Below are 72,089 nucleotides of genomic sequence, written 5' to 3'. Positions count from 1 at the left end.
TAAAGGTTTCATCATTAGTCTTCAAAAAATACACCCAACACATGTATATGAGCAATCATCTATAAAAGTAATGAAATATGATGAATTATCCAAGCTTTGTATTTTTACAAGACCACAAATATGTGAATGAATTAGTTGAAGTGGACGTTGGGCCATCCATGCATTGCCTTTAGGAAATGATTCCCTTGCATGCTTCCCTTTTGCACATCCTTCACAAATTTGTTTATGTTCTTCAACCTTAGTCAATCCAAGAACCAATACATTTGATGTTATAATCTTCAAACTATTGAAATTCAAATGGTCATACTTGAGATGCCATAACTAGCTTTTATTCTCATACGCCATATTGACAAGATGATTGTCATTTTCCCCAAACATCCTATTCTTTGTCATAGGAACAATTGTAATCACTTTATTACCATGATTCTTATCATAGATGGTATATTTCATATTCTCAAATACCACTGTATAATTCTTTGTACATAGCAATCCAACAATTAGTAAATTATGCCTCAATTTTGGAGTATAATAGATATCTTGAACATTTTTCATACCCTCTTTATATGAACATCTATGGCTCCTTTGGCTGCAACCTCCACTATATTATTATTACCAAAAGTAATACTAAGTTTGAAACCACCATCAAGCTTCGAAAATACTTCCTTATTACTAGACATGTGATTAAAGCACCCAAAATCCAAATACCAAATATCATTCACATTATTTTCAGCTTTTCCATAACACAAAAATAAATTACCTAAGGAAGAATCATCATCTTTTTTATCATAATTTGTATTATTGTTACTTGATTTTAATCTACATTCTTTCTCAAAATGTTAATACCTATTGCAATGATAGCATTAGATGTTCCTTTTATCAAATTTGTCTCTTCCTCTTTCTCTTTGAGCACCTCCTCTTCCTCTAGTTCCTATTGAATAATTTTGATTTTGACCCCTTAGCCTTTAATGTTGTTATTGTTTCTGCTAGCACTATCATTCTCTTAAGTTTGCAGTTGGGAAGCAAAAGTCTTCTCATAATGCTAGTAGAAGTGTCCCTTATTCTATCCTCATGTGATATGAGAGATCCAACTAGCTAATTATACTCCAGGGTGGCTAAATTTTGATTTTCTTCTATAGTAATTAATATAGTATTCCATCTTGGGCTTAAAGATCTTAATACCTTCTATATCACATGCTCTTGGCTTATAGATTCACCCAAAGTGGTCATTTTATGAACCACATCTTTGACTCTTACATAGAAATCTCTCATATTCTTCATTTTCTTCATCTTCAAATTCTTGTATTCTATTTTCAAGGTTTGTATCTTCACAATCTTGATCTGATCATTGTCATGGTAAGCATCTTTTAGAGTCTTCCAGGCCTCCTTTGTTGTCTAGGCATCAACAATTCTAGGAAGTGAGATCTTTTTAAGAGCCATCTGAATGTGAAACAAAGCTATTAAATTCTTCTTCTCATCTTCCTTCTTTAATCTCCTTTCATTAGCTTGGAGACTATTTTGATCTGTAGGCTATTCATATCTAGATTCAATGATCTCACAAAAATCTTTTCCAATAAAAAAGTCTTGATTGACCAATATTGGCAATCAACTCCATCAAATTCTAGGGTTTGTAAATTGTTTGTCGTATTGTTTCCTTCTAAACACCTTCAGCTCTAACACCAACTGTAGAAATAAAAGACCTACAACAACCAAAAATATAACAGCAACACCCAACCAATATTTTAAAAAAATTAAAACACACTATGTTTCATAACAAAGGAAGCTATGTTATTTGAGCAGAAAATAAACTAATTTTTTTATTAACAACTGATAATAATTCCAATACATATTATATTCATTTTATTGACTCTTCAACTATCATTGACATCCAAAATTCCCCTATATTTGTTGCAGATTGAATTCCTATCTAAACTAAAAAGAAATTTCTCCTTAATCTAAGAAAGAGGCTACGGTGGAGCATGTCATGATAAACTATTTGTAAAAATAGTTGTATGTTATTTGGAATGGAATTTAATAAGTGGAAAGAACCCCTAATTTAATGCACAACATGAGCATTTTATTATGCATTTTTAAGCTAATAGGATTCTCCTATGCAGCGAACACTCCAAAATTGATTAATTCCTTGTCTCACGCCCAGTCACATGTCTCATGCAAAAATAAAATGTTTTTGTTTATGCCAACACTTTTCCAGTCACCATCACATTACTCGGCTTTGAGAATGCTGCCAATTGTCAAATGGGCTTGTACACTTGTATTCCTTCAGGTCAAACACATATTTTCCACAAGAGAGGACGTGGAAGACATGCACTTTGTTTTGAATCAACAGGTCTCCACCTTCCACGAGAAAAAACCTCCAAGTTTATATCGATTTAATCAGCCTCATGATTAAAGCAATATTTGTTATAAACAGTCTCCTTTGACCACATCTACTCCATGGTATCTTGGCAAACGAAGTCAAAAAGTTTATAAACATGACCAAATGCACTTCTCTTAGCCCAATTTGCATTTTAGGTAGACAGTATAGAAAATGCATTTGAAAAAAATGAGTGGCTTGATAATTAAACCATTAGTTAACTTAATTAAAAGTAGGAGTTTCTATTGAATTAGATGGCATGATTGCTAGCTTTGAAAGAGGACAAAGAGTTCAAAATTTAGAGGATGCTTTGGAGTGTAATCTAAAAATAACAAAATATATATGTATAGACACACTGTCAAATGGAAATAATGGGAGGACCATATGATTGATAGTTGCAAGAGAGGAGAAGTCTAGAAGATTTTTAGAAAGGAAACTAGTGGCTAGAAGGAAAACAAGTTAATTATATTACTCTGACATCTACAGATTTTGATTCTTAATTCTTTTATTCAAATAGCTGCATATTTTCTTGTCTCAACATTAGGAATGAGATACACTGCATGTTAAAATAGTAATAGAGTTGGACAATTGGGATGAATGTTGGAAATAATTTTGGAATAAGATGGGAATAGATAGGTTGTAGTTATTTATTTATTTTGGTTGCCTACAATTGTTATTTTCTGTTACAGATTAATATTATTATTGCTGTTTCAAATAATTTGTAGATTAATAGATAAAGGAAAACAAATTAGTATTATAGGTTGGGTCTTTAAATATCTGAAAGCTAATTGAATTACACAGAGATTTTCTATGCATGTAGTTGGAAAGAAACATTATCTTCCACTATTAAATTCTGAAATGTTGGGCTGAGAAATTTTATTCTCTTTGCCAAGTTTGATTCCGTTGTTTTTAACACTCGCTGGAGAGCCAATACCAAGGTACCGTTGTTTTCTTAAACCAATTTTATTTTTATTCCTCTTCCATTAAATTTGAGTTGTTATTAGTTTGTCATCCATTAGAAACCATATTGACAAATATTACTATATATCTACTGGAACAACATCACATTACTATGTACAGATACTAATAAAGCCTTTGATTTCTTGATGGCATTTCCCCGTGCCTATCTTCTTTCTGCTGCAGAACAAAATGTTTTTTCTTTATAAATAGCTATTTGTCATAAATGGCTATTCTATTTGTCCGCTAAGCTTATATTCTAATTATAATATTTTAAAGCTTTGTAATAAACAGTGGACGTTATTTGTTTATTAGTTATATTTTGCATTAATTGAGGTTTTTGTTAATTTGATTTTTAAAATTTTATTAGAAATTATTGTAATATTTTTCATTTGTGATTTTGGCAATATGTTCTTAACTTATTATTTTTTTAAAGCTTTTTTATGTATAGTTGGCCTATATTTTGATGTCATTTATATGTTAGATGTTAACTACCTTCAGCAAGTGGATAATCTATAGATAATTACTCTGAGTTATCAATGTTGGATCTGATAAGAATTTTTTTTCTTTAAGTCCAGAAACGCTATAAAAACACTTCAACAATTGTGTTAACCAAAGGCATATTTACCCTAGATTTTACTAGTTGGTTGGGTTCGGTGGAAAATTTATCTGCATGTGCAATTCCCTTGGAATTTTTTGTTCAAATTTGCAAATTTAACTAGAGGTATCTTTTCAATGCATTTTGTTATTGGATTTGCATGTTCCCTTGCATTGTATAATTGAATTTGCAAATTTATCTAGAAGCATATATATCCCTAGCATCATTTTATTTGACTTATCAATTTTATCTAGAAGCACATTTCCCATGCACTTTTATTATTTGAAATTGCATTTTTTGTAGAGCATGTTTTACTTGCATTTTAGTATTAGATTTGCATGTTTTCCTTCATTTTATTATTGGATTTGCAGAATTATCCAAAAGCATATTCAGTTTTATTCAGCATCATTTATTTGAATTATCCAATTTATGTAGAGGTGCATTCGCTGTCTTTTATTTAGTTGTAATTTTTTTATTAATTTAAATTTAAAAATTGTAAGATTTATTATTTTATTGATACCCCTTTGTTATGTCTCTATACTCATGTCTGCTAGCCAATCTCTCAAGCCAAGGCTATGTAACAAGATCTACATTCTTATATATTTTGTCCCACTTATGGCTTGGTAATGGTCAATTTTTTTATGTCCACTGCACTCCACCAACCCAAAATAGTGTTTAGTTTGTATTCAATCATATATTTAACATTTAAACTATTTGATAGGTCATGGCACATCAACTTCAAGACTAGATTATAAATATATTGAGTAGCATGTCTAAAATTAGTATTCCCGTTTTGTCAAACTCATCCATCAACTACCAAGGGTTTCCAGAAAAAGAGGTTGAGCATTACACAAGCTCACTTAATCTTGCTTGTCAACTAAATGTTGAACAATTTAAAGTAATAAGTGGGCATACATGTGATTTCAAAGAATGTGAATTTTTGGCTATACACGATATGCTTAAGAATTTTTGTGCCATTTATGTTAAGTGTGCTAGATTCTATACTTACCTGAGGGAAATTCATGCTGATGAACATTATTGCCAAGGCAATGCTCTAGTCATTCGTAATGCATTCTAAGACTAACTCAATCACACTTATCAATGTGTTATGGGTTTAATATAATGTGCTTTACCCTATGCAAGCTTGAAATAGGTGGTGGACCACTACATGGGCTATTACTATACACAAATCCCAAGGCCTCACCCTAGAGTAGGCCACAATTGATATAGGTAAAACTGAAAGACAAGGTCTCACCTTTACAACCATCTCTAGGGTCAAATCCAGGCTACAAGACCTTCGAATTGATCCCGCCTTCTTCGTTGAGAACCTTTGCAAAATGAAAAAAAACCCCTACAATATTATTAGAAAGAAAGAAAAAGCTTGATTGTTCTTGCTCTTACTTTGATACAATACTTTTTCATTTTCACTTCCTCTCTACTATACACTTTTACTTTCTTCAATTACCTAAACTAAGAATGTCATTTGTTTGTTGACAATTTTATCTACTTCTCTTTTACAATTTCTCAAATTTTATATGATATCCTACAAGTTTTACCCATACAAAATCATTGTATCATCAAATTTGGCACACTTACTTTTACTTACATACAATGCTTCTATCAAATATTATGCATACTTCTAATGACAATTTACAATTAGATTGTTAACTACTATTCAGCTTCACAAATACCTTTGTTGTTAGCACTTTTATCAAACATCATGCATGCTTCTAATGACAATTTACAATTATATTGTAAACTACTATTCAACTTTTAAAATACCATTGTTGCTAAGCACTTTAGGACCACCCTAGCCATTATTGTTTCATGACAAAAAATCCTATATATCATAAGAAAATAATGTTTAACCCTTTACTGATCTATGCAAATTCATAAAATACTCTATTGACTTATCCCTTGAACCTCTTACAGGTACAAGTGCTAGTTATGATTAATTAAAACAAACACCAGTAGATTTATTGGTAACCATTACCAATCATGCAAATTGGATAAATGATCGATGGATTTGGAGATTGTAATTTATATGGGAAGCATCAATATTCATGAACTACCTTCTTTAGCCTATCGATAACCTTGCGAATTCAAATTTCCTGATTACAATCTTTGGCACTTTAAAAGATTGTGTTTTTTTAGGGGACAAGCTAATCTTTGATAAAATGTATTATAGACAAAACAAAGTCAAACTATTTTTTTTTCAGATTCACAAAACGTTGTATTTTTTTCCAAATTTTTTGTTGTTTGACTACAAACTATGCAGATCATGAAGATCAAATACTGAAATTTTTGAAAAAATCCATGATGTTTTCAATTTTTTGAAAATTAACTATATAGTTTGTAGGGAGGATAGCCGCGTCCTTTTTTTAGCATATTGAGTTATATTTACATGGGCCTCTACATTCTAAACTTAACATCCACAATACAACATCAATAGATAATCAAATGGATATAATTTTTATGATGTTAAGGTGCTCCTCCAATAGTGCCTGCCCCTAGGACGCATTTTTGCTATCATGGTCAAACTATGTTAGACTAGTTTTATATTGATGGTTAGTAACATTGTTTTGAGACTATTAGATATGTGCTATGGATTCAGTTGATATGTGATGAGATTACTTGGTACTTTACATTTCATGTATGCATGATGATTATTTTCAGTGTTTGCAGTTATTGATGATGATTAGTTAGATGGTTTATTATCATATGTGTTTTCTTATGGATACTTACCCCATACTTGCATGTGTATGGTGTGCGTGTTTGTTCTTATGTATGGCGTGTCTGATGTGGTTAAGGAAGGGAGTTGTAGTCACTTGCTAGTCGGGATCTACATGACGCACCACTTTCTGCCATTACCTATTTAGTTTAGTAGATATTGTGTTTGTACATGCATGATTTTTATGCAAGTTGTAGGTACTGGGTATCGACTTCTCTAAATTGTCAGGATAAGCATACCCTATCACATTATCTCAATGATAAGAGAGGGGAGATAAATTCTCAAGTCCAAATTCCAATCTTTTAAGCCATTTGTCCTAACTGAAAAATTAGGACAAGTATCTGAGTTGAGTACCCTCTAAATGCATCAGATGACGTAATTCGTGATATTAACCCTTGGTTTGATTTTGTATGTATTTTGACTATGGTGGGTTTTCCTATTTTACCTTGTGAGTCTTTGGAGTATTTTCTATTAATTAAGCCTAATTAAAAGATTTAATTAATGGTTTAATTTAATGGAAAATTAATATGATATTTTAATATTTATTTTATTTAATTAATTAGAAAATTAATTAAATAAAATAATTAAATTTGAAAATAAAAGTTAAATGTTTAAATTTGGAATGTGACAATATTTTAATAATAATATATTTGGAGTTCATTTTTAAATAAATGACTAAATAATATTATTATTAAAGCTAATAAATATTTTAGCAATTATGTTTAAAAAATGGAATTTAAAAGTGGAAAAAGATATTAAAAATTATTAAAAGATTCTAGATTTCATGTGATTAAAATATAAATATATTAAGATTGAAAAGTGAAATTATTAAAGTTAGTGCATGAGATTTAATAAATAAATTAATTAAATTGGAAAGAGTAAAGTAAATATTATATTAATGATTGTGCATTATTTTAATATTTGCTCACATAGGAGTTGGCAAATTTTCGAGAGTTGTCATGTAGACAACATAGGGGTTTGCACTCTAAGAATGCACTAGTTCTCTACACTTAGGAGTTACATTTTATTTGAGCACATGGTGTCTACAACCTTATGACTCATCTAGAAGGTTGGAAAAGACTCATGCTTGGTTGTCATGCTTATCTTCTAGTTGTTTCTAAACACATTCTAGATGCATCTTAGAAGCCTTTAAATTAAGGCTCTTCTAGTGTGTTTGGACAAGCTAAAATGGAAGCTTCAAAGCTTACATGCATTTGAGAAGCTCATATGCTTCTACATGCTCATATGCCTCTACATGCTCATTGATTTTCTACTTGCTACTATGCTTCTTCTAGCACTTCTAGTCACTTGGAGGTTTTCGGTTGGCTTGGATCTTGGTGGAATTGCGAATGTTGGAGAAGGAAGGGATTTTCTATGGACTTCTAAGGCATGAAAAGTTAGCATCAGTGCCCAGGTGCACTCGTGATATTCTCATATTCCTTTTGCACTCTTTCTCTTCCTGTCTTCATTGTGTCTGTTATATGTGTCTGAATCTTCTCTATGATTGAATCCACAATTTGATATTGGAATCTAGATATGTACGGTTGCAAAGAAAATATTAAAAAACCCTAGTTTCAATCTAAGAAGGAAATTAGACCCAAATCGGGTTTGGGTTCGAATTAGAATCAAATTGATAAATAGATTCGAAAAGGGTTTCTAAATCTATAGTCAAACCTATTAGATGGATGAATAGGTAAATTTAGAGAACAATTACCTTTTAGGAGAAATTCTTAATTCATCACAAACTGCTCTATCGCTGCCCCTTGGATAGACCCGAACCCAGTCATTCATAACTTTTTATTGTGATCGAATTTATTCGATCGCTTCGGTCAAAATTGGTGCAACTTGGCCCTCTCCAACATATTTCAATTTCAGCCCGATCCAACAGTTCATTAGGAAGATATGGCCCTTGTACTGAGACTATTTTATTTAAGGACAGATATTTCTCCATTTCTCATAACTAAGAGTTCTTTATGCTTAAACTTTACAAAAATAATATATCAAAACATGGAATGAATTAAAGATATTATTGCAATCTTCCCTTAGTAGAATCTTATTTTTATGCATTAATTTTATATGATTTATTAAATAATCTAATTTAATTAAGATTAGTTAATAGTAGAAGTATAATTAATCTATTTATCAACCAACATAGGAGGTATTTATTTGAGATAATAATATTTTGTATTGGCGATTTATTATAGCTTCTTATTATTAAAATATTAATGTGAACATTGTTGAAGAGTGACGAATGTGGTCATTATAGATTTATTAATAAAATTTCGAATACAACTTGTTATTAAATAATAATGAGTCATTATTGAATTATTAATATTAGAGAATTTGGATTATGGTTGGCTTTTTAACTTACAAATTATAGTTAGTTATTAGTCAATTGATATTTATTGAAACGTTGCCATGGATATGTAATTATTAATTAAATTAATTAGAGTTAATTAAATTTAATTAATAATTAAGATATGTAATAAAGTTTTTAATTGATATGCTAATATCGATCCTTCTAGCGAAGTTGTAAATTATCTATATTGAAGTTGATAAGTCTTATGACTTGAATAAAGACTTTAGATATTATATGGTTGTCGACGATGATAAAGATTAAATTAAAAGACTCAAACTTTAGTAATACTTAATTAAGTTTCTAATTGAAAACTATTAGAATGTTAATAGGTCATGGATGGTGTACCTATGTTAATTGATTGATTTGATTGATCATTTTAATAAAGTTATAATCTTCCTATTCAAAGATTGATAATTGGCTCTCTTATAATATAAATAGAATAATGATCCTTGATTTATGTTGAAAGTTGAAGTAACATTAAAGGAGAGTTAATCAATTAGAATATGGATCTTAGTTAAATAAAGAAAGCAATTTAATTAAAGATCAATGATGATCAGTTTAATGAGTAAAATATTTATGCTTAAGCTATTCTTAGAACATTATTTTAATAATGGAAGGATAATGTTATCGGAGAACAAACGGGTTGACTTGTAGGTCAAATGATGAAACTTAAGACACTTGGGGCCCGTTTGGTGAGCAGAATAGGAATACGTATTTCAAAAATTGTGAATTCTTTGTTTGGATCCACCAAAACGGGATTGGAATACGAAGCAAAAATGGAATAGGTATTCCATTTTTGGCTCAAAAATGAGGTTTTGCAATTCCACCAAAATAGGTGGTATTGGAATACGTATTCCTATTCCATTTTTTTAAATTTTAGAAAACATAAATTTTTGGTTCCGCGAATTCCTATCAAATATTCGTTGAACCAAACAGAGAATAGGAATACGTTCTATTCTAGAATACGTATTTCGGAATACGTATTCTAGAATACGTATTCCGGAATTCGTATTCCAAAATACGTATTCCAAAATATGTATTTCGAAATACGTATTCCAGAATACATATTCCTATTCCGCTCACCAAACGGGCCCTTGAAGTTGCAAACAAGAAACTGAAACCCCTACACTTAAAAATGGGAACTGAAACTCTACACTTAATTCAACAATGTAATATAGCAAAACCAAAACATGTGTTTGCATTGTGTATTCTATATGCTTCTTGTTTTGGGTTTTGGATTGACTAGTGTTGACCAGTCTTAGGTTGTTACCAGAGGCTCGGTGATTATGAGATGTGATGGTATGTTGATCTTATTTAGTCTCGATCTTTATAGACCCAACCATGGTTATGTGATCGTATGCTCTATGAGATGTTTGTATTTACTGATTGTTATTGTTCATCAGTTTTCATGTGTGAAGCTGAGATGTATGTGTATGAGACACTTGAGCTAATCATTTTTGAGTCATCGATCAGTTATCCTTGGATTACTATCTAGTCGCTATGATGGGACTGAAATGTTGATTTATTTCTTGATGATGTCATGCTGTGACATGTTTGACTCAACCATTTTGGAGTCTTCGATCAGTATGATTTTGAGATATTCTTGGTTTCTTATTACGAACCAATGGATATTGTGATTTATTTTGAGATATATTTTGGTTATTGAGAACCAATGATTATTATGATTATCAGTGATGCCTTCAATTGCCAATAGAGAACTGTTGTGGTCATGATTTTCTATGGATGTTTTTCCAGATGCTCATGGAGATTTGATGATTCTTATCTTGGTGATTTGATGATTTTTATTGTAGATATTTGATGCTTTTATCATGGATATTTGATGATTCTTTTTATTGGATTTTCTTTACAGTCGCTTGTACAGGACTGTGGTGATTTTATGATTCCATGAGCTTAGGGTAGGTAATCTACTTGTAGTGTCGGGAAGTGGCTTGCAATGCGGGCCGGGGCCCTAAGTGGCTGCTAGGGTAACTCATTGTAAGTTTGGTTAATAAGTGATAACATTTACACACTAAATGGAGATTAAATGAACCTAAAAAGATAATTGTTTTGATGTTCTCGCCCATGCCTTGAGTGCTTGTACAGACTAGGATGGGAGTAGAGAGAATGCATGGTTGCGACCTTGCATTTCATAGTATGCCTCATCAATATGAGAGGATACTAGTGGCCGCATGAGATTAGTATGGACCCGTGGAGTTTAGCTAACTGCCAGGGTAACTTGTACGTGATAAATGCGATGACACTTTTCCACTTGCAGAGTAGGTTTCCTACATGTCATTGTGTGCTTCTGGGAATTAGATGTCGATTTTTGTTTGGAACCTTTGAGTAGTATACTTTTAGGATTCCTGGACTTAAACAGATTTATGCTATGTGATTTTGATAGCCTGTATGGGACTTGAGATTATCTCCTCAACACGGTGGGAGTGGACCACTTAGGTTCCACGCGGTCGAGTGGTAGTGTTTTTCCACTCTTATCATTCGAAATCCATCTGAGACACCATGGTTGGAGCATACTTGGTTGGTATTTATCTTCATTATGTTCTTGGATCATTATGATAGATAATATACCTTATGATGGATGTATTGATCTGGTATGTATTCTTATATTGATGATTTGCATATGTTAGATGATGTTATAGAATGCTTTACTTTGCATGTTAGTAGGATGATTTAGGAGTGACATTCCTACTATGTTAATACTTATGATCTCTTCAATGCTTTGGAATGTTACACACAGAGGGATGGCTAGGATCCATGATGGTCTAATGATGCTATTTACAGTTGGGAGGAACCGTGCACTTAGTTTATTATGTTTGTGATATATGGTTATCTTTTATGATGGATGTTTATATCTTTATGGTGATGATGTATCATGTATGACATGTGGTTTCATTATGTCATTGCATCATGAATTAATATTGGATGATGATTTACTTTATTTATATGGATGTTTATTCTTTCAAGCCTTTCATACCTTGTAACATGTACAGAGGATGATTGAGCTAAATTAAAATGTAATTACAAAAAAAAGAAACTTGTATATTGTTGGATGTATCATTGTTATTTCATAAGGATGTGATGTTAGATGAATGGTTAATTTAGATGTGATTCAACATTAAGGAATTTTTAAAGAATGTAACCTGTTATGTATGTATGTTATGTTTACTTTCATTTGAATTGTTACTATTGCTTCCGCGATCATGTGAATGATGTAGATGGTTTAACTTTCATGTTTTAAAAAAAACTGTTTGGCAAACTTAGTGATATTTTAGATTAATTCTTTGGATCCCTTGGCAAGGCATTACACCTCCACCAAGTCAGTCCAAAGTTGTCTGTACTTTAAAATAAATCATAAACTTTTGAAATTTTCTATTTTAGAATTCAGATCAGAGGAGGATTCTCTCTTCCACTAAAACATTTTTAATGAAGCTTTTGTCATTATGAACTTCCACTTGCATATCTATATTAGACTCTCTTTAAATAACCAAATTTTTGCTTGTTGCATTTAAAATAGTTTAATTTTTATTTATTGAAAAAGCAAAAAATTTTACATTGAAGATTAACATTACTTGAAATTTTATATTTCCAAAGTCAGATTGGAGGAGATTCTCTCTTCCACTAAAACATTTTTAATAAAGCTTTTGTCATTATGAACTTCTTCTTGCGTATAAGCGAAAAAGTTTACATTGAAGATTGACATTACCTAAAATTTTCTATTTCCAAATTCAGGTCCGAGGAGCATTCTCTCTTCCACTAAAATATTTTTAATGAAGCTTTTGTCATTATGAACTTCCACTTGCATATCTATAAGCTCTCTTTAAATAACCAAATATTTCCTTGTTGTATTTAAAAGAGTTTAATTTTTTTATAACTGACACTTAGACATCAAATTTAAATTGAAAAAGCAAAACTATTTACATTGAAGATTGACATTACTAAAGAAAGAAAGTACAACACTAAATCTTATATTAAAAAGTCATATAAATTTATTTTTTGAATGAGATCTTATGATAACGACACAAGTATAATATGACAATGACACAAGTATATTATGATTATGAAAATTTAGAATTCTCCCTATTAAATGAATTTTTAGATATTGAGATCATGAATATTTTAAAAAAAAAGAACCAACATTAAATCTTGTATCGAAAAGTTATATAATTGAATTTTTGTCATCTACATGAAATCTTATGTATGAAATAAGTATACTTTGTTTTTTTCTTCTAAAATAAACCTTGTGTGAGAAAGTTGTATACCTAAATTTTTCTTTTATTCATATAAACTTATGTTAAAAAGTTGTATAATAATTTTTTTGCTACCAACATAAACTCTTGTATAAAAATTTTGAGTATGTACATGAAAAAGTAACATGTATATTAGAAATTAATATTTGATATTTAAAAATATATCAAAGTAGATATATCATTAATATAATAAGTGATTCATTAAATGAGATTTGGTTGAGTTGGAGTCTCTACCTTTTTGTATAAATAGAAGATATATTTGTTCAAATTTTTGTATGAACACATGAGTTGTTTCTAACAACATATAATACAAATCACATGAAAAACATCTTATTAAATTTTACTAAACAAAAATATGAACTTCAAGAAAAATATTTGCTACAATAAATTACTTAAATGAGGAAATTTATCCAAATTTAAGAGTTAGATTCTAAGAGGTTTTGAAATCAAGATACAATTTAATTTGATATTTGTCCCTCCTTATATATTTTTATTTATATTTGTTAGGATTTTTTTCCATATCCAAAGGTTGGAAGTTTTATAATTATGTTGTTAAGAGTTTCATTAAGTCACAAGAGAACATACTCTTATAGGTCAACTTGCATAGACTTTTTTTTTTTAAAAAGTAAAGAGGTATACTCTTTAGCTTGCATATGTCCTCTAACATGTTCATGTCAAATTGAATGCATTCAAATGCTTGAATTGAAATATGTGATGTTGATGATATATGATGGCCCCAAGTAACAAAGGATTGAAATATCTGATATTGATGATGTAAGATTACCCTAGGTAACAAAGGTACAAACAAAATTCTACAATTTTTTAATATTATTTTTCTTATTTAAGGGAATCACGTTTGGGTTGGTTGCAATCTTGACTTCAACTAATGTAATTCTTGAAGTGATCTATTATTCAGATACCTATATTTAATAGTAAAAATCATGTCATGCATTTTTCGCTAAAGAATTAAGAAATAAACACAAATCTAAATAAAATATAATATAAAAAGTTATGTTTCATATTCAATATAGAGATTTTAAGTAGAATAAAAAGCTACTTACTAAATGTTAAATGCAAAATATATGTGAACACACATTTGGCCCCATTCCCTCTTAACAATAGTGTCTTGACCACAACTTATAATATATTTTTTGATAAACAAAGTAGGGAAGTGCCCTAAACCTATATAACAACACCAAAGTTTAAGCTGGTAGTCATGGCCTAGGCCATTATAGCCCAGTAGTGGGCTTGAGCAGTACTAACCATACAAACCGTCAATCAAAATTATCAAAAACAAACATAGTCCTTAGAAATACTATTTAAAATAGAGACCTCTAGAATATGAATATGATTAAAGAAGCCTATAATGCGTTTAAAGTTTAAACATCAAAACACATTGTTGTAACAAGAGTTTAAACACAAAAATAACATAAGTCATATAATATCTAAAAAGAAAAAAACAAAAACAAAAAGTGACCATGTTACTAAAGAAACAAAAAACTAGAGCCTAACACTTAGTCGAGTTAGCTAGATTAGGCATTCTTGATGACCTCTTAGTGTTTAGCTAGCTTGTTGAGTTCATTTGTCTAGTCAACCAGGGTTCCCAATCCTTGGTTTTCACTCTAAGTATGCATGTATTAGAATTCTTTAGAATAATTGAGAGTGGGGTGAATTAGTTATCCAAGGTCTAGATGTATAAATAAAACTTTTCACAGCTTAGTGAACCCATAAAAAATTTATCATAATGCATGCATCCATAAGATTATGCAATCACTTAAAATTTGTAAGTTACTATCAGATCAATTTGCAGAAATGTAAAGATGAAACATAATAGATTCAACAACACACTTGACACAATGATATAAGTGGAAACCCAATTTGGGAAAAGGCACCAGTAACATGCTACTCTTTTCACTCTTCTAAAGTGATGCCCTTGGAAAGGCCAACCCTATTAAAGGTTACAATACATACTATTAAATGTGACCCTGTTAAATGATTTCAATCACCCTGTTAGGAGTGAGCCTTGTTAAAGGACTTTAGACCATTCACTTGGAATGTCACCCAGTTAAAGGATTTACACATGACTATTAGGTCAACATTAATCTAAAAGATTTACCCTAGACTGATATAATTATTAGAGAGTAACAGTAAGGTTTTATCTAATAACAACTTACAACTCCATTTGTAGATTATAGATCTCTATTTTAGTTCTCCATTTTGCTTGGTTTTCACACATTTCAGCTTTGATAGCATATTCACCCTTCAAGCATCCATACCCTTAAGCCTTCTTGATTAACATGCCAATGCAGACTCTCAATTAGGTCACTGAATGAAGTAACACCCTAGACTCCTTGCCTTCCTTAGGTTCTCGCACATGAAAACCCTTGCTTTTGACCAGCCATCCCTATAAATATAGAATTAATATCTTTTACCATTCATTCTCCATCGTCCAATTTAGGGTTAGGAAAGATTAGGTAGGATTCAATGAATCTACCCCTCATTCCATATCACTTCTAGAAAGTTCCCCTTCAATCCTATTTGAATTCATCTCAAAATGGTTTATCATGAATTCTGTGCCACCAGCTCATCAATCTTATCTTCCACCTAGTTCACACAATCCAAGAAAACAAACTTGTTGACTCAAATCCATTGAATTCATGATCTTTCTAATAATGTTGGCACTTAGCATTAACTTTCTTCTGATGCTTGGAACATACTATGTTGCTCGATATCCTCTATAAAATCACTCAGCATGAACTAAGGTTTACTAGTGCTTGACATCAACTAAACTTTACTCAACATCAGCTAAAATAGACTTTTACTCAACTCCAACTAATTTTCTGCTTGACTTGTACTAACTTTTCTTGGTACCTACTATCCATTTGGTCAATCTTGGTAGACAAGCTTTGTTTAATTTGTTCTTTTGAACTTTCTTAGTGTAACCAACCTTTGAAACCTTAAGTAGATTATCAATGCAATATGATATCATTGTCTTAGTTGATTCTTGTACTCCTTTTTCATATCATAACTTAACCTTTTCTTTAGGTGCTATTGTTACATCTTTTGATCAAATCCTCTTTATCAATCAAATAAGTGATAGTACTTAAATCATATAAGCATATGTCTTACAAGAAAAATAGCAGGTTTGGCATCAATGACAAAACAATGATTGAAACATGTTTATCATACTTGTATCAATCTGTTTTCAACAATCTCCCTCTTAACAAACTCCCTCTTTGACATTGATGGTGTGTTGCATAAAAATGTAACTAAAGGAAAACACTAAACAATGAATGCATCTTCCTACATTATCATGCAAAATCTCAAAATATGAAAGAAGACATGTAAATGAACAACATGAAACAAAAAAGAGTATTAATGAAATTAAAATAACACTATGAAAACCTCATGAAATCACCAAGTGATTGATGATTTCACATTGTTGTGGGATGTGGTTGCTCACTATTCCTGTAGCATAACAATGAGGTAGATAGTCCTCTTTGAAAATGAGGAGAGGGCTCTCCATTTATAGGAAAATTGATGCAACGGACGGCTAAGATTGAATGCAAGATGGAGAGCTAAGATCTCTCAGGATTGATGAGGTGTCAATGAGGTGGAGGCTAAGTAGACTCCAAGTGGATTAGGGTTTTGACCATTCAAAGGGGGCAATATGCTCACAAATGTGTGAGAAACCTCTGATGGTGACATGATCAATGAGGTGTGAGAATCATGGCTTCTCACACATGTGTGAGACAACTTGATTCTCATGCAAGAGGACAAGTGTGCAAGAGGTGTGAGAAGGCATGGCTTCTCACACATGTGTGAGACAACTTGACTCTCATGCAAGAGGACAAGTGTACAAGAGGTGTGAGAAGGCATGGCTTCTCACACATGTGTGAGACAACTTGACTCTCATGCAAGAGGACAAGTGTGCAAGAGGTGTGAGAAGGATGGCTTCTCACACATGTGTGAGACAACTTGACTCTCATGCAAGAGGACAAGTGTGCAAGAGGTGTGAGAAGGATGGCTTCTCACACATGTGTGAGACAACTTGTATCTCATGCAAGAGGAAAAGTGTTCAAGAGGCATGCAAGACATGAGGGATGAGGGAAGTGTGAACATCTCTCACACATGTGTGAGGATTCCTCACATATGTGTGAGAACACACTTAGGATTAAGAGGAGATTAGCTACGATGATAATGCAAAGCAAGCATGATTAGGAAGTGGGTAGGTTTAGCAAGATGGGTTAGGTAGGCTAGTGAGGTTAGGTGAGGGTTAAATGTAGGAGCCATGTGCTCAAATACATACTTAATTAAAGGGAATGGGTTAGGATTTAAATAAACCTTAGTTTACTTAAATCAAGGAATGGCTAGGATTTAAGTAAACCTTAGTTTATTTAAATCAAGGAAAGGAAAACATAATTAAATAAATGTAAAATTTATTTAATTAAGGTAGGGGAATTAAATAAATAATGAATATATATTTAATTGGCTAGGAATGGGTTTTGGAAAAATTTAGGTGTTTACAGATTGCAAACCAAACTGGTTAAAACAGTAAGACCAACAAAATACCATAAAGAAAATAATTCCTGAAATCTCTCCCTCTATCAATAACTTTCATCTTCTAAATAGGTTACAAATTTTTTTTCTATTATGATCAATTAGACAATCAACAATCAATTCATCCTTATGACTCCCTCTAAACTACTTCTTATTTATCCCTTCTATAGTATCTTACTAGGTAGATGTAATTAGTAGATACACTTTCTTTCTCAGCAACCAAGATTTCTTCCTCATACTATTTGTTAGGATTTCTCCCTCTTTGTTCAATCTCTTGTATTTCTCCCTTTAGGATCAATTCAATCTCTTGTATTTCTCTCTCTTTAACAATAATGTCAAAGACTTGTCATCTTAATATGTAGATATGAACTTCCTTAGTTTCTCTTTAGTCACTTTGCTTGTGACTAATTTGTAGTTTCAACAATGTGATTACTTTAGGCATTTCCTAAAGTAAGATCCATTGCATCAATGTGTAACATATGTCAATTAGCTTGTGTGATTTAGGGCACTCCTTTGTTTCTTAGATAGCCTTTCAAATATCTCATTATTCTCTTTATAGCCATCAAATGATTCTCTCTAGGATTAGCAAAGAATCTTGCAATTATCCCTATAGATAATGCAATATCAGGTCTGCTATGTACTACATATTGTAATTTTCCAATCATAGACTTATATAATGTTTGATTCACCTCAACTAATCATCATTCTTTGACAATTTATGTCCTATCACCATAGGTCTACTTACTAGTTTTGAATCCTCCAATCTAAAAAAAATTAGTATCTCCTTGACATGCTTCAATTGAGTGATGTATATACCACATTTCATCTAATGTACTTGCCAATCCATAAAAAACTTGATCTCTCCAAACATAGACATCTCAAATTCTTGCTTCATTTCCTTTTCAAAAACCTTACATAAAGCATCTTGACCTCTAAATATGCTATCATCAACAAAAAATTTAGATATAAAAATACCTTTTCCTTTCTTTGTCTTCATGTATAGATTGTTGTTATCATCAGTCCTTTCAAATCCAATCTTCACAAGATTATTATGAAGTCTCTCATACCATGCTCTTGGTGCTTGTTTCAAACCATATAAAACTTTGTGTAATCTACATACCATGTTCTTATTGTTAACATCAATAAATCTTTATGGATGTTCTATGTAAACTTCTTCCTCTAATATGTCATTTAGAAATGTAGATTTAACATCCATTTGATAAACTTTAAAACTTTTATATGCAGAATGAGAAAGCAAAGTTCTTACTCCTTTCAATCTAGCAACAAGAGCAAATGTTTCTCCATAGTCAATTCTTTCTTCTTGTGCATATCCTTTGTAGACTAATCTTGCCTCATTCCTTGTGATTTTACCATTTTCATTTAGCTTATTTCTATATACTCACTTGGTGCCAATCACATTTTTATCTTATGGTCTAGGAACTAGAGTCCATGTCTTGTTTTTCTCAATTTCTTTAATCTCTTCTTCCATGGCTTTACTCCAATCCACATCTTCTAAGGCATCTTTTACTATTTTGAGTTCTTTCATGCTTAGCAAAAGTGTATCATTTCTCAATTTTTTTTCCTTTTCATTGATCTAGCATCTTTATCTCCAATGATTTGTGTAGCAAGATGATTTGTCTCTTGACATATTTAGACAATCTTGGTTCAACTATGGTTTCTTCATTTGGTCTATCTACTTTAGAGTCACTATGTACATCTCTGTCAGGTAGTTCAGCATCTCTCTCATGTACACTAATCTTAGAATTAGAATGTGCATCAACTTTATTCTATAACTTGGCATCTGCATGTAGCTCAATTGTTGAATGCAACTCAACATTCATAGTATGTGACTTGGCAGCCACTAAAACTTGTTCATTTGTGGCTTGATTTGCAGCATCTTCTTCAATAGGCATACCTTCATAAAAGTATACAAATGATTTGTATTCTTCTAATTCCTTCATTGGTTCAACCTCATATACTTCTATATATTCATAAAATTTCACATTTGCACTTACCACAACTTTGTTATTGTTAGTATTTAAACACTTATAAGATTTACTTCTTGTGGAATAACCTAGGAATATACCTTCTTCACTTTTTGCATCTAGTTTACCATTCCTAAAATCTTTGAGAATAAAGCATTTGCTTCCAAATACCTTAAAATATTTTACATTGGGTGAGTATCCATACCATAGTTCAAAAGGTGTTGAATGAGTACCTTTCTTGACTTGTACACAATTTAGGGCATAGACAGTTGTACTTACAACTTCTCTCTAGTATCTTAAAGCAACATTTTTCTCCATCATGAGTGTCCAAGAATAGTCCATTATAGACATGTTCCTCCTTTCAGCAATTCCATTTTGTGGAGGGATTCTAGGAGTGGATGTATATCTTTTGATTCCTCTGTCATTATAGAACATCTCAAACTCATTTGATGTAAATTCTCCTCCTTTTTCAGATCTCAAACATTTTAGACTTTTACATATTTCGTTCTCAACTCTAGTTAAGCACAACTTAAAAAATTGGAAAGGATCAAATTTTTATTTTAGAAACATAACTGTCATCATTCTAGAATAATCATCAACAAGTAGCATAGTGTACTTATCTCCTTTGTAGCTTTGCATTCCAATTGGTCCATACAAGTTAGTTATCAAAAATCTCTAGTATTCTTTTATAGGTATGAGATTTACTCTTAAAACTTGACTTTTTGATTTTGCCTAACTGACATTGTTTGCACATTCTATTATCAGGCTTCTTCAACTTAGGAAAACCTCTAGAACTTTTCTCATGTTACTGATACTAACAAAATGTTATCAAAATTAACATGACATAACCTTTTGTGCCATAGCCACACATCATCAAATTTTATAATTAGACAAGTAGCATCCTCTATATCAAGGTAGAATAGATTACTCCTAGTTTGATCACCCTTTCCAATCAATTTTCCATCAGTATCATGTTTCTTAGCAATCTTGTTTTCAAAATCAACCTTACATCCTAAATTATTCAATTATGACACACTCAAAAAATTATAGTTAAGTCCTTCAACATAGTATGCATTGTCACATAAAAGCTTTTCTGTGAGTTTGATAGGACCTTTTCCTTTCATCAAACATGGTGCATCATTACCAAATCTTACACTATTTCCATCATAACATTTCAAGATAGTGAACTTACTTTTATCTCTAGTCATGTGATGTGAACACCCACTGTCAATGATCCATCTATCATTCTTGTTCACACAAGAAACAAGTGCAGTTACCTCATCTTCATCAAATTCCTCGTTCATTGTAACATACTCCACATCATCGTCATGTTCATTAGATTCATCTTTTCTTTCCTCTTTAGTAGTGTAGCAAGACTTCTTGCCTTTGTCTTTATAATCTTTGTTGTCTTCATTTCTTCTACTTTTATACTTGTCACCACCTCTGTAGTTCTTCTTCTCTAGACATCTAGCAGCAATATGACCAACCTCATAGCAATTGAAACAAATGATAGGTAATTTACCTTTAAACTTGCCTTTACCTCTATGGAATCTCCTTGTCAGTAGTGCTTCAAGTTGATGTACATCCTCCTCATCTGTATCACTATCATTGGACACATACTTTTTCCTTTTCTTCTTCACATCAGGTTCTTTCAATGATAGTTTAGTTTTGAAAGCAAATTCAATATTTTTAGGTTTGTAATTATCAAAGTTAAATAGCTCAAAGTAGTTTTTCTACCTACCAAACCTTCAAGAGATAGAATATTCCATGGTATGCATCTCATTTCTTGAATTACAGAAACTCTAATAACATATATAGGAAAAAGTGTTCTTAAAACTTAGTATAGTATCATCATCTATTATACTAGTAGCTCCTCTTATTGCATTAACAACATCTTTTATCCTTGAGCAATATTGAGCAATATTTTCACCTTCTTGCATTCTCATATCATCAAACTTACCTCTGAGAATCTCAGATTTGGCTCTTAGAAAATTCATGTCTCCTCCATAGATGGTGTGTAAAGCATCCCACATTTTCTTTGCACTGTCAAGACTTTTGATATCATCAAATTCAGCATAGCTTAGGGCAGAGGTAATCTCCAACATTGTCTGGTTGTGTTCTTTCTTCTTTTGCAAATCCTCAATAGTTAGGGCTCCAACAAGATCAACATGCTTAGTATTAATGGTAGATTGTACATGATCTCCAAGTCCTCCAAGGTGTAGCTTAATCAAACTTTTCCATGCAGGAAAGTTATCTCTATTAAGCTTGGGTACATCTATTTTTGACATCTTGATCTTTGTGCTTATAATACCTTCAAACTAGTCCTCTTAAGATGGCTCGGATACCAATTGTTGGAATTCTTTATAATAATTGAGAGGGAGGGTGAATTATTTATCCAAGGTCCAAATGTATAAATAAATTTTTTCACAGCTTAGTGAACCCATAAAACATTTGTCATCATGCATGCATCCATAAGATTGTGTAATTAGTTAAAACTTGTAAGTTACTATCAAATTAATTTGCAGAAATGTAAACATGAAACATGACAGATTCAACAACACACTTGACATAATTATTTATGTGAAAATCCAATTTGAGAAAAACCACTAGTAACATGCTACTCCCTTTCACTCTTTTGAAGTGATGCCCTATGAAAGGATAACCTTGTTAAAGGTTACAATACACATTGTTAAATGTGACCATATTAAAGGATTTCAATCACCCTATTAGGAGGGAGACTTGTTAGAGGACTTTAGACCATTCACTTGAAATGCCACCTAGTTAAAGAATTTACAAATGACTATTAAGTCAACCTTAATCCAAAGGATTTACCCTAGACTGATACAATTATTGGAGAGTAACAATAAGACTTGTTCTGATAACAACTTACAACTCCATTTGCAGATTATAGATCTCTATTTTAGTCCTCCATTATGCTTGGCTTTCACATATTTCAGCTCTAATAGCTTTTTCACCCTTCAAGCATCCATACCCTTAAGCCTTCTTACTTAAAATTCCAATGCAAACTCTCAATCAGGTCACTAAATGAAGCAATACCCTAGAGTCCTTGTCATCCTTAGGTTCTCAAACATGACAACCCTTTCTTTTGACCAACCATAGCTATAAATAGAGAATTAAGATCTTTTTTCATTCATTCTCCATCATCCAATTTAGGGTTAGGATAGATTAGGGAGGATTCAATAAACCTACCCCTCATTCCATATCACTTCTAAAAACTTCTCCTTCAATCCTATATTAATTCACCTCAAAATAGTTTATCATGAATTCTATGTCACCAGCTCATCAATCTTATCTTCCACTTGGTTCACACAATCCAAGAAAAAAAACTTGTTGGCTTAGATCCATCAAAATCACAATCTTTATAATAATTTTGGCACTCAACATTAACTTGCTTCTAATGCTTAGCACATACTATGTTTCTCAACATCCTCTGTAAAATCACTCGACATGAACTAAGGTTTACTGGTGCTTTGACATCAACTAAACTATACTCAGCATCAATTATTTTACTCGGAATACACTAAAATAAAATTTTACTTGGCTCCAACTAATTTTTTGCTTAGCTTGTACAAAATTTGCACAACACCTACTCCATTCAGTCAAGCTTGGTAGAAAAACTTTGTTTAACTTGTTCTTCTGAACTTGCTTACTATTACCAACCTTTGCAACCTTAAGTAGGTTATCAATGCAATATGATATCATGGTCTTAGATAATTCGTGTGATCCTTTTTCATATCATAACTCAACCTTTTCTCTAGGTGCTATTGTTACATCTTTTGATCAAATCATGTTCATCAATCAAATAGGTGATAGTATTTAAATCATATAAGTAGTTGTCTTACTAGAAAAATAGCAGTTTTGATATCAGTGACAAAACAATGATTGAAACACATTTATCATACTTGTATCAATTTATTTTCAACAATCTCCCTCTTAACAACATGTTCATCCCACCAACCTTCTTTAGCATGCTTCTGCCAATAAAGACTCCAAAGACCATTTTTCCATATTATATAGTTGAATTTCGTATAGTGGACACCATGAGGCCAAATTCAATTTTAGCAATCGCCTCATTATACATTTTGTTCAAAGAATTAATCCTTCTTTGGAAGTCTTATGTATGACTCATAAGGCTCTTTTTCATTTCATTCAATTTAGCATCCACCAAGTCAAGAGTGTTCTTCTCCCTATCTTTATCCTCCTTTTTAGTAGTTGTATTATCATGGTTTTGATTCTCCATACCGGAATCCACCTCAATCCATGACTCATTTTCTTTATTTGTGTCTTAATCCCCCTCCTCTTCCTCTTCTTTCTTGAGTATCTTCCATCTCCTCTTCCATTTTTTCTTCTTCCTTTGCTTCATAATCTCTATCCTTGGAGTCAATGGCCTCCTTACTACCCCTAGACACCTCATGCTCAATTTCATAAACCATTTCTTCCTCTCCAATATCTTTCATTTCTCCTTTGTTTCCCTCTTTGCAACTCTTTTCTTTCTTTTTCCTCAACCTCAAAGTACTTGGTTATTGTACTTATGAGACGAGAATAGTCAAAGTACAAGACACAAGTCTTCAGCTAAGCGAAGTGTCACTATTTCAAGACTATTTGTAGACAGAGAGCAATAAAAGGACGCAGAAAAAGATAGCATGCAGGTCACAGATAGCTAAAATAGACCCAAATTGGTAATGCTGACACAAAGTCTCGCTCGAGAAACTTTTACAAGCCACGCGAAGAAGTTTTACAGGCCGCACAAATAAGTTTCCTAGATCGCGCAAAGGTCAATGACAGTGTTTTAATTTCATGTGAAGAAGTTCACAGGGTTGCACGAAGACTGACGAAAGAGGTTTAATTTCACGTGGGAACAAAATGATTTCATGCGAGGACCAGATGATTTCGCGTGAGAAGGCAGACCAGTTTTACAACAGCAACTGATTTTGACAAGGTTTCTAGACTTTTTAAACATATTGGGTAGATTTTTGAGACAAGTTCAATTTAACAAACAGCGAGATTGACCTCGCAAGACTAAATGACATCGAAATGCATGAAATTGAAAGTACGAAGGAAGGGAATCGATGACTCACCTGTGGTTCATAGTTTGCTAGGCAGCTATGACGTCTAGAGCACTCAAATCGATGATATCTCACACTAACTTCCATGTCTCTCTCAGAGCTCAAATCAATAGAAGACAAAAAGCACAAATGAATTGAAAATGACCCCTCAGGTCCTTATATAGCTGTTGACCAAATTTTTCAAAGTGCTTGGATTTGCGTGAAAATACACCCCTAGCTAATTTGAGCGTTCTAAATCCATTTTCGGGATTGAATTCGAAATCTGACACACCTAAGAGCCTCAAAAATGAGTTTTAAAAATTTGGGGACCGACGCGATCGAACGCTTGTACAGCCCAAATCTTTCTGATACTTTGTGATTCTTGGAATCCTTTCAACTTTACATTCTCCATATTTTCAAAATCCATTTTGAAAATAGTCAACTCAAGTCAACTATACCTAAATCTGGTCAAACTTGGTCTTTGCGACATTGTAATCATTTCATAACAACTCTTAATTTTCTTTCGATCATTCTGATCTCTTCTCTTTTCTTCAGATCGTTCTAATCTCTTCTACATTCTACTATATCTCAGATTACTTCTGTATCTATTGCTATATTGCTTCGCATCTATTTCTGGTGTGTCATCTTTCGATTTCGCTCCTGAGGGGGTAGGATGATTACATCATTAAATACCTATTGCTTGGGTTATCTAGTTCCCATCTTATGTCCTTATCACTTAGGGCATCTAATCACTCGGGGCATCTTGTTCCCTTCTATCTGGCATCTTTGCTAACTATCTTATCTTTTCATCAATTGATCAACCTTATAACAACTCTTCTTAGAGTTTGATGGACAGATATTGGGATAGTCTAAACCCCGACTCCTAAGGATCAAGCCTTGTTCTGGGGATGATTCTATGACTCATGATTGGACCTTGTTATCTTTTATCAATCTTCGGTATCTAGGTGTTCTATCTAGATCCTTGAAGGTTAAGCTTTGTTCTGGAGATCGTCTTCTAAATACTTTCAATCTTAGGTATCTAGGTTTTCTATCTGGATCCTTGAAGATTAAACTCTGTTCTGGAGATAATCTTCTAAATGATATCAATTTTAGGTATCTAGATATTCTGTCTAGATCCTTAAAGATTACGCTCTGTTCTGGAGATAGTCTTTTAAATGCTTCCAATCTTAGGTATCTAGGTGCTCTACTTGGATTCCTTGGGATTAAGCTCTATTCTAGAGATAGTCCTTAAAATCTTATCAATTGGTCTCCGTGTCATCAACTTCGGAACCAATCTCATCTTCGCATCATGCTTTCTAATTTTCTTTGAATTGAACATGCTGCTCGCACATTCATTCAAAGAGGGGCAAAATGTAATACCCCAAAATTGGCTCATTGCCATGATATCAATTATGGTCTATTTCTGACCAATCCTAAAGTCCTATTCCATTAGGCAAATTCTTATTCAGCTACTCGCTACTTGACTTAATTGTCAAATGTAGAAAACCCTAATCTACATTCATCATGCTTATTATTTAATTTCTATAGTATTTACTCATATTAGTCACATTAAACCTATTGATTAATATTTAATTTAATTACTAAGTATTTATACTTTAATTAAATTAAAGTATATCCTAAGGCTAATGTACTATGGAATTAAATTTATTTAATTTAATAAATGTGCCTATTTTAATTAATTAAACAAAATTATTTAATTAAATGGAGAACTTACTTCTAATCAATTAAACAAAGTTATTTAATTAAATGGGAAGTCATTACTAATTAATTAAATGAAGTTATTTAATTAAATAAGAAAAGTGTCTCTAATTAATTAAATAGAATTATTTAATTAAAAAGAAAAGGTAATTATGAGAGCATATCTCATTTTATTAAATTAAATATCTCACCAAAATCTCTCTTCAGTTCAAAAAAGGAAATTTCCAGTTCATTGCTAATCAAATTAGAAGTGACCCATATCACTTACTTTTACACTAAAATCTATCTGAGTTGACTGACTCTTACACTCAGATCTGAGTTAGTTAACTCCCTTTAATTTGGGAATCTTCCTTTTTGACTGAACTTCACCTTTAATCCTGATCGTTGGTTGAAATCAATCTCGACCGTTGATGGATTCTAAGAAAGTCTATTTAAGAGACCTTCATCTCTTCATTTTGGAGAGGTTGAATGAGAATTTGCATCAAATTACTGTTGGATTGTGCATTCATTTGAGCTCATTACTTTTATAAGATATTCATTTTCTAGTTTAATCTCATTTAGCATAATATGCATACATTTTAGCATAATCTTCTTTTACATGTTCTTAGATTAAACGTGCATACTCCATTTTAGATTAATCTGCATTCTCATATAGATTAGTCGCATTTTCTTTTAAATCCTTCATTAGTAGAGGGTCTGGTTGCTTAACACCTCAAATCTGAGGATATCTAACAAGCAATTCTCTTTAGATAGAAGGCAACAGGTCGCCTTGCCGGCTGATTTTCGGATGCACAATCCAATGTTCATTCTAGGATGAATCCACAAATAAGGGCCATGTTGAAGTGTGTGAGTTAGCATAGGCCACATTTTCACATATACAAGATCTACAACTAAGATGTTTGTATCATGTACTAATGTCTTTGCATGTGCTAGATGTTTCTGCATCACATCCATGTGAGGAAGTATCATACTATGGATGTCTAATATGGTTTCCCTCATTATGGTTTCCTCCCTCAACAATTATGCCTACAAATATATCAAAAATATGACATTCACAAAATGATTTGACTTGGAACTCGAGTCAAGTGCTAACTGACTAGCATTGATCTTGAAATCTCCATCAATCTTGGTTAGTTTGTCTTTTGTTTCCTTGGTGAAAATTGAAGTATCACATAATTTTGTAAACAAGGAAACAACATTATTTAGAAATCTTTCAAGATTTCCAATAAGAGTGAATAGTTTCACTTGATCAATGGCAATCTTCTTTGCTGCATTCTCCAAAACTTTATTCTCAAATTTTCTTTCTACCCTTTTTAAAAGTTTATCCTGCCCATCTATATCCTTATTGAATTTATGTAAAATATCAACTAATTTCTCAATAATAAGGGCTTCATTTTTTACCTCTATTTGCATAACATCCAAAAATATGTCCTTGATGTCTTCAAGAACTTTCCTCTATCTCTTTATGACTTCAAATTTCCCTGTTGTGCTTTCCTACATTGATCACTTCAAATCTCCATCTAATCAATAGTGAGATTGGATTGATCCCACTTTGGAATTTAGAGTCTCATTATCAAGGTCAATCTCATTAAATATATTTCCCTTTTCCTTTCCTTTTTCACTGGAGAAACTATGATTGGTTTATCTTTTCCTCATCCTTTTTCTCCTCTCCACTTGGTTGACTCTTAATTTCTTCTTTGGCTTCTTTGTCAACCTTGTCTCGAACCTTTGGTTTCTGCTTAGTTAAATTTTTTCTAGAGGTATATTGATTCTACAACTTAGTTCCTACTTGGGTGGATGGAAGACTTTTCTCCTTCTCCTCTAATTTTCCTACATTGGATGTAGCAATGGCTTGGCTTAGAGTGGAGGGTAGAGATGCAATCATAGCAACTACTATCATTTATGTATTAAACTCTTCTATAGTTTGTACCTCTTTCTCTTCACCCTTCTTCATTTTACTTTCTTCCTCAAAAATGATTTTCCACAACTTTGGTGTGGACTATACAACATCTTCAATATTATTAAAAAAATTTGAAAAACCTTGAATCTTGGAGTCTGCAAGTTCTCATGCTTTGTCATGGCCTCCTTGATCTCTTTATTTGAGAAGTTAGGCATAATTCTCTTCAAGGTTTTATCTTTGATGTCCCTCTCTATTTTCATAGTAGTTGTCCATCTCTGTGTAACTATCTTTAACAAGACCTCAGGGGCTTGGCTCTTTAACTCACTTGGATCACACTTTCACTTAGCCATTTTTTCCACTAGAGAATCCTCTATCTTTTTTTTCTCTTCTCTATCTCTAGATTGATACTTGATGTATTTAAATCCTACTATACAAATACCTTCCCTTATTCTTTGCAACTATTGTTCAAAGGTTAGTGGTGGCTTCTTCAATTTAATGATAGGAGTGTTTTCATCTTCATCACCATCCTGAAGTTTCAACTTCCTTTTAGATTTCCTTATAGTTGTAATTATATGGGTAGCTACCTTCTTGGGTGTAGCCTTCTTAGGTTCTCTTATGATCACTTTCCCTTTCTTCTTTGAAGGCACTTGTTTCTCTTGTTCCTCTTCATGTTATTCCTTTGCTTCTTCCCATTCTCCCTCTTCTTCTTCTTCTTCATCTTCACCTTTACCCTCAATGAGCATGAGAGGGTTACCTTTATTTTTCAGTTTCTATTTAGGGTTTCCATTCTATTCTTCCCTCTTTTAAAGACTTGAGGAATCTCTATCTCTAGAGATACCCTAGTCTTGGCTTCATCATAGGTATCAAAGTATGTTGCCTTAGGATCAATAGGCTCATTTACAAGAGCCTCTATGATATCCCTTCTATCATCTATACTTATTTCATATCCCAATGGTTTAAACTATGCAGTCTTAGGTGTGGCTTCTTGAATGTGAGTTTTTTCATAATCAACTAAGAAACAAATATCTTGAGTATATTGCTCAACCAATTGCTGAGGTGTTCTATACCTATTTTGGATCTTCTCCTTGAATTTTTCAAAGTATGCATCCCTTATGCTATCAAAATTTTCTCCCAATTCTTCTATGTAATCATTGGTTTGATAGATTATTGGTCTATCCTTACTCCACACCAAACTACCTTTTGATACAAAGAACTTTTGAACATAGAAAAATAAACAAAATGAGGAGAGATCCAAATTTACCTATATTCTTCTTTGATCTCTGAATGCTCTCCATGTTTTTGCTTAGTTGATTGAGTTGCAAGTTGGCAAGGTTGATGTAGAAGCATCCTGGGTTGATGTATTATCCTACTCATTTGTGTTCATTCTACTAGTTTTTTTCGAGTTGCAGTCATTGCTGAGTTGCAACAATTGTCAAGTATTAGTAATTGTGCAGTATCTATCGAGTTGAAGTTATCCCACATCATGTTAACATTTGGATTAGTGTGTTATCCCATCTCACTCTACAATGTGTGCCAAGTTCTTAAGTGTGTGTCGAGTGATCCTTCATGCTTCCATTGATCCTTTATGTGCTGAGTGAACCTATTGATGCTGAGTGACAACATTTTGCTGAGTTGTCTATATTTTGGGTGCTAAAATGCATGTTTAATTTTGATCATGACTTTTATGATAAGATCTTGTCTTGGGAAGTGTCTAGACTATTTTATGGTTGGCCTTTTATGTTATGTAAGGTTCTAGAATCTTATGTAAGCCATTTTGACAAGTATAAATAGGGCGTTTAGGCTTAGAGTTAGGGAAGATTTTGGTAAAGATTTGGGGAGAACTTAGAGAAGTTGGAGCAGAACCTAGAAATTTTGATGCATATGTGTCTAGAAGTGCAAATTTGAAGTTGCATATTGGATCTTGAATGTATTTTGTATCTGGCTGTAACCCAGAGGGCATTACAACTGGGCCTGTATGTTGATTATTTGATGAATCAATAAAAGTATTTCCTTCTCCCTCTGTGTGTTGTTCTCTTTGTGTGTTTTCTTATGTTGTGTTTACAAGGTTGGTTTTGATTGTTGGGTGTACCTTTGGCCCTAGTTCTTCTTGCCCTTCTTACATCAAGTGGTATTAGAGCTTGAGGTTCATCCTTGTGAAGATTGGATCATTTAGAACTCTAATTCAAGTTTGGTTATAGGGTTGTAGATCTAAAGATTTGACCTATAACTTGCAAAGGGTTATGATCTTGCAGGAACCTAATATGTAAAGATGGTTTGTGGTAAAGGAAATGCCAACAATGCCATATTGGATACATTGAGATGAGGATTGCATCTTGATGATGTGAGTGATGATGAAGATATAGCACTAAACCCTTATCTAGAACTTGAAGAAGACCAAGATGAGGAAATATTATTAAGAGTATTGTCTAGGGAACATTCAGAGCCTATTGTAGAAGTTTTTCTTTATGATGGAAAGTTGGACACCAATGTTGTGTTGGATTAGATCTCTAATACGAAGAAGTTCTTTGAGTATGAAAACACTCCTGATAATAGAAGGTGAAATTTGCAATTACTAGGCTAAAAGGTCATACTTCACTATGGTTGGAGCATTTGCAAATTGGTAGACAAAGGAGAGGAAAGGAGAAGATCATAACTTGGGTGAAGATGGTGAACAAGGTAAAGAACAAATTCCTTCCTATTGATTACCAAGTTAGCTTGTTGAGAAAGATGCAAAATTTGAGAGAAAGAGATATGATTATGAAAAAGTATCATAAATTTATCTCATTCTAGAATCAAAGTCTAAGCCATGATCAAAATCAAGGTCTATTATTCCCTTAACTCAATATTTTAAAAAATGCTTACACGATACCATAAAATGAAAAGAGAAACACACAAATACCTATGTTTACTTTACCATATATGTGCTCACTTTAGCATCACTTTGAATTTATCATGTTTAGGGATATTTTATTTCATATTCCTATCACACACATGTAGACACTTATAATATTTTTAGGTGAAGTCTCATACTAGTAGTTTGTGTAAGAGATTTTTTTTTTTCAATGTTCAATATTCAAGAGAAAATATGATCATTCAAAAATTTTCAATTCATTAACTAGAATTCTCTAGATCATAACATTATTGTAAGTAAATAAATAACTCATACATACCATGTAATATATGGTACTTAACAAATGAGGAAAAATATCCTTGTAGGGCCACAAATTACTTGAAAGGGTTAGTGGATTCATATTTCCATTCATGTGACTTGGGCCTGCATGCTCATCTTATCATAATAATATTCCAATATAAATACAATTCTTTCATCTTAATATGATTAAAAATTCACATTTCATCAGTGTATTACAAGTGTTCTCAATGAAAACATAAGAATCCTAGTACATCATGATAATTCATATGAAATCAATACAACATGCGTATTATGAAATCTATAATAATGCATCCAAAGTATGCCAATATTATACTATGAAAGATCATAATATACCCTATCAAGACAATCAGGGTTGTAATAAACATGACCCCACACTATCTGTATTTTAGTCTCCTAAGCTATTGGACTACACATCCACATGAAAATCCCTAGATGCGAGCATGGCTCAAACACTTGTATATTTTATCCACAAATGTTTCAATTGTGGCTCAGACCTTAGGTCCAATATTTTTGACAAAACTTACATTTCCTTTGGATTCTACCTATAGAAATTCCAACCATTTATGGTGGTTGGATCTCCTTGCTTATCCACAATCAAGTTCATAATAATAGGATTTGAACAAATTGCATACAATGTCTCATATCATAAAAAAATTCAAATAGCATCAACTCATATGATCTTGTTCAATATTATTTATTTCATGCATTGCATTTCCAATCTATGCTCCTACATGATTACTAATTTAGTTTTCTCATTTTATAGCAATTGGGACATAATTCAAATATCTAGATGCAAATAAAAATAATAATTCATTTGTTCTTTGAATCTACTTTAACATTCAATCAAGTTCCATATTGAAAAACATTACCTTTTAAGCTAAAAAATTCTTTACTTGACTCATCTTTAGATCATAAATTGGTCATAAGTATCTAAAAAAAGTTAGTCATATGTGTCAACTAACATAGGGATCTCATCAGGTAGGTAGATCATCTAAGCATGTACTCCAATCACTATAAAGATTAGGGAATCCATGTTTCCCATTCATGTGACCTAGGATTTCATGCCCATCTCATCACTACAATGTTCCAAAAGAAAAAAAATAAGAAAAAAAGTCATAGAAAAGTTACATCTATAAATAAGCATTGACAGGTTCATTTATGCAAGTGTTCTTACTCCATGCATGAGCACAAAATGTGGTGTATGGTCTTTCACCATTTGATCATCATTAGAAGAGATCGTCACTTTCAAGATCAAAAGAAATCTCAAAATCATGGTTCAAAATTTTCAATTCAACTCCAAAAACAGATAACAAAATCATACATTTCATATGAAAAAGAATGCATTTGCACAAATTATAATATTGAAATTGAGATAGACATGTAACTGCGAGGAATAACTAGTTCCTAACAAGATTTAGATCACATTGCATCAAGAGAAGTAGAAACTAGACTGTACTATGATAATCTAGGCATCTAGACCTAGTGTAATCCTCTAATGAGAATGGACCTCCCTACCTAGGATAATGCACATATACACCATATGATCCTCCCACTTGAGAATCTTGGTGTTAAAAGTGTTGACTAGGTAGCTAGCTAGGCTATGGAGTCCTTCTACCAATACATCTGCTAACTACTAGCAACCCCAACCCTCTAGTGATCACAATAACAAGCATGCCACTAAACCTACCTTGGCTAAGGATTTATAATGGACACTATGTGCCTAATCACCTACCACTTGACTTGATAGACATATTATCTTTTAAATATGTTATTTTTTATAGTTATGATTTATCTTTTTTATTTTTGTAGGTTTATCCATCTATCTAGTTCACATGGACAACACCACTCATCTCATCCCTTCTTGGCTATCCTAGATGTTCTCTAGTGTGATTTTTCATCCTACATTATAAAATATTCATTTATGCAAGATAAGTACTCATCTGGTCTCATTCATCATTATACTTTTATCTTCCTTAAAATAGTGCTTGGCCCAATGTTCAATGTCGAACCTAGAGTTCTAATCATTATATTTTTATCTTCCTTAAAATAGTGTTCGGCCCAAGGTTCAATATTGAACCTAGAGTTCTAATACTATATGTAACATCTTGTTTTTCCAACCTTAACCAACAACTATCATATCATGAAACACACATACTTTTTCACATTCAGGAGCAGGAGAAGGCATTTATAACAACTATTTTATATATTCATATGAAAGAGATCAAAAATTATATTAGATTAACTAAATTACCTTAACTAAAAATTGAAATATCATTTAACCAATAAATGCAATATATATAGTTTCCATCATAAATAATCATTACATAATGGAAAGAGAGATCATTTTCTACTATAAAATATATGTTACTTTTCATAATCACATCAAGATAGTTTTACAACTGCTTTACACACTTAGTTGGAAGAGAATCAATGGCTATAATAGAATAATTGACTAAATGGTATTAACCATCTAACATATGGGTATGTGTAGGATCATGGTCAACCAAACTATGGCCTTAATTGACACTAAAAAACTAGCAAATCAGGGTTATGTCAACTTGACACATAATTTTAAAGTGGTTTTGTACTTTATATCAAAAATTTGTAAGAAAATAATATGTAGGAAATTGAATCTAGTTTCTAAACTACTAGGCCTTATCTGGAGAAAAAAATATTTGATTGGTCAAAAGTTTGGATTTTAATTCAGTACAACAAAAAATTTAGGGTGAAAATAAAAAGTAGGTGTATGTTTGACCACCTTAATCAAAATCAAATGATAATATTTTTTAATATAATTATAGATATAAAAAATAGACTCATGCCCAGATGTGACACATTTTTGGGAATTTTTATTCCAAATAAAAAATTAATAATGAATTTTCTACTTTATTGTTTTCAAAATTAAAAAACTCCCATGTCTAACCACCTTAACTAGTTCAAAAAAATCAAAATTATTTTTTTCATTTTTTTTCTTATACTAGTTGAAGCATAGAATGTGACGCATCTTTTGGAATTCACAAATCTTATACAGTTTGAAAGTTATAGCTATTTTTCGATAACTATGCCAATCAACACTTTGTAGCTAACTCCATTAGAAAATAAGTAATAATTACTTATTTAAGTCACAATTTGATAGACATTATATCAATGGAAAGCAGAGAACATTCTCAAGAAACCCTTTTCATTTCATCAAAATTGGATGAAAAAAAAGTCATTAGCAACATCGTCGATGGCCGAAACACACAACACACCAAAAACACATTTTTGGGACATTTTTGACGTTGACCATGGAGGATTGGCATCCAAAGAAAAACTAAGCCTAATCGGATACCTATTCCCAAATCAGGTATATGTTCCCAAATTAGATACCCGTTCTCAAATCGGATATCTTTTTTTTTCTTTCTTTTTTTCTTTTTTTAAAAGTAATTTTATTTTATTTTTATTTTTTTTAAATTCTTTTATAATAGTTTAACCCCTTTCTAGGATACTTAATATGGTTTTTAAAGGCTTTAGGACCCTTAACCATACATATAATGGTTCCAAAGGATCAAAGGGGTCATAGGGTACCTTTTAACTCTTTTTAACCCATTCAATCACAATATGTGTGCTTATGGTTCCTAGGACCCCTAACCACATAAATGATGTGATCTAATGACTCAAAAAGGCTTTCAAATATCCTATGACCCTTTTTGACCCTTTCGATGACATGAAGTGTGCTTAGGGGTCATAAGATACTCTATTACCCCTTTCGACTCATTCGTACACATAATATATATTCTTAGGACCCCTAAGAATGTATTTTCTTATTTAATGAGTTAGAAGGGGTCATAGGGAACTTTATAATCCTATTCAACCCATTCAAACACATAATGTATGTCCCTAGGGGTCCTAGGACTATAATACCCCAAAATTGGCTTATTGCCATGTTAACTAATTCTAGTCTATTTGATCGACCCTAAAGCCCTATGTCACTAGGAAATTCTGATTCTGATAATCTCTACTCAACCTAAGTGTCAAATAAAAATAATAATTAATCTGTATTAATCACTTACTTTAATTAATTCTTGAAATTCATTGAATTGGCTAAATTAACCTTTTAATTGAATTAATTTAATTATAAGTCCTAGTACTTTAATTAGATTAAATTCACCCCTTTTTAGCTAATATAAATGAGGAATTAAATATATTTGATTTAATTAAATATTCTTATTCTAATTGTTGAATTTTATTATTCAATTTAGAATACTCAATTATGAGGTCATATTTAATTTCCTTAAATCAAACATCTTCTCCAATAATCTCTCTTCAATTCAGAAATGGAAACTCTTAGTTGACTAAAATCATAAAAGGAAACAAATCAATTAATTCCTTATTCCACTCAAAAGAAATCAGTTAACTTCCTTTTCTTAAGGAAACTTTTCATTTTAACTGAATGTCATTTTTAATCTCGACCGTTCATCCTAGTTAATCTTGACCATTGGTGGATTTTGGGAATTCTATTTAAGAGACTCCTAATTCCTCATTATAGAGGTTGGAAATTGGAATCATATTAAAGTGTTGTCTAATTAATTACTCATTCTAGCTTTCATACTTACTTCATATTTTAGCATTGTTTAGATCAAAATGCATACATTTAGCTTAATTTCTCTTGTTGTTTAGTAGAATAAATGTCACATCATTTAGATTAACTGCACAACTACATACTTTGCATAAACCCTTCATACTAGATGGTCTAGTTGCCTGCTTCTCGATTTGAGAGCACACAGGCAAAATGTTTCTAGTTAGAAGGCAACAAGTTGCTCTGTTGGACATCTTGGATGAACGACTCCATGTTTATTCTAGGATGACTCCACAGGTAAAGACCATGTTGAAGTGTATGTGAGGTCCAGAGGCCCACAATCTACACACACATTTCTGGTGCCCATCATGGGGCTGAGAAAAAAAAGTTTTTTGGCCTCATTTATCATATTTTTTGATATTTTTGTCATTCTGTCATACCTGTACGTACAAACTTCTAGATTTTCACACAAAAAATATCATTTTCACGCAAATATTTGAGAATTTTGCCTGCTTCTTTACACTTTCTCGCATGAAAAAGTGCCCCATTGCATGATTTCTCACGTGACACCTCATTTTCTTATACAGGTCTATGTAAGAGTTTGTGCAGATCTGCATAAAAGTTCACGTGAGATCTTGCAACAGCATATTTAAAATGCAGATTTTCAATGTTGTTTATCATTTCATTAACGTGTGGTCTCTAAAGCATCTTTATTTCAATTTTCTAATTTTCTGTAGCATAACAATTGCCTTCGTGATGTTTTGACAAAGATTCCTTTTACACAAACTTTCCAAACATGAACTAACTATGTGTTTGTAGGATGCTATCAAAGATACGATCGTCAAAGACCAATTTGAAAACCCACATAAAACATTTTTTTCTTTTTTCCTTCTTTCCAAACATAGTCTAATTAGGGCTTGTGAACTCTATAGGGTGCAAGACAAGGGAATAGGGGAGTATGCTCTTCAATACTTGAAGGTCATGACCAAGGGTGAATCAAAAACCTAGAAGCCTCTGAAAGATGACATTTGAGGGAGGCAAGCAACTTAGTGGTTCTCTAGTGTGAATCCTCTTCTATGACATGATGACGATTTCCTTATAGGGGATCAAAATCTTTAGAAAGGTTAAGTCTAGACTAATTAAGCTAAGTCAGTGATTAACGTGTTTTGTGTGTTTGGGTGAGGTAATAAGGTAGAGGAGTATGCTCTTTCCCCTTGAGGGAAATCAAAAACTTGGACCCTTAGATCCAAACAACTAGTCTGAGTCAACCCTTAGAGGACCTACTAGAGTGATCCAACCTCCAGGAACGACCCAAGTGAGCACACTCCTTTTGCCAGAGATTTCAACTCACTATAATAAAGAATCTTTGTAGAGAAAAAAACTCCAAAGCCGTATTAATTTCCTCTCCTTAATTCTCGATATCGCATATCAAGGGGAGGCTCTATTTGTTGCACTATCTGATGCTGACCCCAATCTTGCTAAGCAAGTGTGTGCACTTCCAAATTCTCGTGTGGGTTATTGGCCTCAACTCTACTTTTGGAGCCATTAGGGATTAATACAAATAGAAGCCAAGTAAAACCTTTAGTTAGAGGCTACTCGGTTCACCTCTAAAAGGGGGCATAATCTTTGTGCGAGGAGGGGGAAGAATCTCTCCTGTAGAACTCACCATAGGCATGCTACTAGGCATTGGAAGGTGGTATACATGCTTGATCCCTACCACAAGGGTGTTCATTCAATGTATATGTTATTGAGCCCTTTGAATACACTAAAAACATGGGCACCCCCTAGGGGGTTACACGGCTATGTGAGGTGCATGCATGTGCATAAGTTGTGGGACAAAGGTTTTACCTTCTCTACCATTTTTGGTTTTAGGGACAAAGTGTGTTTGTTATCGAGTCTTAAACATGTCCAAATCTATCTAAACAATTTGAAAGTCAAGACTCTACCTCTGAGTTACTTTGTCCTCAGTTGGATTGTATTCGACTATTGCTTGCTTCCTATGTCTCTTCGAGAACACTTGTCTTGTTTAAACACCAAATGTTATTAAAAACTTGAAAACCAAACCTACTATTTGTCTGAAATCTAGCAAAATTGTCCAACAATCTGTCCAAAATGGTCTAAAATTTTCAAAATCTAGTTTCAATTGTCAGTCTAGTCTCCATTTTCACATACAATTTGCAAAACTTCATGCGAGAACCTTTTGAGTCATCATTTCTTCATGTATTCCTATCCAAATTCTCATGCGAGCATGTGCAAGTCTTCATGTGAGATCTAGCAAATGATCTTATTATCAACATCCTATTTCACTTGCCACTATTAGCACTTCTTTGTGTGTCCTAGTCTATGTCCTCATGCGAGTGTAAATTGTTGTTTCAAATCTTTGCCTAGTTCTATACACTTTCTCACATAGTTCCTAGAGAATCTTCATGAAAAATCTTGGGTCAAAACTATCAAAACTGGTTTGTCAAAACTATCCATGCTCTAATTTTGGTCTATTCCTACAACTAGTTACCACTTTTTGCTCTACGAACAGTCCCAAACAATGACATCCTGCTTGACTAATGACTTGTCATCTACACTTCAACTAGTCTCATCTTTTAGTTATCTTATTTTTTTCCTCTAGTGCTTGTTATACTCTGTATCATGATAGTAATAATCTTTAGTTGTTCTAGCCTTCACTTAGACTACTCATACCTTAGTATACAATACCCTTCTCTTGCTTTTTGAGACTACATTTTAGTGTGATCCTTGTCTTGGTCTTTACTTCTTGTTCGTGTCTATGACTGTCCCAACAAGAAGTGGAAACATGTTTTATCCCTTAGACTTAGGTGAGGTCGAGCTAGGGGTCATAATCGTAGCAGAGGTTGCCTTCCATTTTATACACGGTCTGCATCTAGTTCATCCAATGAGGAAACTTCATGATTTCCTTCACCTATCAGATCACCTTGAGTCCAGAGAATGTTCTCCATTAACTTCCAATAAGCTAGGAACCCCTTGTATTAAGAGGATCCTGAAATAGAAAAGGTCCCACATCTCCAAACAACACATCTGAATTCTTTTTCAAAGGACCTTTCGAATCACAACATACTGAAATTGAACATGTTCCTACAATGGCTGATTGCAAACCTGAACATGGTGACCATGACAGAAACCAAGACCAACCTGGGAATGACAAAGAAAAAGACCATTGCACTGATGAGGAGGAGAAAGAGGTGGAAATACTTCCTGAACACATAGCAAAGTGTCATAAAGACAAAAAATTTCAAAATGTCATGGAAATCTTGCTCAACGAAGAGAAAGAAAAATACCTTCTCAAACTTGCCCAAGAGGGAGCTAAGCTACCCCATCATTTCAATGTGGAAACTATCTCACTCTTGAAGAGGAAACTGAGACTTCCATACTCCAAAAAAAATTGAAACTCATGCAAGACAAACTAGCTTAGATGATGTGTGGTAAAGAAAAACCCATGAAAACATACACCTTAGACGCTCTTTGTCCATTTCCATTTGTCAAGAGCATAGACATGCCTCCTTTTCCAAGAGGAGTAGAGTATGATAAATACTTTGGAACTACCAATCCCCAAGATCATTTGCAGGAATTCGGTGCCTTTTCTCTAGAATTTATTCATAATCAGATCTATCTCATGCATTTATTCCCAAGAAGTCTAGGTGGTCAGGCTATGGAGTGGTTTTCACACTTGCCTTCTGGTATCAAAATGTTTGATGAAATTACCAACTTGTTTGTCTAGTAGTATTCTCATAACATTCAACAGTAGAATATTGTGGAACCTTTCCTCACATTCCTTCAAAGGTGGAGGCAACATTATACTAAATATTCATGCAAAATTTCTAAAGTGGAAAAGCTTGACATCTTCACTGATAATCTCCTGCCCGATTTTGGGTATAGAGTCCAACTTCAAGGTCCATGCACCTTCGAGGACATGGTCACACAAGCTATCTACATAAAGGAATTCATGGTCAAGAAGGGTGAACTTACCCTTCAAAAGGACACAAAACAAGGATCCACCTCTAACAAGGACAAACCCAAGTATGTGAACAAGAAGAAATTGTACATGATGGGTTGTTGACAGCATCACTCCTAAATCTACTAAGGTAGCATTTAATCTCACAGATAGTCTCAAAACAACCAAGAATGTTGAGAAACCTCCTCCTGACAAAAAGACATCTGGAAATAGACTGAGAAACTCATGGGCTACGTGCCCTAAATGAGAGTATATGTCTCTGGGTGAACCTTTGGATGTGGTGTACAAGACCTTGCTACAAAAAAAGCTCATTTCACCATTGGAGAACTCTCACCCTTATGACCCACAACCATGCCCACCATGGTGGAACAAAGTCACATTCTACAAGTACCACCAAAATAAGGGACACAAAACTAGCAACTGCATAAACTTGCATCACAAAGTCTTGGACATGATCGATGATGGTGACATTGTGGTAGACAAACATAACAAGAACTTGGATCACAAAGCTTTGAATTAGCCCTTCCCATCTTATGAAAAAGGAGAGAGCTCAAAACCAAAATCTAACAACAAGTTCAACTATACATACTCTAATGATAACAATGTGATCAACATGGTTGAACGTGTGAATTTCGAGTACTATGATTTTATTACCATCAAGGGCAAGCAAGATAATAATAAATCCAACACACCATTTGTCTTGAGTGGCCCTACTCCCTACACAACTAACAATAAATCTTTGCAATACTATGCCAACATTGTTACATGTTATCGTGCCAAGTTGGTAGTCAAAGGCCCTGCGCATTCTACTCATGATCTTGAATAGCACAAAGATAAAACCCTTGCTAGTCCATATCTAATAGAGGTGCAAAACTCGCAACAAATTTAGAAACCACTAGCTACAGTGTTCTCAATCAATTAAAATGGACTATTGCTCAAATCACAATCTTTGAGCTATTTAAAATCTTGCCTACCCATAAGCAGATTCTTAACAAAGCCCTCACTAAGGCAAATGTTCCTCAAGATCTTGATCTTGAGAAATTTCAATCTATGGTAGGTCATTTGACCTCACCTTACTATATGTCCTTCTCTAAGGAGGAGGATAATTCATTGAGTCACCCACACAATCAACCTCTACACATTGAGGTCATGATACATTAGATGCATGTCAATTGGATACTCATTGATAATGGAGCTAGGCTGAACATTGTCTTCGCTACTCTTCTTAGAAAATTACATTATTCTAAGGACTTTATTGATCCTCATCACAAGATCACTATCAAAGCATATGATGAAATTGAGCAAAAGTCTCTAGGTCTTGTGGTGTTGCCCCTCCATGTCAGTCATGTAGAAAGGGATGTCACTTGTTAGGTCCTCAACATTCCCTTGGCTTACAATATTCTGCTAGGAAGGCCATGGATACATGAGATGTGCATTGTGCCATCCACATACCATCAATGCATAAAATTCCCATTTCATGGCTCTACAGTCACCATCCCCACAAGTACTAGCTATACTTGTAACATGTTGAAAGCTGCTGAGAATTTTGTACCCACTAATAGGGAATCTACTAATTATTATGATAACAAGCTAAAGCAAATTAAGCAATCATTCAAGCTAAAATAAACTAGCATGGGTGAATACCACATCGAACCAATGCTATCATTAAAATCTCTTCTTGAGTCTCCCCGTCATTATGGGAGACCATCTGAGGAAAAGAAGCCATTTGTGTTGACACCTCGAACCAAGTATAATGGTACTTTTATCAAGGCTATAGTCCCCTTAGAGGATAAAAGTGAAAACAGAGCCATTGTTGCATGGCTTTACAAAGAGGAGACTCTAGTTGACCTCACAGAACAAGCTCATAAGATCACTCCTAAGAAATATGGCCCTAGTCTTAGACTCATGAAGTGCTTTGGCTATAAGGGAACTGGTCCTATTAGATGCAATAACAATGGTCTAGTTGATCCTCTCAAAGCAATAGCTCAAAGAAACAGAGATACATCTGGTTTAGGCTTTAAGAAGGTTCCCTTCCATTTAGGGATTAACAAATTCATACTAGAGCCTGAGAGATCAGCCAAAAATGAGTCACAAGCGGAGTTTGATACTCAAGAGGATAATACTGATGATGAGGATCCTTATCCTTGTCCTATTCCTCATGATCTTGCTAAATTCTTTGCTGAGCCAGATGATTTTGTTCCACGTTCAACACTATGGATGGTACTGGTGATTCTTTTGAGGACAATATTGATCCACACCATGCTCATTTAGAATACAAAGACTCTAGTCAGGCGTTACACGTTTAGTACCTATGTAAAAATCTAGATGATGAAGGAGAGTATGTCCCTATTATTGTTGGGGAATTCTATAGCCTCTCGCCATGTAGCACTGATTCTAAGGAATATGAATTTGAATCCCTTTCAAAAACAACTACAAATTAAGACATTGACTAAGTTCATGTCTATGAAAATCAACTCAAAGTAGGTGAAGCATCTAGGGTTAGGTCAGAGAGGTCTAACCCAACTATTGTCCTCGAGTCTTCAATTGATGATGTTAGTGCTCAAAGGCATTCGAACACACTTATGGATGAAGCTGCTCTAAGTCTCAAATTGTTGGTCCAAGCATTTAATAATTATACTATGAATACAATCAAACTCACCACTACTCTTTTACTCACATATCCTGAGCTTATAGACTAGAATTCTAATACATCTAGTGAGGTCCCCACATTCTAGAATGACTATGCTCTTGCCTGCTACTTAAACATTGCCGAACCAGTAATGTCTTCCACCAATGAACAAAGCATCAACATGACTGAAGTTAACATCAAATATCTTAGTCATACAATGAAAAAGAAAAAAAATAGAAGGTTTGATGGTGAAAACCACATTGTGGCAGTGTTAGAACCTAAAAAAGTAAAAATAAAAGATGTATCCAAGGGTGAAAACCTCTCTAAGGCACCTGAAGATGAGATATTTGATGCACTTCCTAGTCATTTTTAGGAGAGATCATCAGTGTTGATAGAGCCAACACAGCCAATCAACTTGGGCACAGAAGAGCATCCTCACATGATACATCTAGCATAGTCACTATCTCTAGAAGAAAAAGAGGAATTCATTGTCTTCTTCCAAGAGAAGAAGATAAACTTTGCATGGACATATTCTGACATGACAGCACTAGATCCTAATCTCATTATGCATCAGTTGTCTATTGCACCAGGCATTAAACCAATTAAACAAAAACTTTGAAAAATGAATCCTCATGTTGCATTGCTCATCAAAGCTCAACTGGAGAAGCTTCTAAAAGGTAGTTTCATCCGTGCTATTGATTACGTTGAATGGATATCCAACATTGTTCCAATCTCCAAGCACGAAAAATCTATCAGAGTTTGTATTGACTTCCATGATCTCAACTTAGCATGTCCTAAGGATGATTTTCCACTTCCCAACATTGACATAATAGTGGACATAAAAGTAGGATATGAGATGTACTCACTCATGGATGGATTTTCTAGTTATAATCAAATCAAAATTGCACCAGAAGATCAAGAAAAGACTGTTTTACTTGTGCATGGGGAACCTTCTATTGGAATGTGATGCCATTTGGCTTGAAAAACACTAGTGCTACATATCAAAGGGCAGTCACTATAATTTTCCACGACATGATGGATAAGACCATGGAGGACTATGTGGATGATACCTTGGTCAAGAGTGAAAAATGCAATACTCATCTTCAAGATTTGGGACCTATCCTAGATTGCATGGAGAAATTCATTCTAAGGCTTAATCCCAAGAAATTCACTTTTGGTGTTACATCAGGAAAACTACTAGGATATATTATGTCTACAAAAGGAATTGAGGTGGATCCAGAGAAAGTTCAAGCAATCATGGATATGCCTCCACCTCATAATATCAGTTAGATGAGAGGTTTACAAGGAAGACTCCAATCTATTTGCAGGTTCATCTCACAGCTGTGGATAGATCACAATCTTTTATAAGGAATTTACATAAGGGTGCAAAATATAACTGGAGTCAGGATTAAAAGCAAAGCTTGACACAGATAAAGCAATATCTTGCTAATTTGCCAATCTTGATGCCTCCTATATAGATGAAGCCTCTAATTGTGTACATCTTAGCAACTGAAACATCTTTGGGTATCTTATTAGCTCAAGAGGACAACAATAACAAGGAAAGAGCTATTTACTATTTGAGTCACATGTTGATCTCTTACAAGATGAATTACAGTATCATTGAGAAAGCTTGCTTGGTGGTTGTCTTTGCTTCCCAAAAGTTGAGACGCTACATGCTTTCTCACACACTACAACTAGTGGCTAAAATTGATCCACTGAAGTACTTGCTTGGCAAGGCATCTCTAACAGGAAGATTAGCTAAGTGGGTCATGATACTTAGCAAGTTTGACATTCAGTATGTCAAATGAAAGGCTATCAAGGGACAAGTGATTCTTGATCAGCTAGCAGATGCACCAATGTAGAGTCTTCGCCCCTAAACATTGATTTTCTAGATGAGTCAATTCTGACACTTACACACCAAATGTGGGTTATGTTCTTCGATGGGTCCTTCACAAAATAGGGATCTAGTGCTAGGTTACTCTTCATAACACCACAAAGATATTCACTACCTAAAGCATACAAGATTTTGTTTCCTTATACAAACAACATTACAGAATACAAGGCTCTGATTAATGGCATGAAGATTGCAGCTGAGTGGAGAGTAGATCGATCAAATATCTTTGGGGACTCTCAGCTCATAATCAACTAGGTAAATGGTGTATATTAGATGAAGGATGAGAAATTGATCCCTTACAAATGCATGGTTGATGACATTAAGAAATATTTTTCTCACATCACCTTCTAGTAAATTCCTCGAGTAGATAACAAAGTGGTTGATACCAAGGCTACTTTGGCTTCCTTGCTATAGATGCTAGAGAGTGATCTTTGACATGAGTTACTGGTGGAAAAATTACTCTACCCTACCTAGGATACCCCTAAATCTAGGATGATCTATTCTATTGTAGGACAAGATTCATCCTACTACCATCATATATACTCCTATCCATGTGACCAAACCATTCTGAATGGTCTAACCTAGAATGAAAAGTGTCACCTCATCTGTAATGCTTCATGGTATGTAATTATTGCCAATGACTTGTTTAGGAGAGGTCTCAATGGAACACCCCTTAGGTGTTTAGAGTCCAAAGAGTCCAAATGTGCATTAATTTATGTTCACGAGGGCATTTATGAGTCCCACTCAAATGAATTGACACTAGCTCGCAAACTTATTAGAGCTGGTTACTATTGGCCAACTATGGAGCAAGAAGCAATCAAGTATGCCAAGTCCTATAAATAGTGCCAACTCCATGGGAATCTGATTTATGCTCCAACCAAGGAGCTAATTCCATCTATCACACTACGGCCATTCCAACAATGGGCCTTCAATCTTGTGGGTTAAATTCACCCGTCTTCTTCTAATGGACATAAGTTCATTATTACTATTATAGAGTACTTCACAAAGTGGGTAGAGGCAGTACCTCTCTCAATAGAAAATGGCAAAATTGTAGCTCTATTTATCACAAATTACATCATATGCAAGTATGGTGTACCTTCCTCCATTATTATTGACAATGGAGGATAATTTAAAAACAAAGACCTCAAGGAGCTATGCAAAAGATTCAAAATCACACAACATTAGTCTTCTATCTATTACCCCCAAGGTAATGGCCCAGCAAAGGCATCCAACAAGGTGATCCTCAAGATCTTGCATCACCTAGTTAGTAAATCTGGAAGGGACTGGCACCTTCAGATTAATCCAGCTCTATGGGAGTATAGAACAAGTATCAAAACTCCAATGAGTACAATGCCCTTTGCTTTGGTTTACGGAGTAGATGTTGTGCTTCCAATAGAGGTTGAGAGTCCTACTCTAAGAATCTCTATGAAAGGCCTCATCACGGATGAAGATTATAGAATATCTCAGCTTCAAGAGCTAGTACTATTAGATAAACATTGATAAGTGGCATGCGATCATCTTTGAGCTTATCAGCAATGAATGTCCAGAAGCTAAAATAAAGAAGTTAAGCCACATGACTTCCAACTGGGTGATCTCATCCTGAGAGAAAATCCTAAGAATCAACAACAAAAAGGGAAGTTCAAACCAAATTGGCTTGATCCTTACATAGTCACTATAGTGTTCAGATCTAGTGCTTACCAACTTTCTATAGCTGAGGGGGAGGTGCTCAAGGAGCCTATCAACACTCTCCACCTAAAGTGGTTCTATAGCTTATCTGATCTCAGAAGCTCTCTGTATATATCTAAATGTCCTGAAAAAATTCTAAAAAATTACAAAAAGTCCTAAAAAAAAAATCATTACCTTAGTGAAAACCTAGCAATAGGCGCCTTGGTAATACCAAAAAAATTGAAAATTTTCAAAAGACAAAAAAATCAAAAAAGAGAAAAAAAAAATTTAAAAATTGAAAAACAAGAAAAAATGGCATTGGTGAAAACTTGGAAACAGGCATCATGGTAGTAAAAAATAGAAGCTCTCCCAAGAAGATGAAAACCTGGCAAACAGGTGCCTCTTATTCCCAATGCTCCATCTTGCAACCCATCTTCTAGCTTCCTATACAGTTGTTTTCCTACTCTTGCTTCCTACTTTAGTTTCTTGCTTTTCGCTCATATATCCATGGATTGAATCTTATCACAACTCAGGGCCTCCCCTTTAGTGTCATAGAATCTCTTTTGCGATAGTCACCAGTTGTTCTAACTACATCTACCTACTATCACTAGTGTCACTCTTTGTTGAGATTCTCCTCATAGAATCTCTTTCGCGATAGTCACCAGTTGTTCTAACTATGTCTACCTACTATCACTAGTGTCACTCTTTATAGAGATTCTCCTCATAGAATCTCTTTCGCAATAGTCACCAGTTGTTCTAACTGCATCTACCTACTATCGCTAGGGTCACTCCTTTTCAAGATTCTCCTCATAGAATCTCTTTCATGACAATCACTAGTTGTTTTAACTGCATCTACCTACTATCGCTCATGTCACTTTTTGAGATTCCTTTATGGAAGATCTCTCTTGCGTCAGTCACTAGTTATTCTGACTATGTTTATCTACTGTCGCTCAGTTCCAACTAAGGTTTTTCTACATGAAGATTCCTCTTTGAATTCAGTCACTAGTTGTTCTAACTATGTCTATTTGTTGCTATCACCCTACTAAAGAGATTTCTTTCATGTTCTAGTCATTTTGGCTTCTTGTGCCTCGAATGCTTACATTTCATCTTGAAAAAACTAGAAAAAATGTCCTATTCATATTCCCATAATTGCAATGTTAGTGGGAATTAAATGACATATGGAGTTTTGTTATATGATCAGTGATGATAATTGTTGAAGCTTGGTAACCAGACCTAGGGTTGAATCTAGCATAGGGTTGCATTGCATAAGCACATGGTTTGATTGCAGATCTACTTTCATCCTTTGTCATGAGGAATTTTTGGCTTCTTCAAAGCATCATGTTCTTCACAATATGACAAATGATTTATTAATCACCCTCTTGGCTACTTTGGCTGCTCTAAACCCATTTTTCAAGATCAAATTTGAAATCTGACACACTAAAGCAGCTCAAAAACACATTTTAAAATTTGGGGACCGACATAATCTAATGCTTGTGTAGTCCATTTTTCTAATACTTTGTGAATCTTGGAATATTTTTAAATCACATTTCCTTCAAAATTTTCAAAAATTTTGGGAAAGTCAACTTTGGTCAACCTTTGTTCAAACTTGGTCTTCTAGACCTCAAAATCACTTTGAATTGACTCCAAATTTTCTTCTGATCATTTTGATCTCTTCTATATTCTTCTAAATAACATATTACTTCTGTATCTCTCACTATACCACTCTATATCATATTTTTGGTGTGTCATCTTTCAATTTCTCTCTCGAGGGGGCAGGATGATTACATCATTGAATCTAAATTTCAAGTCAATCTAAATCTTATGTCCTCATCACTCAGGGCATCTCATCACTAGGGATCAAGTGTCATTCTAGGGATGATTCTATGACTCATGGTTGGATCTTGCTGTCTTTTATGGCTAGGTATCTAGGAGTTCTATCTAGATTCCTTAAGGTTAAGCTCTGTTCTAGAGATAATCTTTAAAAGCTTATCAATCTAGGTATCTAGGTGTTCTATCTGGATCCCTTAAGATTAAGCTCTGTTTTGGAGATAATCTTTAAAAGCTTATCAATCTAGTTATCTAGGTGTTCTATCAAGATCCCTTAAGATTAAGCTCCATTCTAAAGATAATCTTTAAAAGCTTGTCAATCTAGGTATCTAGGTGTTCTGTCTAGATTCCTTAAGATTAAGATCCATTTTGGAGATAATCTTTAAAAGCTTGTCAATCTAGGTATCTAGGTGTTCTATCTAGATTCCTTAAGATTAAGCTCCATTCTACAGATAATCTTTAAAAGCTTGTCAATCTAAGTATCTAGGTGTTCTATCTGAATCCCTTAAGTTTAAGCTCAATTCTAGAGATAATCTTTAAAATGCTTATCAATTCAGCTATCTAAATGTTTTGCTTGGATTCCTTAAGATTAAATTCCATTCTGGAGATAGTCTATAAAAGCTTACCAATTGGTCTCCATATCATCAATTTTGGAAACAATCTCATTTCTTGATCTTCACATCATGCTTTCTGATTTTCTTTGAATCGAACGCACTACTTGCACATTCATTCAAAGATTGGCAAAATGTAATACCCCAAAATTGGCTCATTGCCATGTTAACCAATTCTAGTCTATTTGATCAACCCTAAAGTCCTATGTCACTAGGCAATTCTGATTCTGATAATCTCTACTCGACCTAAGTGTCAAATGCAAAAAATTATTAATTTGTATTAATCACTTATTTTAATCAATTCCTAAATATTCATTGAATTGGCTAAATTAACCTTTTAATTTAATTTAATTAATTATAAGTCCTAGTACTTTAATTTAATTAAATTCATCCCTTTTTTGCTAATATACATGAGGAACTAAATATATTTGATTTAATTAAATATTCTTATTCTAATTGTTGAATTTAATTATTCAATTTAGAATATTCAATTATGAGGTCATAGTTAATTTCTTTAAATCAAATATCTTCTCCAATATTCTCTCTTCAATTCATAAATGGAAACTCTTAGTTGACTAAAATCAAAAAATTAAACAAATTAGTTAATTCCTTATTCCACTCAAAAGAAATCAGTTAACTTCTTTTTCTTAAGGAAACTTTTCATTTTAACTGAATGTCATTTCTAATCTCGACTGTTCATCCCAATTAATCTTGACCGTTGGTGGATTTCAAGAATTCTATTTAAGAGACTCCTAATTCCTCATTATAGAGGTTGAAAATTGGAATCATATTAAAGTGGTGTCGAATTAATTACTAATTCTAGCTTTCATACTTACTTGATATTTTAGCATCATTTAGATCAAAATGCTTACATTTAGCTTAATTTCTCTTATTGCTTAGTAGAATAAATTGCACATCATTTAGATTAACTGCATAACTACATACATTTCATAAACCCTTCATACTAGATGGTCTGGTTGCCTACTTCTCAATCTAAGAGCACATAGGCAAAATCCTTCTAGTTAGAAGGCAACAAGTCACTCTGTCGAACATCTTGGATGAACGACTCCATGTTTATTCTAGGATGACTCTAAAGGTAAAGACCATGTTGAAGTCTATATGAGGTTTGGAGGCCCACAATCAACACAAACAAGGACCCCTATGAACATATGTGGTCCTACAACTTTGGACCCATATAAACAATTACAATATGTCCCTAGGAGTCATAGGACACCTAGAAACATATTTTGTCATAAAAAGTGTCAAAAGGGGTCATAGGTTATCCTATGACCTCTTTCGACCCATACAAATGATTATAATACATCCTTAGGGGTCCTAGGACCTCTAGAGACATATGTTATAATGAAATATGTCAAAAGGGGTCATAGGTTATACCGTGACACCTTTCGACCCATAAAATGATTAGAATATGTCCCTAGGGGTCCTAGGACCCCTAGAGACATATATTGTAATGAAAATGTGTCAAGGGGTGACAGGTTATCCTATGACTCCTTTTGACCCATATAAATGACTATAATATGTCCCTAGGGATCTTGGGACCCTTAGAGACATATGTTGTACTCAAAAGTGTCAAAAGGGTTCATAGGTTATCCTATGACCCCTTTCAATCCATATAAACAATTATAATATGTCCCTAGGGGTCCTTGGACCCCTAGATACATATGTTATAATAAAATTTTACCCATATAAATGATTATAATATGCCCTTAGGGGTCCTAGGACCGCTAGAGACATATGTTGTCATGAGATGTGTCGAAGGGGGTCATAGGTTATCTTATGACACCTTTAGACCTATATCAATGATTATAATATGTTCCTAAGGTCCTAGGACCCCTAGAGACATATGTTGTCATGATATGTGTCGAAAGGGGTCATAAGTTATTTTATGACCCCTTTTGACACATATAAATGATTATAATATGTCACTAGGGGTCCTAGAACCCTTAAAGACATATGTTGCAATAAAATGTATCAAAAGGGGTCATAGGTTTTCCTATGACTCCTTTCAACCCATATAAATGATTATAATATGTTTCTAAGAGTCCTAGGACCCCTAGGGACACATGTTGTGATGAAACATGTCGAAAGGGGTCATAAGGTTATCCTACGACTCTTTTCGACCCATATAAATGATTATAATATGTCCCTAGGGGTCCTACGACCTCTAGAGACATATGCTATAATAAAATGTGTCAAAAGAGGTCATAAGTTATCCTATGACCCCTTTTAATCCATAAAAATAATTATAATATGTACCTAAGGGTCATCGGACCCCTAGCGACATATGTTGTAATAAAATGTGTCAAAAGGGATCATAAGACATCCTATGGCCCATTTTGACCCATATAAATGATTATAATATGTCCCTAAGGGTCCTACGACCCATAGAGACATATGTTGTAATGAAATATGTTGAAAGGGGTCATAGGTTATCCTATGACCCCTTTCAACCCATATATAAAATTATAATATGTCCCTAAGGGTTTTGGAACCCCTAGAGACATATGTTGTAATGAAATGTGTTGAAAGGGGTCATAGGTTATTCTATGACCCCTTTCGACCCATATAAATGATTCTAATATGTCCCTAAGGGTCCTGAGACCCCTAAGGACATATATTGTCATGAGATGTGTCTTTCAACCCATATAAATGATTATAATATGTTCTTAGTGTCTTGGGATAGCTAGAGACATATGTTGTCATGAAATGTGTCAAAAGGGGTCATAGGTTATCCTATGACCCCTTTTGACCCATATAAATGATTATAATATGTCCCTAGGGGTCCTAGGACCGCTAGAGATATATGTTGTCATGAAATGTGTGAAAAGGGCTCATAGGTTATCCCATGACCTCTTTCGACCCATATCAATTATTATAATATGTTCCTATGAGTCCTAGGATCCCTAGCTACATATGTTGTCATGAAACATGTCAAAAGGGGTCATAATGTTATCTTATGACTCCTTTTGACCCATATAAATGATTATAATATGTCCATAGGGGTCCTAGGACCCCTAGAGACATATGTTGTAATTAAATGTGTTGAAAGGGGTCATAGGTTAAACTATGACCCCCTTTCAAAACATAGAAATGATTATAATATGTTTGTAGGGGTCCCATGACCCCTAGAGACATATGTTATAATAAAATATGTTAAAAGGGGTCATAGGTTATCCTATGACCCCCTATGACCCATATAATTGATTCTAATATGTCCCTAGCGGTCTTGGGACCCCTAGAGAAATATGTCACCATGAATTGGGTCAAAAGGCATCATAGGTTATCCTATGACCCCTTTCGACCCATATAAATGATAATAATGTGTCCCTAGGGGTCTTAGGACCATGAGAGACATATGTTGTAATGAAATGTGTCAAAATGGGTCATAAGCTATCCTATGACTCTTTTTTACCCATATAAACAATTATAATATGTTCCTAGGGGTCCTAGGACCCCTAGAGACATATGTTGTAATGAAATGTGTCAAAAGTGGTAATAGGACATCCTATGGCCCATTTTGACCCATATAAATTATTCTACTATGTCCCTAGGGGTCCTACGACCCTTGGAGACATATGTTGTAATGAAATGTGTCGAAAGGGGTCATAGGTTATCCTATGACCCCATATAAAAAATTATAATATGTCCCTAGGGGTCTTGGGAACCCTAGAGACATGCTGTAATGAAATATGCTAAAAGGGGTCGTAAGTTATCCTATGACCCCTTTCGACCCATATAAATGATTCTAATTTGTTCTTAGGGGTCCTACGACCCCAGTAGACATATGTTGTCATTAAATATGTTGAAAAGGGTCATATGTTATCCTTTGAACCATTTTGACCCATATAAATGATTATAATATGTCCCTCGAGGTACTGAGACCCCTAAAGACATATGTTGTAAAGAAATGTGTTGAAATGGGTCATAAGTTGTACTATGACCCCTTTCAAAACATAGAAATGACATAATATGTCCCTAGGGGTCCCATGACCCCTAAAGACATGTTGTAATGAAATATGTCGAATATAAATGATTATGATATGTCCCGAGGGGTCCTAAGACCTCTAGAGACATATATTGTAATGAAATGTGTTGAAAGAGGTCACAGGTTATACTATGACCCCTTTCAAAACATAATATGTCCCTAGGGGTTCCATGACCCCTAAAGACATATGTTGTAATGAAATATGTCGAAAGGGGTCTAGGTTATCCTATGACCCCTTTCAACCCATATAAATGATTATAATATATCCCTAGGGGTCCTAAGACCCCTAGAGACATACATTATAATAAAATGTGTTGAAAGGGGTCATAGGTCATACTATGACCCCTTTCAAAACATAGAAATGATTATAACATGTCCCTAGGGGTCCCATGATCCCATGACCCCTAGAGACATATGTTGCAATGAAATATGTTGACCCATATAAATGATTATAATATTTTCCTAGGGGTCCTGGGACCCCTAGAGACATATGTAATCATGAAATGTGTCGAAAGGGGTCATAGGTTATCCTATGACCCCCTTTGACCCATATAAACAATAATAATGTGTCCCTAGGAGAGTTAGGACTCCTAGAGACATATGTTGTAATGAAATGTGTCAAAATGGGTCATAAGCTATCCTATGACCCCTTTCGACCCATATAAACAATTATAATATGTCCCTAGGAGTCCCAGGACCCCTAGAGACAAATGTTTGTAATGAAATATGTCGAAATAGGTCATAGGACATCTTATGGCTCATTTTGACCCATATAAATTATTATAATATGTCCTTAAGGGTCCTACAACCCTTGGAGACATATGTTGTAGTAAAATATGTCGAAAGGCATCATAGGTTATCCTATGACCCCTTTCAACCTATATAAACAATTATAATATGCCCTTAGGGATCTTGGAAACCCTACAAACATATGTTGTAATGAAATGTGTCAAAAAGGGTCATAGGTTATCCTATGAATGCTTTCAACTCATATAAATAATTCTAATATGTCCTTAGGGGTCTTGCGATCTATAGAGACATATGTTGTCATTAAATGTGTCAAAAAGGGTCATAGGTTATCTTATGAACCATTTCGACCCATATAAATGATTATAATATGTTCCTAGGAGATATGTGTTGTAATGAAACATGTCAAAAGGGGTCATAAGGTTATCCTATGACTCCTTCCAACCCATATAAATGATTATAATATGTTCCTAGGGTCCTAATACCCCTAGAGACATATGTGTTAGTCTCAAATTGGTTTTGACATTTGAGTGTCAACAACACTTAACAAAATTCTCAAGACAATGCCAAGTATAATACAGAAGTCAAGCTATAATGTATGTCAAGCCAGGAAATTCAACAGGTCCCAAGTGAACTTCAGGTGCCGAGCAATCTTCAAGTGTCGAGTAAAGTTCAAGTGCCGAGCAAAGTATAGGTGCCAAGTCACTATAGATGTCAAGTGGAATAGAATTATTAAAGATGCCAAGTGAACCTATTTTTCTATATGTGTTGAGCATCAACAACTAGTATGTGGCGAGTAACACAGAATCAACATATGAGTTTGTGCCTTCACAAACTCAAATGTAAACCATTTTTGGAGCCAACATGGGATGAATCTCAAAGGATCTTGAAGATAAGAATGAATCTTTCACTTTACCTATGTAATCAACATCCAACCAATAAGAAAAATGCAAAAGGCATGCAACCAATAGGAAAAGTGCAAGGAATGAGCGAGAAATGAAGATTTAATATTGATCGTAGATTCATAGCTAACCCTAAGTCTTCAAGATCTTTAAAAGGAGGATGAAATCCCATTGTATGAGTGTAAGAGAGAAGTGTACGGGTGAACTATAGCAAAATTCAAAAGGGTAAGAGACTTAATGAAGAATAGAGCAGCATTGCAGAATCTAGTTGATGAAGAACAAAGCATCAGAACTACAAAGAGTGATTTATCAAATCAAGCAAGGATCATAACAGTAAGAGCAAAACAAGGATCTGGAATCAAAAATTGAAGATCGCAAAGCTATCAAAAGTAAATCTTCCCGCTTGTTAATTCCAACAATTGGTATCAAAGCCAAGTTCTCACAAGAAGGAGCCTTACAGCTTGGAGAAAAGATCTGGAAATGGAAGTCTACAAACTTGGGAAGATCATAGAGAATCAGGCAATTGACATACAACTTGCTTTACATGCTTTGGAAGAAGTTAGAGGAGAACTGAAGAAATCCTTAAAGAGAAGAAAAGAGATTGCCATAGCTAAGAATGACACACAGTACAAGGAGATTGACACCTTAAATCTATTTTCAAATGGAGATTCTAAAGAGTTTGATGTAGCAATAGCAGACTTGATGGAGAAGAATAGAGCTCAAGCAGAAGAAAGTAGAATGCTCAAGCTTGAACAAGAATCACAAGTTGTGATGCATTGTGAAGTAATTGAATAGAAGGAAAGAGCCATTGAAGACAAGGCTATGCTAGAAGAAGATAAAGAGAAACCTTGCCAATAGACTGGAAGAAAAATCAATTGAACTTGCAAGAATCTCAAACATGCAACTAGACACCCTGAGTTAGATAATGAATGCACATCATGAACTGAATGTCAAGGACATTGAGATCTCTACACTAAAGATGCAAAGTGAGAAACTTCAAAATGACCTCAAAAGAGAGAAGGAGATTGCAGAAAGCTTCAACAAACCCAATGAGGCTATCAAGTACTTTGAGCAGCTACTAAAATCACCAAGGGCTAGTAATGATACTTTAGGACTAGGTTACATCAGCACTGAACAAGGAGAATCCTCCAAGACTACAGAAGAAAGAAGTAACAAAGGTAAGAACACTAAACTCACTTGTCATTTCTATGGTAAAAAGGGACATACCTCTAATGTATTTAGGAGCAAGAATGCTCGTCAGCATGATAAGCTTAAGAATGCAAGATATTGTCATAAGTACAAAAAATAAGGACATCAAGCACATGAATGCAAGACTAGGACTATCAGTACACCAAAATTTGAAGGTCACTACTACAATTGCAAGAAGTATGGACATAGAGATTTTGAATGCAAATCAAAGCCTATGTGGACATCAAATCAGGAAACAAGAGAAGGTAACCATGTTCATCACTATAATTGGGACTATAACACCAAGTATAGATGTCATTATTGTCAGGAATATGGACACATTCTTGAAAACTGCATAAGGACACATTTTAGAGGAAACTATAGCAGATGGTTGAGCCAAAACACATGTTTTAGTTGCTTGAAGACTGGTCATATCAGCAGGAATCGTCCAACCAGGTCAAAAGCATCCAACTCAAAGAATGACAAAGGTAAAGAGAAGATAGACATTGAACATATCAAATGACAAATGAACAAGACATGAAAGAAGAAAGTTGAGTGTAGCACATCAAATGAAGAGATCACTTCACCTAATAGATCAAGTGGTCACACTTCATCAAACTAAGCAAGAGAAGGCATAAGAGACTGATTTACAAAGTTTCATCATACATTAGTTCCTAAACTAGCAGGTACTGAAAAAGAATAGATCATCATGAACAAAGATGTAAAATTAAAAAGATTTCACAAGTGTTGCCAAGTTTCCCTCAAATGTCAAGTAAAAATCTAGTATAAGCCGAGTTGATTATCAAGACTATAGGAGCTGAAGCCAAGTGAAGCAGAAAATGTAGTTGAAGTGGAGTGAGAAATACACCTATGGAAGTCGAGTGGTGAAAAGACAATGGAAGTCGAGTAATGTAGAATCCTTTAGAAGCTAAGTGGACAGTTGTAAATGTATTAAGCATTAAATGCAATGAAAATAAGGTATATTATTGTATTTTCATTCATTTTTCTTCATTGAGAATGAAGAGAAAAGATGAGAAAGAGTGCAAAGTGAATCCAAAGCGAAGAAACTAGTGTATACAAAGATTTCAACAGCATTCTAGCATGATTCCATCGATTACAAGGTATTTACGACTGTGTCAAGCTACGCAGTTTCATATTTTCTTTATGAACAAACCTTAGATTGTGAAAAATGGCATCTAGTTCTAGAAAAGCTTAGGAGAAGGAAACATTTGAGGTCCAATTAGTATCCAAAGAGGTCAGGCAACCTGATTTTTGCCCAATCCTAGAGGTTGCATACAAGAACGACCCAGCCGGAGCCCTTTCCATCATACCCCCAAAAGTTGTAATGGTTCAAGACGTAAGGAAATGTTATAACTACAAGATAGGATCCATAGGTGACATGGAAATGAGGGAGGCATATGAGAAATTGTGTGATAATGGAGTATTGAAGGAAGAATATAAAATAGTTGAGAGGAAGGATTTAACGTGTGCCCTAGAATTCCCTACCATATTCAAGAGAGAATGGATCAGACTAGTGTTGAGCTGAGTGCATGATGGTAGCTTATGGTTGGAGGATGGCCCCATAAAGATCACAAAGAGAATTGTACATAGAGTGACAGGGTACCCAACCCTAGATCAGCCAAAGACTCTTAGGGGTGATGCAAAGGAAGCAATTGAGAAGAATACAAGTGCAAAGTGGAATAAGAGAGGGATGACAATTAACACAATCCAAGACCCTCTAGTTAACTTTTCTATTAGGATAATTGTACACAAGTTCTACCAATCCAATAGACTCAATAGTGTTCCTTGTATAACACTGGATGTAAGGTATAAACTAGTAAAGAAGGATTAGACATGATCTTGCGAAGCTACAACTACAACAGATCAATGAAAATCTAGCAGCCATCAGGAGAACAAAGGGAGCACAATGTAAATTTGGGGCAATATTGATATGTATTTTCTTTTATGTACAGAATGAATTCCCTTCTTTTGGTAAAGTGGCATGGAAGAATGATAGGTCTATCACAGCTCAAGTCAATGAATACATAGAGAAGATGGGAGCTAACTTTGAGACCTTGATGACAAGTTATTTTGAAGACTTTAAGAAGTCAATGAAGTAGAGGCTTAGAATTCCAATTTCTTTGGTAGAGAAACATGTAAATGATGTATGTTTCCTTGTAGATATTGATTACACATACATTCAAGTTGCCATACCAAGAGTGAGATGGTTGAGACCTCTTAGGTATGAAATAAACATAGATGAGGCATTAGCAGTAATAACTGCATTATTGGCTAAAGAAATTGACAAGGAAGCACCACATTTTAGGACTTATGATGTGGTTAGATCAAAAGTGGATATGAACTTGAAGACTACCTCCACTTTGAAGAAGAAAGACAAGCTTGTTAAGAAGCTAAAAGCCAAATTTGGAGAAGGCACTGCAAAAGAAGTTGAAGATGAAGGTGAAGATGCCAAGGGAGATGAAGAAGAGAAAGATCAAGGGCCACTTTCCCTAACCCAAGGTATGGGGGAGGATGCAGATGAAGAAGAATGTTTTGAGCAAGAAGCACCAAAGGTTGAGATAAACAAAGAAGAGGAAAGCTTAGAAACAACCAATTGCACAGCAAAAGCCAAGTGCAGCCAAGCCAACCGCAAGGGCTGACACCAGGGCTACAACAAAAGGGGCAAAGGTGCATGAGAAACAAAAGGCAACAAAACAAGAGGGGCCTACTGAGCAGAAGAAGAGAAGAAGGTATGTTGCACCCCTAGAATCAGACGAGGAAAGAAAAAAGTCTGATGAAGATCAATTTAGATTGGTAAGTCATTCTACCACATCTAAATTAGAAAGCATTTGTAATAATATTAGAGATAATGTTGATTTATCTAACCTCTAAAGACCATTAAATTCAATAAGTTGTCAAAGGAACAATAGAACATAGTGGAAGAGTCTATCTACACTATGATGGCTAAGTTCAAGACTACCCCACTTGAACTAGATAACTCAATGCCTAAGGAGCTAAGCTCATTAATTGAGAATAAATGGCATTACTGTCTTAAGATGGAGAAAGAAATAAGGGAGTCTACTTTGGCTCATGTAATGCTAGACCTTACTAAAGGTCAAATAACAAAGGCTAGCAAGAAACATGGGAGCAAATTTGCACCCAAATACAAAGCCTTCAAAATTTTGCAGAGTCAAATTGAAGATGTTGTCCAAAAGTCCACACAAATGTGGAAATTAATATTTGGTTTGACAACTATAAAAGAAGGACTGGAAGACCCATTTGAGGATATAAATGATGAAGAAGAAGAGGAGAATGAGAAAGAGGAAGAAAGAGAGAAAGAAAAATATGAAGGAGAAAAATAAATAGAAAAAGAGATAGTGGAGACAACACATGGTGAAGAGGCAACAGCTGAAGAGTAGAAAGCTGAATAGAGTGTCCAAGATACCCAACTTCCACCACCAAGTCCTCCACACATAGCACCTACAGTTGTAGTCATTGTAAAGGATGTTCCTGACACTTTAGCTCAGAACATCAATCCTTTAACTACAGAGGATCTAAAGAAGATCCTTCACCAATCAACACTACAAGCACAACTTTGCACAAATCTAGTATTGGTGAGTGTTGATGAGATGCAGAAAGTTGTAGTAGAAATAATAAGGGAGAAGGATAGCATACAAGAACAAACTACACAACCTCCCACAACTACAACAGATCAACCCAGAGAGCAAGAAGTACAAGACAAAATTGCTAAGGTTGATTCCACAATCAGAGTGACAACAACTATTGAGGAGAAAGCAAAGGAATGAGTAGGAGAAGATGTTCCTATAGCACAAACCCAAGGTGCACCTCCACAAATTTTCTTGATCGATCAAGGCAGTAGACAAGATGAGAAAGAAGTAGAGAAAACCCCTAAGGAGCAGGAGGCAATACAAACATTGGTGAACTTTTCTACCTCATGGACTCCTCATAAGAAGTTGAGCACTAATGCAGAACCATTGCAAATCTCAGCACCAAGCTCAAGCACTACCAAATTTGCAAGGGTACTTCACTATGGAGACCCTACACTTGATGAAGAAATAGTCATACCAAGCTATGACTCAAGAACTATGAACCTACAACATATAAATGAAGTATAAGAGGCACTAGAGAGGAGAAAGAGACAAGAGATATTCAAAAATGAGTATAAGCAAAAGCAAGCACTAGTGGAGATCAAAGAATTATTTCTTGATGCATTCAGCTTGTAAGTACCTAATGAAATCCAACCCATAATGGAGCAACTATCTAACATTGTGGACTAGGTACAAAATGAGGACCTAGAAACTAATGTAAAATTATTGGAATGGTCAAAAAAGAAATTTCAAATGAAATTAAATGAGAAAATATCAAGTGAAATAGCACTTTCACAAGTTGAATTGGCAAAGAAGATTGAAAAAGTGAAGAAGGTACTTGAGAATGTATTCTCATTGTATAACAAGTTATGTGATTCCTCATATTTCACACAGGAAACAAGCCAAAGGATACTAATCTTGGAGCAAAATCTAAAGATTTCTAGCACTCAGCTACCAAAAGATCCAGCTCAGAGTGAGAAGCATTTTGTAGCTATGCTTCACACACAAAAGGAATTAGTTGTGTTGACAACAGAAGAGGCTAATATTAAGGCCAAATTGATGCAAATTCAATCTTCCATAACCCCACATCTAGAAGTACTCCATAAGGAACAAGCCTATGTAGAAAATGTTCTAAAGAAAGATCCTAATTGACTTTAGAAGGCCTTGTTCATCTTGCAACAAAGATAGCCATCTAGCACAAATAATTGGAGATAGCTTTAGACAATTGGGATGCTTCTCTCAAGATGATTATGGAGGTAAATAAAACATTTTTGGAAAATTATTCTATTCATCCTTAGGACTCTTTGACATAAGTGTCAAAAATGGGGAGAATAAGAATATTCATTCATTATTTATTGCATCTAATAAAAGGGGGAGAATATACTTAAGGGGGAGTATAATTCATTGAATGGGGAGAAGTGAATAAGAAACATTCTTTGATGGAAGCAATAAAGAACATCCAAAGGGGGTGATATTCACATTCACATTTTTTAGTAAATAATAAAGCCAAAAAGGATGCAAAACTACAAGCAGATATGACAGGGAATAGATATAGAGTACAAGATTCAGAAATAGGGTACACAGATATAGTGAAGGTAGATAAGGCAAAGAATATTAGATATATTAGCATGAGACACATTCAACACAAAATTTTGGTTATAGGAATGGAAATGGTACATCAGCTCAGAGGAAGTTACAAGATTTTAAGGTATACAAAATTTTGAATAAGTTTTTTGAAGTCTTGTACATATGCTGAACAAAATATGTAGTATACTCATAGAGATCAAGTGCATAAAGTTTAGTTAAGCATTTTTGCCACTCATGTCAAAGGGGGAGATTGTTAGTCTCAGATTGGTTTTGAAATTTGAGTGTCAACACACTTAACCAAATTCTCAAGACAATGTTGAGTATAATACAAAAGCTGAGCTACAATGTATGTCGAGCTAGGAAATTCAACAGGTGCCGAGTGAACTTTAGGTATTGAGCAATCTTCAGGTGTTGAGTAAAGTTCAAGTGCCATGAAAAGTATAGGTACCAAGTCACTATAGATGCCATGTGGAAAAAAATTACTAAAGATGTCGAGTGAGCCTATTTTTCTATATGTGTCGAGCATCAGCAACTAGTATTTGTCAAGTAACACAGTTGAGTAACAAAAAATCAGCATATGAGTTTGTGCCTTCACAAACTCAGATATAAACTATTTTTGGAGCTAACATGGGATGAATCTCGAAGGATCTTGAAGATAAGAACAAATCTTTCACTTTAGCTATGCAATCAGCATGCAGCCAATAAGAAAAATGTAGAAGGCATGCAACCAATAGGAAAAGTGCAAGGAATGAGCGAGAAATGAAGATTCAATATTGATCATAGATCCATACCTAACCCTAAGTCTTTGAAATATTTAAAAGGAAGACGAAACCCCATTGTATGAGTGTGAGAGAGAAGTGTATGGGTGAACTATAGTGAAATTCAGAAGGGTAAGAGACTTATTAAAGAACATAGCAGCATTGCAGAATCTAATTGATGAAGAACAAAGCATGAGAACTACAAAGAGTGACATATTAGATCAAGCAAGGATCAAAACAGCAAGAGCAGAACAAGGATTTGGAATCAACAATTGAAGATTGCAAAGCTATCAGAAGTAAAGCTTCCCACTTTTTAATTCCAATAATATGTTGTCATGAAATGTGTCTTTTGACCCATATAAATGATTATAGCATGTCCCTATGGGCCCTAAGAGTCCTAGAGTCATATTTTGTAATGAAACATGTCGAAAATGGTCACAGGTTATCTCAAACCTCTTTTGACCCATATAAATGATTATAATGTCCCTAGCGGTCCTACGACCCCTAAATACATATGTTGTAATGAAATGTGTCGAACCGCTTTCAACCCATAAACTATTATAATATGTTCGTAGGGGTCCTAGGACCCCTAGAGACATATGTTGTAATGAAATGTGTCAAAATGGGTCATAGGTCATCCTATGGCCCCATTCAACCCATATGAATGATTATAATATGTTCATATATTCTCAGGACCCCTTGAGACATATGTCATCATGAAATGTATCGAAAGGGGTCATGGGTTATCCTATGACCCATATCAACCATTATAATATGTCCCTAGGGGTCCTGGGACCCCTAGAGACATATGTTTCAATGAAATGTGTCAAAAGGGGTCATAGGTCTTCTGATGACCTCTTTTGACCCATATAAATAATTAGAATATGTCCCTAGGGACCTTAAGACCCTGAGAGACATATGTTGTATTGATATGTGACAAAAGGTGTCATAGGTTATTGTATGACCCCTTTCGACCCATATAAATGATTATAATATGTCCCTAGGGGTCCTAGGACCCCTAGAGACATGTTGTAATGAAATGTGTCGAAAAGGGTCATAGGACATTCTGTGGCCCATTTCGACCCATATAAATGATTATAATATTTCTCTAGGTGTCTTGCAACCCCTGGAGACATATGTTGTAATGAAATGTGTCGAAAGGGGTCATAAGTTATCCTATGACCCCTTTAGACCCATATAAATTATTATAATATGTCCCTAGGGGTTGTGGGACCCCTAGAGACATATGTTGTAATGAAATGTGTCAAAAGGGGTCATAGGTTATCCTATGACCCCTTTCAACCCATATAAATGATTCTAATATGTCTCTAGGGGTCTTGGGACCTCTAGAGACATATGTTGTGATGAAATGTGTCGAAATAGGTCATAGGTTATCCTTTGAACCATTTTGACCTATATAAATGATTATAATATGTTCCTACGAGTCCTAGGACCCTTAGGAACATATGTTGTCATAAAACATGTTGAATGGAGTCATAAGGTTATCTTATGACTTCTTTCGACCCATATAAATGATTCTAATATGTCCCTAGGGATCTTAAGACCCCTAGAGACATATGTTATAATGAAATGTGTCAATAGGGGGCATAGGTTATACTATGACCACTTTTAAACCATAGAGATGATTATAATATGTCCCTAGGGGTCCTATGACCCCTAGAGACATATGTTGTAATGAAATATGTTGGAAGGGGTCATAGGTTATCTAGTGAACCCTTTCAACCCATATAAACGATTATAATAAGTCCCTAGGGCTCCTAGGACTCCTAGAGACATATATTATCATGAAATGTGTCGAAATGGGTCATAGGTTATCCTATGATCCCTTTTGACCCATATAAATGATTATAATATGTCCCTTTGGGTCCTAGGACCCCTAGAGACATATGTTGTAATGGAATTTGTCAAAAGTGGTCATAGATCATCTTATGACCCCTTTCGACCTATATAAATGATTATAATATGTTCTTAGGGTCCTGGGATCCGTAGAGACATATGTTGTCATAAAATGTGTAGAAAAGGGTCATAAAATATTCTCTGATCCCTTTTGACCCATATAAACAATTATAATATATCCCTAGGGGTCCTAGGACACCTAGAGACATATGTTGCAATAAAATGTGTCGAAAGGGGCCATGGGTGTTCAAATGACCCCTTTCGACTCATATAAATTATTATAATATGTCCCTAGGGATCTTGGGACCCCTAAAGACATATGTTGTCATGAAATGTGTTGAAAGGGGTCATAGGTTATCCTATGACCGCTTTTGACCCATATAAATGATTATAATATGTCTCTAGGGGTGTTGGGACCCCTTGGGACCCCTAGAGACATATGTTGTAATGAAATGTGTTGAAAGGGGTTATAGGTTATCCTATGACCCATTTCAACCCATATAAATGATTATAATATTTCCTCAGGGGTCTTAAGACCCCTAGAGACATGTTGTCATGAGATGTGTCAAAAGGGGTCATAGGTTATCCTATGACCCCTTTCGACCCATGTAAATGATTATAACATGTTCCTAGGGTCCTAGGACCCCTAGAGACATATGTTGTCATGAAATGTGTTGAAAAATGTTATAGGTTATCCTATGACACCTTTTGACCCATATAAATGATTATAATATGTCCCTAGGGGTCCTGAGACCCCAAGTGACATATGTTGTAATGGAACGTGTCGAAAGGGATCACAGGTTATCCTAGACCCCTTTCGATCCATATAAACTATTATAATATGTCCCTAGGGGTCTTGGGACACCTAAAGACATATGTTGTAATAAAATGTATCAAAATGAGTCATAGGTTATACAATTACCCCCTTCAAACCATAGAAATGATTATAATATGTCCTTAGGGGTCCTATGATCTCTAGAGACATATTTTGTAATGAAATATGTCAAAAGGTGTCATAGCTATCCTATGATCCCTTTCAACCCATATAAATGATTTTAATATGTCCCTAGGGGTCCTAGGACCCCTAGAGACATATGTTGTGATGAAATGTGTCAAAAGGGGTCGTAGGTTATCCTATGACCCCTTTCGACCCATATAAATGATTATAATATGTGCCTAGGGGTCATAGGACCCCTAGAGACATATGTTGTAATGAAATGTGTCAAAAAGGGTCATAAGCTTTCCTATGACCCCTTTCGACCCATATAAACAATTATAAGATTTTCCTAGGGGTCCTAGGACCCCTAGAGACATATGTTGTAATGAAATATGTTGAAAAGGGTCATAGGACATCCTATGGCGCATTTTGACCCATATAAATGATTATAATATGTCCTTACGGGTCTTATGACCCTTGGAGACATATGTTTTAATGAAATGTGTTGAAAGGGGCCATAGATTATCCTATGACCCCTTTCAACTCATATAAATGATTATAATATGTTCCTAGGGGTCTTGGGATGCCTAGAGACATATGTTGTAGTGAAATGTGTTGAAAGGGGTCATTGGGTATCCTATTGTTGGAAATGATTTAAATGATCATAAGAAAAGTCGTTGGAATAATATATGGAACTGGTAAAGAATGTCTTCAATCATTGTTTTGTCATTGATGTAAAAATTGCTACTTGCAGGAATGTCAATTGCTTTAGTGATCCAAATACTATCAATTAGTTGATTGTCAAGGAGGAAGCAATCAATAAGATGCAACTAGAACACCTAGAGAAAGGTTGAAGTTATGATGTTGTAATGAAGTACAAGGATCAGCTAAGCCATTGATGAAAAAGTGTATTTGATGAAATACTATAAGATACAAAGAATGGGCACACTGAAACATATCAAAGATTTAAGGTTTTAGCTAAGTCTTTTGTAAAACTCAAACTAAGTTCATTAGAGAGAAGGAGTCGAGCAAGCTAGTAAGAGCCGAGCAAATTCCTAGTTAATACTGAGTAGAACCAAGTACCGAGCAGAATGAAGTGCCGAGCACAACCAAGTGCCGAGCAAGTATAGGTGTCGAGTAACACAGAAGTGCCAAGCACCAGTAACTCAATAATGCCGAGTTGCTGCATTATTTTGGAAATTGAAGATTCGCCAGATCTAAGCCAACAAGGTTGTTATTTAGAAGTTTGTGAATTAAAAGGAAGATAAGAATGATGAGTTGGTGGCACAGAACACCATGTAGAACGTTTTTCTTTTAGAGAAACAACTGGCAAAGTTTTTAGAAGAAAACAATATATGGGGTAGATACATTGTATCCTACCTAATCCATTTTGAAACCCTAAAATTAGAAAGGGAGAATTGAGCGGCAAAGGAAAATAAGAATTCTATATAAGAAGACATAAGTTAATGAAGAAAGTGAGCGAGAAAGGAATAAGGAGAGAGAGGTGGTCAAGCATAAAAGCATGAAGTGTTGTAGAATGTGCTAAGGAGAAGAAAGCACAGGAACTCTGTTTGGATAGACGACCACAAGGATGATTGCATTGGAAAAATGAGTAAGAAGACTCAAGGAGACGAAGCTTGAGAGGGAGACAAGCAGTCAGAGCTGAAGTGATTGAAGCCAAGCATAAGGATTGAATTGAAAGTGTGATCTGAAATCTGCAAAGTATGTTGTAAGTTATATCAGATCAAAAGACCATTATCGTTACTTTCTAGCAATTGTAACAGTAAGTTTAAATCCTATGGACTTAGGTTGGTTTAATAGCCATAAAATAAATCCTTTAACAGGGTGACATTCCAAGTGAATGTTCTAAAGACCTTTTACCAGGCCCATTCCTAACAGTTTGGTGAAATCCTCTAATAGGGTCACATTTAACAGTGTGTTGTAAGCCTTTAACAGGGTAGGCTTTTAACAGGACATCACTTCAGAAGAGTGAAAATCAAGTAGCATGTTACTGGTGGTTTTTCCCAAACTGGGTTTCCACGTAAATCATTGTGTCATGTGTTGATTTTGGATGTTTTGTCATTGCATATTGATTTATTGTAACTTGCTTATATGATTGATTTAAGTATTGGATGGATGCAAAGTATATGGATTCATTAAAATTAGTAAAAAGGTATTAATAGGGAATTTTGGACCTTGAATAACTGATTCACCCCCCCTCTTAGTTATTCTAAAGAATTCTAACAATTAGTATCAGAGCTAACTGTTGATTCAGTTTAAAAGGACTACAAGCAGAAAAGATCAAAATGGCAAAGAGAGAAGTTCCCAAGCTCAACAAAGACAACTTTGTTGCATGGAAAAGTTCGATGAAGCTACATCTTGGATCCATAGGAGATTATGCCCAAAATTCAATTGTTACTGAACATATAGATCCAACAGGTGCTCCTACTTCAGAAGACATGAAAAACAAGCAAGAACACAACCAGACAATGCTGGAAATTGCCTTTGCACTCAGCTATGCTGAATTTGATGATATCAAAGGATCTGACACTGCATTCAAAATGTGGAAAGCCTTATCAGACATCTATGGAGGAGATCAGAATGTACAAAGAGCAAAAAGAGAAAGTCTCAGAGGAAAGTTTGATGACATGAAAATGGAAGAAAATGAGAATGCTGCTAAGTATGGTGCAAGAATAAAAGAAGTGGTAAGTGCAATAAGATGCTTGAATGGTCAACTGGATGAAGATAATGTTAATAGTAAGTTCTTAAGAACCTTACTCACTATCTATGCTATTAGAGTATCAGCAATACAAGAGCTAAGATGTATACCAGGAAATAATCTAAGCTTTGAAGGTATAATAGGTAGACTCACTGCATTTGAGTTATCTAACTTTGACAAGTACAAACCTGAAAATGTTAAATCTGCTTTTAAGGCCAAGTTATCACTAAAAGATGCCGAACAGGTGAAATCAAAGAAAGGAAGAAAAATGAAGTATGTATCTAGTGACAGTAGCACTGATGAGGAAGATGTGGAACAATTGGAAGCATTACTTGCTAGAAGATTTCACAGGGGCAAAGGAAAATTCAAAGGTAAGATGCCTATCATTTGTTTCAATTGCAATGAAGTAGGTAATATTGCTACAAGGTGTCCACAGAAAAAGGATTTCAAGGAAGGCAACAAATACAAGAATAGAAGAGATGATGACAGGAGAGATTACAAAGAAAAAGGTAAGAAGTATTATATTGTTGAAGAAAATTCTAATGATAATGATGATGAAGTTGTTTATGTAGCTATGAAGGACCAATCTGATGAAGAAGAGACCACAACACTGGTGATATGTATGAACAAGAATGATAGATGGATCATAGACAGTGGATGCTCACATCATATGACAGGAGACAAAAGTAAGTTTGCTAACTTTACTCAGTATGATGGAAATAGTGTTAGATTTGGTAATGATGCTCTATGTCAAATCAAAGGAAAAGGTTCCATTAAGCTCACAGAAAAAATTTCATGTGACAATGCATACTATGTTGAAGGATTAAACTACAATTTACTAAATGTCTCACAGTTAGGCAATGTAGGTTGCAAAGTGGAATTTGGAAACAAAATTGCAAAAATCTATGATACTGATGGTAAACTGATAGGAAAAGGAGATCAAACAAAGAGTAATTTGTTTTACCTTGATATGGATGATGTTTCTTGTCTATTTGCAAAATTTGATGACGAATGGTTATGGCATAGAAGATTATGTCATGTCAACTTTGACAATCTAGTCAACATCAGTAAAATGAAGAAAGTCAAAGGTCTACCAAAATTGAAGAAGCCTGATAATATCATGTGCAAACAATGTCAGCTAGGAAAGATGACAAAATCAAGTTTCAAAAGCAAAAACTATACATCTAAAGAGATACTTGAGTTAGTTCACACTGACTTATGTGGTCCAATAAAAATACAAAGCTATAGAGGAGATAAATACATAATGCTATTTGTTGATGACTATTCCAGGATGATGACTGTTATGTTCTTAAAACAAAAATTTGATGCTTTTCAAATGTTTAAGTGGTATGTGGCTAGAGTTGAAAAGGAAACTGAAAAAAGCTTGAAATGCCTAAGATTAGATAGAGGTGGTGAATTTACATCAAATGAATTTGAGATATTCTGTAATGACAAAGGAATCAAAAGACAAACGTCAACTCCTAGAACTCCCCCATAGAATGGAATTGCTGAAAGAAGAAACAGATCTGTGATTGACTGTGCCAGAACCGAGTACAAGTCAAGAAAGGTACAAATACAACACCTTTTGAATTATGGTATGGTCACTCACCCAATGTAAAACATTTCAAAGTGTTTGGTTGCAAATGCTTTATCCTTAAACATGCTAGAAATGGAAAATTTGATGCAAAAAGTGATGAAGGTATATTTCTTGGTTACTCCACTAGAAGTAAGGCATATAAGTGTTTGAATATTAACACTAACAAAATTGTGGAAACTGCAAATGTAAATTTTGATGAGCACACAGAAGTCCAAGCTGAAAAATCAAAGAAAATGGAAAAGTACAGAACCTTTGTGTATTCTTATGAAGGAATGACTGTTGATGAAAATGATGTCAATCAAATTGGAAATCAACAATAGGTATCAATTTCAACCGATTCACAACCAGTGAATGTCGAGTTGCATTCAGAAGCCGAGTTGCATTCAGAAGCCAAGTTGCAGAATGAAGAAAATGCACAATTTGATTCTGAAAACAGTACACATAATGAAGAACAACCTGACAACGAAGTGCACAGTGATCCTGAATCCGAAAGATCAAACATGGAAACAAGGACAGAGCCAAGATTATCCAAATATGTAAAAAGACATCATCCTACTGAACAAATAATTGGTGACAAAGATGCAAGACCAATGACAAGGAACAGACTAAGACATGAATCATGTCTGATCAGCAAATCTGAACCCAAGACAGTATATGGTGCATTACAAGATGATGACTGGTATAAAGCTATGGAAGAAGAAATTGATCAAATAAGAAAAAATAAAACCTGGAGTTTGGTTCCCAGACCAACTGACAAGAATGTGATTGGCACCAAATGGGTATTTAGAAACAAACTAGATGAGAATGGTGAGATTACTAGAAACAAAGCTAGACTAGTATGTAAGGGTTATGCTAAAGAAGAAGGAATAGACTATGGAGAAACATTCACTCCTGTTGCTAGAATGGAAGGAGTAAGAACTTTACTTGAATATGCTGCCTACAAAGATTTTAAAGTCTATCAGATGGATGTAAAATCTGCTTTCTTAAATGGTATACTAGAAGAAGAAGTCTACATTGAACAACCAGAAGGATTTGTTGATGAAAACAACAGGGATATGGTGTGTAAGTTACATAAAGCACTCTATGGTTTGAAACAAGCATCTAGAGCATGGTATGAGAGACTTCACAAGTATCTAGTGCAAATTGGATTTGAAAGAACTAATGATAACAGCAACATGTACATCAAAGCAGAAGAAGGTAAAGACATTATTGTATCTGAAATCTTTGTGGATGACATAGTGTTTGGAGGTAAGGAAGTACTTTGCAAAGGCTTTGCTGACAAAATGAAACATGAATTTGAAATGTCTATGTTTGGAGAAATCAAATTTTTTGTTGGATTGCAAGTATATCAACTCAAACATGGAATATTTGTTACACAATCAAAATACATCAAAGAAATTTTGAAAACATTTGGATTGGAGGAATCCAAACCAGTCAGCACACCAATGACAACGGGAAATAAGCTATCCAAAAATGATGAGTCAGCTAAAGTAAATCAAACAATGTATAGATCCATGATTGGAAAACTACAATATGTTGTACATAGTAGACCAAACATAGCATTAGCAGTTGGAATAGTGGCTAGGTTCTCTGCTAATCCTAAAGAAAATCATCTCATAGCAGTAAAAAGAATAATGATATATCTTAAAGGGACTGATGACTTTGGTCTATACTACAAAAAAAATGGAAAATTTGAGCTCAACGCTTATACAGATGTAGACTGGAGAGGAAACATTGATGACAGAAAAAGCACAAGTGGAGGTGCATTATTTCTAAGCAAAAGGCTGGTTACTTGGACTAGCAAGAAACAAACATGTACATCCCAGTCCACTGCAGAGTCAGAATATGTGGCAGCTGCAGTCAATTGCACAAACATTGTATGGCTCACACATCTATTGAATGGAATGAAAGAAGAAGTAATAAAACCTGTGATATTGTATTGTGATAATACAAGTGCTATAAATATATCCAAAAATCCAGTGATGCATGCAAAAACCAAGCATATTGCAATCAAGTATCATTATGTCAGAGAATTGGTAGAAGACAAACAAGTGAAGTTGGAATACATTCACACAAAGGAACAAACTGCAGATATCTTCACCAAACCATTGCCCAAGGATGCCTATGAATATCTTAGAGGCAAGTTGGGGGTCATACCCCTAACTCAAGCTGTTTAAGGCAACAAGAAAGCTGCCTTGCATCAACAGGAATAAATCATTGAAATATTAACAGGTTGATGGATGACAGCAAGAACAGAAACTCCAAATCAGTCACAAGCATGGTGATAGAGGGAGAAAATCAACTAGAAGCCAAAGCTTATATTCTGCATGATAAAGATGCTACATCTTTGGCATTTATGTCAAAGAGGGAGAAATATGCAAAAAATTGATCAATACAAAGAAAGAGGGAGATATATGAGATCAGTAGTAAAAATACAGCAAGACAACATATACAATCTTGGTGGTAACTAAGTTGATCAATTGATCAGTTTGGTTTGCCATCAATGCCAAAGAGGGAGATTGTTGGAAATGATTGAAATGATCATAAGAAAAGTTGTTGGAATAATATATTGAATTGGTAAAGAATGTCCTCAATCATTATTTTTTCATTGATGTCAAACTTGCTACTTGCAGGAATGACAATTGCTTTAGTGATCCAAATACTATCAATTAGTTGATTGTCAAGGAGGAAGCAATCAATAAGATGTAACTAGAACACCTAGAGAAAGGTTGAAGTTATGATGATGTAATGAAGTACAAGGATCAGCTAAGCCATTGATGAAAAAGTTTATTTGATGGAATACTATAAGATACAAAGAATGGGCACACTAAAACATATCAAAGATTTAAGGTTTTAGCTAAGTCTTTTGTAAAACTCAAACTAAGTTCATTAGAGAGAAGGAGATGAGCAAGCTAGTAAGAGCCGAGAAAATTTATAGTTAATGCCGAGCAGAACCAAGTGCTGAGCAGAATCAAGTGCCGAGTAGAATCAAGTGCCGAGCAGAACCAAGTGCCGAGCAGAACCAAGTGCCAAGCAAGTATAGGTGCCGAGTAACACAGAAGTGCCGAGCACTAGTAACTCAATAATGCTGAGTTGCTGCATTATTTTGGAAATCGAAGATTCGCCAGATCTAAGCCGACAAGGTTGTTATTTAGAAGTTTGTGAATTAAAAGGAAGATAAGAATGATGAGTTGGTGGCACAAAACACCATGTAGAACATTTTTCTTTTAGAGAAACAACTGGAAAAGTTTCTGGAAGAAAACAAGATATGGGG

This window comes from Cupressus sempervirens, chromosome 1, assembly GCF_028749045.1.
Source record: "Cupressus sempervirens isolate cs-2001-9-10 chromosome 1, ASM2874904v1, whole genome shotgun sequence".
Classification (NCBI taxonomy): domain Eukaryota; kingdom Viridiplantae; phylum Streptophyta; class Pinopsida; order Cupressales; family Cupressaceae; genus Cupressus; species Cupressus sempervirens.
Note: the sequence above shows the minus strand (reverse complement) of the source record.